At 36.7% G+C, this 70865-nt stretch overlaps 7 protein-coding genes across 10 annotated transcripts; 4 read left to right on the top strand and 3 right to left on the bottom strand.

Annotated features, from left to right (window-relative positions):
- The first annotated feature begins 470 nt into the window (after positions 1-470).
- LOC142540846 (uncharacterized) lies at positions 471-8558 on the top strand. 3 transcript variants are annotated; one of them, XM_075647265.1, is made up of 5 exons: positions 471-575; positions 797-1160; positions 1336-5688; positions 7470-7540; positions 8196-8558. In XM_075647265.1, the coding sequence occupies exon 3, from the start codon at positions 1385-1387 to the stop codon at positions 5330-5332; it is 3948 nt and encodes a 1315-aa protein (XP_075503380.1). In that variant the 5' UTR covers positions 471-575; positions 797-1160; positions 1336-1384; the 3' UTR covers positions 5333-5688; positions 7470-7540; positions 8196-8558. The 3 variants fall into 3 exon arrangements, with proteins under 3 accessions (XP_075503380.1, XP_075503382.1, XP_075503381.1); XM_075647267.1 differs by having other exon boundaries at positions 499-613; XM_075647266.1 differs by having other exon boundaries at positions 501-633.
- A 3452-nt stretch (positions 8559-12010) lies between these two features.
- LOC142540847 (rac-like GTP-binding protein 3) lies at positions 12011-15596 on the bottom strand. Of its 2 annotated transcripts, none has more exons than XM_075647268.1 (9): positions 15477-15596; positions 15159-15269; positions 14591-14678; positions 14334-14443; positions 13899-13962; positions 13214-13278; positions 13072-13137; positions 12429-12523; positions 12011-12240 (listed from the first exon to the last, which is right to left on the bottom strand). In XM_075647268.1, exons 2-9 carry the CDS (start codon positions 15261-15263, stop codon positions 12201-12203), a joined length of 633 nt encoding a protein of 210 aa, XP_075503383.1. In that variant the 5' UTR covers positions 15264-15269; positions 15477-15596; the 3' UTR covers positions 12011-12200. The 2 variants fall into 2 exon arrangements, with proteins under 2 accessions (XP_075503383.1, XP_075503385.1); XM_075647270.1 differs by lacking the exon at positions 15477-15596 and adding an exon at positions 15368-15470.
- Positions 15597-22368: 6772 nt separating this feature from the next.
- Positions 22369-23727, top strand: LOC142538523 (uncharacterized). The gene has a single exon (XM_075643835.1). It carries the CDS (start codon positions 22369-22371, stop codon positions 23725-23727), a length of 1359 nt encoding a protein of 452 aa, XP_075499950.1.
- Positions 23728-42101: 18374 nt separating this feature from the next.
- On the bottom strand, positions 42102-43384 carry LOC142538522 (uncharacterized). The gene is made up of 2 exons (XM_075643834.1): positions 42894-43384; positions 42102-42852 (listed from the first exon to the last, which is right to left on the bottom strand). The coding sequence occupies exons 1-2, from the start codon at positions 43382-43384 to the stop codon at positions 42102-42104; spliced, it is 1242 nt and encodes a 413-aa protein (XP_075499949.1).
- A 3758-nt stretch (positions 43385-47142) lies between these two features.
- On the top strand, positions 47143-49069 carry LOC142538521 (uncharacterized). Its single transcript, XM_075643833.1, has 5 exons — positions 47143-47293; positions 47656-47687; positions 47761-47842; positions 47913-47981; positions 48053-49069. The coding sequence occupies exons 1-5, from the start codon at positions 47143-47145 to the stop codon at positions 48502-48504; spliced, it is 786 nt and encodes a 261-aa protein (XP_075499948.1). The 3' UTR covers positions 48505-49069.
- Positions 49070-55659: 6590 nt separating this feature from the next.
- Positions 55660-56139, bottom strand: LOC142538520 (uncharacterized). Its single transcript, XM_075643831.1, has one exon. The coding sequence runs from the start codon at positions 56137-56139 to the stop codon at positions 55660-55662; it is 480 nt and encodes a 159-aa protein (XP_075499946.1).
- Positions 56140-62925: 6786 nt separating this feature from the next.
- On the top strand, positions 62926-66675 carry LOC142540844 (benzaldehyde dehydrogenase, mitochondrial-like). The gene is given in 12 exon segments (XM_075647264.1): positions 62926-63139; positions 63786-63920; positions 64061-64203; positions 64312-64465; positions 64563-64792; positions 64886-64975; positions 65134-65307; positions 65609-65707; positions 65709-65747; positions 65870-66007; positions 66091-66152; positions 66261-66675. Coding segments are annotated over 12 exon segments (1593 nt in total). The 5' UTR covers positions 62926-63084; the 3' UTR covers positions 66535-66675.
- Positions 66676-70865: the final 4190 nt, after the last annotated feature.

The raw sequence follows: 70865 nt of genomic DNA, 5'->3' as shown, positions 1-70865 counted from the left end.
GGGGCTTTATCTGTTTACTATGCATTCGTCACACAAAATTTATCAGTACGTAATTGATTTATTTTATAATTCGCATCAAATATTATTTTAAATATATTTTTAATTGGGATCAACGACGTTAGGAAATCACAGGCAGAATTGATTAGCTGCCTGATTTTGATCAAATGATTGAAGTATTAAATCAATCGTTTTCCCCAGAGAAAATATGGAAAAGGCCCAAAAAGTCAAAACAGAGGTACGGTCAACTCAAGTCACCGCAGAAAAGCCACATATTCTATGACGAGGGTACCTAGACGGGTGACAATATCATTATCTCTAACCTGCCCGACCTGCCCAGACTGCCCGCATCCTTTTCCAAGTATCAAGTACAACTACGACACCTTTTACTTTTGCCGTCTGAGTCTGAGTTCTGACGAGTCATGACGACGTCGTTTTCCTTTTTTTTTTTAATTATTATTATTTTATTAAAATTTTAATAAATCTCTCTCTCGACGAACAGGTTTTTGTCTTTTTCACCTTCGTTTTCTCTCTCTAAAGTTCCTAGCCGTCTCTCTCTGAATCGAAAAATTCCGCAGGTCCCTCTGTTTCTATTTCTCTCTCGCTGTTGAGCTTTGTATGTTTACGCGCACGTGTGTGAGTTTTGTGTGTGTTGATTTTATTTTATTTTTTTTATGTTAATTGTCATCTGATTGTCGCTTGTGTGGTTTTTTTTTTTTAATCGCTTTTGGGTTTGGTGATTTTTGATTGATTGGGTTTAATTTTTCGGTCTGAAAGTTTTGAAAATGGATTTTTTTAGGTTTTTCGGTCGGAGAATCGAAGCTGTCGAAAGAAATAAAGGCGGGGTGGATTAGGGTTTCAGCGTTATTGGACGATCTAGGGTTGTCCGGGAATTTTATCGGGTAACTGGAAGAAATGAAAATTTGACTTATCGAAGTGGGGGTTTGGAGGAAGGGGGAATTTATAGTTAAAAGGTGTGATTTTGCTGGATGATGTTGGCGTGTTGGGTTGAGGAAAATTGGGATAAAGGTAAAATGTTCAATTATGCATCATAGGTTTGATCGGAACTGCTAGAATTGGGAGGGGGTTTTCTCGGTTCTACCCCTGGCTGCTACTCGGCATTCTTCTCGTGCTTATGAACGAATTTTGGTTTTTTATTTAAGGTATTTCATTCAATGAGTCTTATCTATTTTTGCGGTTTATGAATTTCATGTCATTATTTTTGTTAGAGGTAATACTTCGATGATTTATTGTTTAAGATTATTTAAGGTAAACTTTCCAATTATGCGTCAGAGGTTTTATGATTTTTTAATACTTTGATGGTTTATTTTTTAACAGGATCAACAAGAAGAAGTGGACAAAGCTTTAATACAAAATCAGGACAGAAATGCATGCAACGTTGCAGCCTGGTGATCGATCTCCGAAGCAAGTTAATACTCCATCTTCGACTGTACAACTGAAGCCTGGTTGTGACAGTGGTCAAAATAGTGGGACAACTTTTCCTGCTCAAGTCAAGGGAAAGAAGAGGGACAGAGCTGATCATGGTGCTGATTCTGTGAAAAGAGAACGGTCTTCTAGGGCCAATGATGAGGATTATGTTCAATTCAAACCTGGAATTAATTTCAAAGCCGAGATAGCGCGAATAACCGAAAAAGGAGGGGTCACCGATGTGGATGGGGTTGAGAAACTTATCCAGCTAATGCAATCAGACAGGATGGAGAGAAACAGGGATATGCTTAGTCGGTCCATGCTTGCAGGTGTAATGGCTGCTACTGACAAGGTTGAGTGTCTTAATCGGTTTGTGCAGCTCAGGGGTTTGCCTGTGTTGGATGAATGGCTCCAGGAAATCCACAAAGGGAAGATTGGTGATGGTAATAATTTAAAGGATGGTGACAAATCTGTGGAGGAATTTGTTTTGGTTTTGCTTCGTGCGCTGGATAAATTACCTGTGGACCTTCACGCCCTTCAAACATGCAACATTGGTAGATCTGTGAATCATTTACGGTCACATAAAAACTTGGAAATCCAGAGAAAGGCACGGGGTTTGGTCGATACGTGGAAAAAACGTGTTGAAGCGGAAATGAATAGTATTGACACAAAGTCTGGTTCAGCCCAAGCTATATCTGTTTGGCCTTCTAAATCGCGCCTTCCCGAGGCATCACATGGTGGTAGCAAAACTCCAAGTGGCTCTGACATTGCCTTGAAAAGCTCGGCCACTCAGAATTATGCATTGAAAACCACTTCTACAAGGCCTTCACATGGGGATAGTAACATAAAATCTACGTCATCTCCTGGACCTTTGAAATCTTCTTCATCACCTGCATCTGGCAAGGAGAGCCAGCCTAGAGTTTCTTCTGGAGGCACTCCTGATGTCCCTCTAATCAAGGAGGACAGGAGTACTAGTTCTTTTCAATCTAATAATTGCTGTCAGTCTCCTTCTGGGAAGGAGGATGGGAGGAGCTCTTCTGCAGGTTTACTTCCTGTTAACAAGATATCAACCAGTACTATTCGTACTCGAAAAAATAGTGGAATTCATGGGGTACCTGTAACTGGAATTCAGAAAGAAACTAGCTCTAGCAGAGGTTCATTAGCACAAAAGACTACTGTTTTGGAGAAGTCTCAACCCTCTTCACCTTTTGGAAGGGCTCTTGAGGGGCCCATTACTGAAGGTAGCAGTCATAAGCTAATTGTTGCAATATCAAATCAGGTACGAAGTCCTGCACATGGTGTCAGCGGAGAGTCTCTAGAAGATCCCGGCTTAATGAGCAGCCGAGCTTCTTCTCCTGCAATTTTAGACAAGCATGAGCAGTTTGAGCACACTTCAAAGGACAAGACGGATTCATGGCAAAACGACGACTTAAAAGATTTGTTGACTGGGTCAGGAGAGGGTGCTGGTTCTCCTGTAGCTCTTCCTGAGGAAGAGCGAAGTGTAACCACCGATGACTCCAGGAGATTAAGTGAAGGACTCCCCAAAAATCAGTTGAAGACGTCAAGGTCGCAAGTATCTTCTTTCAGCCCTATGAATGCTCTAATTGAGAGCTGTGCTAAATATTCTGGAGCAAATTCATCTTTGTCTCATGAAGATAATGGTGGAATGAACTTGCTTGCTAGTGTGGCTGCAGGAGAAATGTCAAGATCTGACTTGGCTTCACCTACTGATTCTACAGAAATAAGCACTCCAGCTGTTGAAGAGAACTGCAGTGCAGATGAAGAAAAATCCAAGTCTTCCCCTGAAAATTACACGTCAGCAGTTCCAAGTAAGTATTGCATTGATGCTGATGATAAGGAGCAGTCTGCTTTAGAGTGTAGTTTAGTGTCTGAGGATGGATTGCACGTGCCTAAAAAAGTATCAGTTAAGTTTACTGGTGACAATGAATGTGCTCCATCGCATACTCCGGAAGATGTAAATAGCAGAGAGGGTAGCAAACACTTGAATTCTTCTAGCTTGGATTCACGAAAAAATATTCACAATAACTTGGACACTGTTGAGAAGTCTAACCTGGAGACAGATGCTATTTCAACCGAGAATGTTATGGATGACAAGTTCGATGAAGATATTCATGAAGACACTTCCAGAAGTATTGGTTCTAATGGTATTTTAAATTGCAAAACCCACGAAATTAAGGTCAAGGTGATGGAGGAAAAGGCTGGTACTGTTATGGATGAGGGTAATTTAATGACTGAATTTGCTGGCTCAAAACAACCGTGCGAAGGTGACAACAAAAAGGATTTAAGTGAAGGATCAAGCACAGGAAATAATTTACAACAGAAATTTACTGCTATTATTGTTTCTGGATTTGCAGAAAGAGAGAACAGTGTAAAGCTACAACAAACTGCATGTGGTGAGAACTCAGTCTCCAAAGGTGTTGATGAAGTCAACTTTGGAAAATCTGTTGAAAAGGGTTCTAAGAATTTCATAATCAAGTCTGGATTGCCGAACTTCAGCGAGGAAGTAGTCAGGAATGCAGATATTGAAAGACATTGCTTGGCTACTTCTTGTTCCGGATCTGATGATTTAAAGAATCTGAAAGACATAAAAGTTGAAAGCAAGAAGATGTTAGAGCATGAATCGCCTTCTGAGAGAGGGTGCAGTGTGGATCATGCAGCTCCACAAAAGACCGAGTTTAAAGGTCCTAAGTCTTCTAGCATTAAAACAGATGAAGCTCAGAATCGTGATTCTATTGTTGTAGAGGCTTGTTCCTCTGCTTCAGGACACACACATACAGACACCAAAATAAAGTTTGATTTAAATGAAGGTTTTAGTGTCGATGATGGGAAATATGGGGAGCCCGTCAGTTTAGTATCCTCTGGTTCAACAAATGTCCATATTATTAACTCGGTACCATTTTCTGTAAATTCTGCCTTGGCCGGTAACTCTGCTTCCATTACTGTTGCTGCCGCCGCTAAAGGTCCCTTTGTTCATCCAGATGACTTAGTGAGAAGTAAAGGGGAACTTGGGTGGAAGGGATCTGCTGCTACTAGCGCATTTCGGCCTGCTGAACCCAGAAAATTTCTTGAAACGGCATTTGGTTCAATGAGTAACGCATGTTCTGATGCGTCAATAGGTAAACAGGGTCGCACACCCTTGGATTTTGATCTTAATGTACCGGATGAGAGAGTTCTCGAGGAAATAGCTTCTCGAGATTCTGCTATGGCTGTTGGTTCGACAATTGGTTTTGTAAGTAATCATGCTACTTTTCTGAATGACTCCCTGAGTTCTGTAATTGTCTCTGGCTCTGGAGGGCTGGATCTAGATTTGAATAGGGTTGATGAAGCAACTGAAAATGCTTATTGCTCCACCAGCAACTATCAGAAAGTAGAGGGTTCCATGGCACGAATTAAACCTTTAGGCGGTTTACCTACTGGTGATGTTCGGAGGGATTTTGATCTCAATGATGGGCCTATTGTTGATAATGCTAGTGCTGAGCAGTTCTATATCAGGAAGCAAGTCAAGGGTGGTATACCATCTCAATTGCATCCTCCAGGACTTAGAATGAATAGTCCTGGGGTGGGAAGTTACTCATCTTGGTTTCCACCTGGAAATACTTACTCAACAGTGACAATTCCTACAATATTACCAGATCGAGGTGACCCACCTTTTCCAGTTTTCCCCCTGGTGCACCTCAGAGGGCATTTGGTGTCACCCCACTTGCTCCTGATGTCTATCGAGGATCGGTTTTGTCATCATCTCCTGCCGTCCCTTTCTCATCTAGCCCTTTCCAGTTTTCCGTCTTTCCCTTTGGAACTACTTTTCCTCTACCTTCAGCCACCTTCTCAGTTGGAACAAATTATGCAGATTCCTCATCTGGTCCTAGGTTGTTTGCACCTCCTGTAAATTCACAGTTTCTGGGACAGGTTGGTCCTGTGGCATCCCAATTTCAAAGACCGTACTTAGTTAACCTTCCAGATGGTAGCAACAACGGCATGCTGGAGAACAACAGAAAGTGGGGCAGACAAGGTCTGGATCTCAATGCAGGCCCTGGAGCCATGGAAGAAGTCAGGGAGGATTCATTCGCACAACATCCTGTTGCCAGCACACAAGTTGTAGTAGAGGATCAAGCCCGGATGTATCCAGTTCCTGGTGGTATTTCGAAGAGGAAGGAGCCTGAAGGCGGTTGGGACAACGAGAGTTTTAGATACAAGCAGTTTTCGTGGCAGTAGGAATGTGAATGCATCAGTCCCTGAAGTCCTGTAAGTTTTTTTCAAGCAGTGCAGAATAAAATTTAGAATATGCCTACGGAAAATTTGATTTGTACAATATTTATTTTCTTTACTAATACACCTACTTCATTTTGTATGCTTTTCAAATGGAGACTCCACATGATCCAAATATATTTGAGTGACGAGTTTGTTTCTGTTGTAAGAACTAAACCAAAAAAAAAGTACCCACTCATACACAGAATGTATCTTAAACCCAGGCCTCGGTTATGAGCCTATAGAGCTGGGTTGGCCACAATAAATTCACATCAAGGTCGTTTGAGTTGTGATGCTCGAAATGCTAAATTTTGGTTATTTTGTCATCTTAAAGTACTTTGTATATAATTGCATGAAACAAGGGTTTATAGGGGAATTTAACACACCACTTCTGAACATGTTTTGTTTGAAGAACCCTATACATGGAATTGGCCCAACTCTGGAATGGTCTGATTTTCTGTGTCAGTGACTGAGGATACTTGCCAGATGAATGATGAGAGAGTTCTATTTATTTTTGAAATGGCGTCAAGAGCTTTGGCAAATATTTTCTGAATTAGTGTCCGTTAAGGATGAACCTGCATTAGTGTATGCATCCAGTTATCTAAGTTAGTTTTTGTTTTCCCAATAATAATATTATCTGCAGTCATCAGTTATCATCTGGGAATGCTTTTCAACTTAGCTCTTTTTTGCACTGTAGCTGCATGACTTAGTTCAGTTGCTCAGCTGCTTTATATATTTTGAAAATTTTACGTGTTCAGAAGAAATGACATACAGTCATATAAGCAGTTTTCTATGTTGGATCCTCTTCTTTTAGCATTTTTGCTTGCATCATCCGTTACCATATCTTGCCGTCATCTGTTATCATCAAGATTACTTGCCATCATCTGTTGTCATCAAGAAGTGCATAGCATTATACCTCTTGGGTGCGTTTAGTTAAACTGGTATAATAATAGAGTGATTGATTATTTGAGTTATATATATGATATGATAGGATCAATAGTAGTATTGGATAAATAATCTATCGATTGGTTTACAGGACTATAGGAGAGATAAAGTTGAGTAGTTTTATGATAAAGACAGTAATAGCCATCTCTACTTCTTGATGTATTTTTGAGACCTGTAACGTAAAGCAATTTTCCTACTCCATGGATTGTACTGTTTACCGGACATCTGTTATGGTTTGAAAGCTCAACAAATAATGTCAGGGCTTTACTATTATTTGCAAGCTTATACGTTCTACTAATGTTCTGGTAAATTTCATCCAAATAGGTTTGATAATCTATCACAAGGGTTCTATGATCCCGTAATCCTCATGGCAAACACGTCACTAAAGCGATATATGATAGATGGCTATTCTGATAGATGCCTAATTTTTTTCCCATCTTGAATGCGGCTTATTAATTATGCAGCAATTCATAAATTAGAAGGGGAAAATTCACTATTTTTATTTATTTATAAGATTTGTATATGGATGCCTTTTTTAGCCTGAGACCTTTGAGTTTCCAACTATTCAGGCTTCTGTATAACTTCTATATGGAATCAATATTGAATTATACTAAGGCTTTTATAATTATTCGCAGTTTTTATATTTGTCAGTGTTCATTTCTCAAAAAAGCATTGTAAAAAATGACTGGGATTTAATGGCAAATTATTATTGTTTTAGTATGAAACAAGACAAGACTGTTGTTGGGAATAGAAAAATCTAGTTCTTTGGAATTTCTTTTATGATAATTGATAACATATGATTTGACTTGTATTTGCACCAATGTCAATGACAGGTGTTGGGGGATGATTATATATTGGTGTCGTAGGGGTGTAGATTCTCACCAGCCCTCCATTTTAACTTTGGGTGAGTGTTTCTCTCACAAGGTGTATTCAGTTTTTTTATATAAGTATAGAATATAATCAGTAGTCCCTCTGTAACAGCTCAAGTGTCCTGGTAGGAATAAGTGGCCTGTTTGTTTTACGGTCGGTCTCATAAGCGATTAGAGATTATATGGAACAGGTCAAGTGTCCTGGTAGGAATAAGTGGCCTGTTTGTTTTACGGTCTCATAAGCGATTAGAGATTATATGGAACAGGTGAATGTAACGGAAGCATTTTTACGTTATACGAGGACCAGTAAGTTTTGTTTCAAGTGATGCAAATAGGACATTCTGTACTTGTGATTTGACCACAGTTTTATGATTTCACCACTCATTACTTTTTATGCATCTTTCTACTAGTTTTGCAAGGCTTGCATTTATACCATCTCGAGCTGTAATGTGACTCCCTTACTCTGTTCACTTTGTCAAATTTCACATCTGTAGTGGTGATCCTCATAGCACCCCTTCAGAAAATGTTTGTGCTGTTACTTCAATTGTCACGTTTTACATATTTTTGGTGATAGTATATCAGTCGTCTCTCGTTTATGCTAACTAGCCTCTTGTTTATTTTACTTTTCCTAGTGTTTGAACTTTGAAGCTGATTCCTGAATAATCAATTTTCTGGTTTTACCTTCCATAGGACGTGAAATTTAGGAGAAAGGTAGATGTGCATACAACTTTCCTGGTTAACCATTCCTGAGGAGGCGGGGTCATAGAAAATTATTGTTCGATGCCAAGTAAAGGCTTTTCGGGATTTGAGTTTGACTCTAATTAACCTTTCATCTTTATTTTTTCCATTTACCAATTTATAAGTAATTATGTAGGTTTTAACCTTTTTTTTTTTTTTGGTGTCCTTCAGTTTCTATTGCCTTTGTTGTAGTATTGTAATTGGGTTCTATCTTACCCTAATATTTTCATGCTTAATTTAATTGTAGAATCCCTCTTATTTGACATGTACTCATCAGTTGATGTTATAATGTACATATATTTGTTGATCATGAGATGGATGCAGCAGTAGTAATGTGTAAGCATTGTTCTTATTTCCTATTATTGTTTCTGTTTTTGCTTGGTTGATACTATAATAATTAAATCATAAAGTAGAAATCCATCCGAAACACAAACTACCAAACCAAAAAATTCCCTACTTGAAAAAAAGAATAAAAATTTGGGTTCGATTTCAATTCAAAACCTAGGAATTCGCCTTGATTAGTGATGTGAATGGGTGCTCTAGCAAACTGTCTAACCATTCAACTTTAGTGATAGTTAATATTTGAAAATAGACTGAAATCGGCCTGAGCCACACAAACCTAAAACTTTGAGACAAACAAATCTAAAAATAAGTGTGACAAATTGGTTTAATGTCACATTCAAAAAAAAAAAATTGTGGGATTTTTTAACAAGAGTCAAGTGAAAAAAACAGGTAATCAAGAAGGAAAACAAATTGGTTTAATTAGTAAATGATGGAATATCCCCTCTAGCTACTACATCAAGTGAGTTAGGGGGCAAATAGAGGAATTTTTCGTGTAACTAGGGTTTTTTCTTTTTCGTTTTCTTTTTCTTTTTCTTTTTCTCAGGTTTTGGTACAGTAGAGAAAATTTATATTATAAATTTGTCACTTTTGGTTTTTTATTCAATATATATGTTTCTTTTGATTTATGTTCAGTATCTTCCAATATTTAGATATTTGGTTTTTTTTTTATCCAATTTGCATCATCAACATTTTTTCCTTGGTAATATGTAAACTTTGAATTGTAAGTGTCGTCACGTCACAATAATATGAAATTTAACACATATCAACTTTTGTTGGAGAGAAGTGAACACTTCTTCCTTCCCATATCCATCAATATTTACTTGGAGGGAGAAACAAGTCTCTATGTTCCACCAAAACAATCCTCAATTTTCTTATAGAAGAGAAGTTGTTTTTGCAAGAATTTCGTTTTCGAGCAGCGTCTGATCTTCATCTAAAAAATTATCCAATAACACAAACTTAAAAAATGAAAATCAATCATGATCCAACAAGTAAAAAAAATCAAATTTTTATTAATTTTTTATTTTCTTTCTTGTAAACTTCAACCACAAAAAATTTTCATTTCAAGTCAAGAATTCTTAGTCATCGATCTAAGATACATTGATGGATTTTCCCTTACGAAAAATCACACCTACCACTCTGAAAATAACAGGTTTCACCAAACAAATTAGTACAAGACTATAAAAACCAAAGCTGAAGAAAGTTGTAAAAGAAAAGACTGAAAAACAAGATGCTCACCCTCCAATTTCGACAGCCATGAAACCTTCGACCTGGATTATCACTTGTCTAAAAAATTCTTGATTGTGCTTTTTTCCACATTTACAGAATAATATTCCTCTTTCAGAAACAGATGATATCTTAATATCGTGTAAAATAAATTTTTTTTCTTTTATAAATTTAAGGATTTGTTAAAAGAAAATTAGAGATTTGTTTCCTATAAATAAAAGCTAATGTCGATGAATATGAGAGGGAAGATGTGGTGTTTATGTTAAATTCCACATTATGTATGATGTGACAAAACTTACAATTCAAAGTTTACGTGTCACCAAGAAAAAATGTCAATTAAGTAACTGTGATAGAAATCGGGTAAACAAATATCAAATGTTTAAATAATGAAAAATATCAGATGTAAATTAAATGTGCCAAAGATTACCGACCAAAAATAAAAAAATGATAAACTTACACTAGACCAAAAATAAAAAATGACAAACATAGGACTAATTTTAAATGATGGAATATCCCCTCTAGCCCAATTTGTACTACATCAAGTGAGTTGTGGCAAATAGAGGATATTTTCATGTAAAGAGTTTCAATGTGTGTGTGTGTCTATTATATATATATAACTTCATTTCGTTTTTCATTTGTGATATGGCACTGTTCATTGCCCATATAATGACAAATACCATTGGTATCGACGAGCTGAGTGGAGCTTGAGTATCATATTACTCGAGCTCGACTAATGCTTGATTGATTATTCAATTTCAAGCTTGAGTTTGACTCGTGAAAATATTGAGTTACATAAGCTCGAGCTCGAAAACTCGCAAAATTACTTGGGTTGAAACAATTAAAATTCGAACTCAAATTGAGTGAATAATCGAGCTACTCAAACTCGGTTAAATCAAACTCGATTCGAGTTTTGACTAATATGCTCGCGAGCTACTCATGAATAATTTAATTAACTTGTAGAACTATTGGTATCTAACATTAAAATCTAAAAAAATTACTAAAATTGTTAAATAAGTTATGTTATTACATCAAAATCAAAATTTAAAGAAGTGAATATCAAAATCAAAATTAAGCTAGATTATAAGATCAGTTTTACAATCTTCTCAACAAATTATGTGTGTTTATTGTTGATGAATTATGGCTTTGATGGATTGCAGATAAAATTTATGTTGGATGTATTCATGTGGGATATTATATCCTCTACCATGTGTTTCATCTAATCCAGCACATTCTTGTGCATACTACTTTTTTTTTTTCTGCCAAAATAATCTTCATACAAGTACCTATTAAAAATAATTACTTTTTTTATATTAAAAAAATTATTAATTGGTAAATACAATTTTAATTGACAGTTCGATAGTAGTTATTGTAGTGGTACTACTACTACTATATTCCTACTAAAAATTAATCTATAATTCAATAATTTCTTTTGCAACTTGAAGAAGAAAAGAGTAATTTTGAAATAAAAATTTAAGTAGGATTTTTTTGTTCAAATATTTAATGGAAATGAATTTTTTAGATTAAAAATTGTCAAGTGGAATTTGAATAATTTTCCTATATTAACATAAGACCATACAAGTATCCACTCATAATTTGAGATATGACGATGACAAAAACTTGTGTGAGACGGTCTCACAGGTCATATTTTATGATATGAATCTCTTATTTGAGTCATCTATGAAAAAATATTATTTTTTATGCTAAGAGTATTACTTTTTATTGTGAATATGCGTAGGGTTGACTCATCTCACAGTAAAGATTCGTGAAACTGTCTACTCTGTGACAATTTATGAACCAAAAAATATTTTTTTTGTAAACCAAAAAACAAATGATTTTTAATGCCTTCTTTTACGTAATTATAAAGAAATGTGTCCAATAAATTTTCACAAAAATCTTATCAGATCATGATCTCACAAATTCATTTAAGAAACATATATTTTATTTAGATCACACATGAAAATATATTATTTTTTATGCCAAAAATATTATTTTTATTGTAAATATATGGAAGTGTTGATACATTTCACGAATAAAGATCCTTGAAATCGTCTAACAAGATACATATTCATAAATTTTATGTTAGAACAATAAATTTTAGATAACACAACGCGATATTAAAATTAGACAAATTCGAGTCAACTTAGATATCAGAAAATAAGAAAAGAATGGGTTATCCAAAAATAAAACTGAGCACATAGGAATAAGGATCATCACCAAATCAAATGCTTAGAATCTTGGTTTAGATCGCCAATTCAAGCCTTTCAAATTTGGTCCCTGTACTATGCTATAAATACTATTTGCACCCAGAATTAGTTTATACACCACCCAGAAGAACATAACTCAAATCAAACTTCATATGTCGTGGTGAATGAAGCCTGCAACTCCGTTGATTCATTCCGAACAAACACATCTTCCACAGAAGAAGGCACTCCTGCAAATGGTATGTGTAAAAGTTCGCGTAAGTCACGTGCGAATGAACAGAATACTCGAAACATGGAATGTATATCTGAATGTCTTGTAATAGTTTGTGTTTAATGGAGTTTTATGACATAAATCAATCATTTTTTTGTATAGTCATGGACAGATGCTGAGTTAGTTGCTAATGGAGCCAATTGTGACCTGCTACATCTTCTACGCGGCCTTTTCTTCTCCCTTTGCTTTTGTGGTGGCTTGATTACAACCTTAATAGCAGCATCGAACACAGCTTTTACATTCTGCATGTTGCATTCAGAAGCCATTACATTGTCTGTTCAGTACAAATACGCATCATTTGAAAATCTCGAGAAATTGCTAGCATGAAAACATAACGTATATGCATGCATGCAATTTGCTCATTTAAGCAGTGATCAGAGGAAATGGTGAATGCACATGAAAAGAACTAGCATACATTTGTCGGGTAGCGCAGTTGCCCCTACTACTTTGTGCAACCACACATAATAAGACTTTCAGACAATTCTGTAATTTAAAATTTTTTATCCTATGTATACAAATATGGAATTAGCAGGCAGACTTGTAAATCAACACACTTCCACATTTCTGCATGTAATGAATCATTTTAAGCCTAGCAAGTATTAATGATCGACCAAGGCCACACTGATGAATGAAAGCAGAGGCTTTCGGCCTAACTACATCAATTTTGGGGATGTAGACATGCCTGAATTCATCAACAGGTACAAGACAAACGGCTAAATTCTTTTCCCAAATTCCACTTATGAACACATTAACTGACTGTTGCAAAATGATATGGTCTGCCACAACGCACCTGCTGAGTTTTAGAGCTGCATTCGATGTAGTACGAGGCACCAATCTGCTTACGAAGCTCTTCCCCCTGATAATGGATACAAAAGATGTAAATAAAATGCGAGAAAAATTAGCATCTGATGATCATGACAACATATATATACCTGTGCAGTAGTAACAGCAACTAATCCAGGATGATTAGCTAAGTAGAGCTTATCTTCACGAAGATCTATTGATTATACAAAAACAGTTGTTACTTTCTGATGCATAACAAACTGAAGCTAAGAAATATAGGTATTTCCTTTTTGTTACCACAGGTTCGTTGAATAAGTAATCATTGTTAATTTTAAAATATGGCTTCAGGAAATTTTGCAACTAAGAACAATGGATGATGAAGTTCTCAATGCAAAATAAAGGAAAATCTTTGATGATGGATGTTTCTTTAAAATTCTAAATTCTAGCATAAAGAACGCCCTTTTCTTTCATAAATTTTGCATATAAGGATAAGAAGAAATTAAGAACGATGATGAACGAAACAACAAAAGAAGATAACAAGAGCCACTTAGAGAAATTGTCGTGAAGATAAAGATTTGTCAACTCCTTAGCAAGATTTTTCCATCGCTTTCATCAGCATAAAGATTAAAAATTTTGACAGCGTTATTTAAACTACAGCTACATTTTCTCCACCTAAATCGAGAATGTGTGTGATATATCCCTATTTTAGCAAAAATATGAACGTATGAAAGATATTACCAGTAAACACAGCATCTACATGATATCAAAGAATGATGAAAGAAGCAGAACGACCACAATTTTAGTGAAAGAAGCCACTAATATAGTGCAACATACCGAGTTTGGTGCCGACTAGTACGACAGGAATTCCAGGAGCGAAATGCTGAAGCTCAGGGATCCACTGCCAACAAAATACCATTGAAGGTCATAAGCATCTACATGCACTCATTGTGACTCGACTCCATGATCTACGTTCTAGACATCCATCTTCTCTAGTCTCTAAAAAATTTGTAGGGCACTCACTGCACCTAAAAGTGAATCCAGAAATTTCTACGACTGGAGCGTGGCGAGATCGATGAGAAGGGGTGCCTAAATTGAATATGGGGTCGAAACATAAATTCTAAAACAAATCATAAAAAATCTATATTTTTTTTCCATTTGAGCGCACCAATCTCCCAATTGCATCCACTTTGTATCCTATTATATAAAGGAATCTACCTAAGACCAAAGGAATTATAAACAACCACATTACTTTAAGACAATAGCTCTCACCTTCTTGACTATGTTCTCATAGCTTGCACGGCTGACTAATGAAAACGCCAACACGAATACATCCGCTCCTCGGTAACTCAATGGCCTCAATCTATTGTAATCTTCTTGACCTACAAACATGATAATCAAGAAACAGAACGCATCAGAATTAATCCTCCACTTAATATAATATTCGGAAATTACAAAGAATCTTGCCAAATAACAATAATTTATTGTGAAGAGAAGCCAACTAGTTTGACTACCAAGCATAAGCTTACCAGCTGTGTCCCAAAGGCCCAAGTTGACTGTAGTTGCTTCAACCACCACATTTGCGCTAAAGTTATCAAACACAGTTGGGATGTAGTCCTAGTTACCATCGAACAAGCAAAAACTTTAAAGACATGCCCGAAAAAAGTTAAAGAAACATTATTGAAAAAATAGCAAAATTTGGTGAGGTTTCTCCATCAGGTGACAAGAAATTTCGAATTTTTACCTAATTTTCCAAGAGACTTGAGATTTCCAAAATATAATAGTCCGAAGTGTAAGCGCAAATTACAAAGTTCAAGAAAGATACCATAAACAAAAACCCAGAAGCATACGAAATCAAGATACCACCTTTAGCCAAAAAAAAAAAAAAAAGAAGCAAGATACAGAGAAAAGCTGCAAGCCCAGAAGCCTTGCAGGCCTTAACAACGCACAAAAAACATAAAGCTAATCATTAGACCCCTTTTCCCCTCAAAATTTCCATCTCTAAACCAGAATAAAAATCCAACAAAACATTTCACAGCACGAAGTTCAGATTTTTTCTCCCCAAAAAACTAAAAAACAAAGAACAAGTAAACTGACAGTTGGGAATTTGTTACTGGTGTAGCAAATAAGCATACAAGTCTTGCCTACAGCACCATCACCCACAGTCACACACTTGATGAATCTTGAAGCATTTGCGGCCATTGTAGTCTGTAGATCACAATAGCACACACAATATTATTGAAGGGTAAAGAAAAACAAACTTCCCAAAAGTAAAAGAGGACTAAAAAACAGTAAAAGATGAAAACTTTGTGAGCCAAGTGTTTGGTTCGGAAATCAGGTTAATTTTTTATGGGCATTAAAGATCGAGAGACGGGAGAGGGAAAGAGACTGGGCATAGCTCACATGATTCCTTACTCATAAAAATTCTTTTTATGGCAGAGTTGTTGGAAAACTTTATGCTTTCGTCTGTGACAATTAAAAGATTTCCCTTTTTCAAGTATTGGATTTAAATTATGGGATTTTGGACAAATTTATCAATTAATGAATTTCAAAGTTTCACGTTCGATACTTGTTAAAAGTTTCATCAAACATTTTACAAATTTTTGATGAAGAAATGTACGAATATCATTTGCTATTTCAATTTTTACTGTTACAAACATTGAATTTCAGATGATAGTTACAAAGCAAAACACTCATGCCCAACGTTACATGGACATCTCCCATTGAATCCGAAATGAAAGTCAGCTATTTATAAATTTTACGAATGAAATCTAAATTATAGAACTTCTCATCTACAGTTTTAAAATTTTAAACTTTTTAAAAAATCATAATTAAAATATTTAATTTACACATATTTATATCCATCTATACATAATATACACTAGTTACTCTGCACACGCGATGCGTGTGGACAATTTTTTTTATCATTATCGATGGACTAAAGTGAAATTTGACAAATTATGGAGGGACTAAATTGATATTTGAATTGTTGAAATAAAAAAAATAAAAGTGTGTGTTGAAATTGAAAACAAAAAACAAAAAATAAAAGTGTAATATTAGTATCATGTAAGGGTAAAATTGGAAGATTGTGTGTTGAAGTTGAAAAAAAAAGCAAAAAACAAAAATGTAATATTAGTATCATATAAGAGTAAAATTGGAAGAAAAAGTTGGTGTCATCTATAGGTAGTTATTATCATATCCTCACACTTAATAATATAGTATAGATAAAACATGAGACACTCGACGATATGATTTTATTACACAATTAAATTTGGCAAAAAGTTGTGTGAGATGGTCTCACGGTTCGTATTTTGTGAGACAGATCTCTTATTAGGATCGTCCGTGAAAAAGTATTACTTTTTATGTTAAGAGTACTATTTTTTATTGTGAATATCGGTAGGGTTGACCCGTCTCACAGATAAAGATTCGTGAGACCGTCTCACAAAAGACATACTCATTAAATTTTACAAGATACACATGTAAGGTTAGAAAAATAATCGTTTTCTCATTTAATATTAGTATAAATATCATAAAAACCTTTTGTTGTAAATTTATTACTTACTCTAAACTATAGTATCTCATCTACTTTCCAAAATTATTACTTACTCTAAACTATAGTATCTCATCTACTTTCCAAAATTCACATATTGTCTATTTTTTTTTAAAAAAAAAAATCACAAATTATCCAAACAATGATGCAAACTACCATACCTAGTAAAATCACAATATCGGAATCGATCCATGACCAAATCGTATCCAAGTAATTCGATTATACTAAAGGTGACGACGAATCAAGTTAACTACGATCAGCTCGAGAGTTTGATCACAAGTTTTGCTCAGGCAAACCCAATGGTTGAGATTCAACTCGATTCGATTCCGACACAAAATATGGGATTTACTTGACATTTTTAAACTTTGTATTGACCATTTTGTCTCTATTTTTATGTAACATATTGAGAGCGACAACTCACATTTAATATATTACCGTTTTATGAGAGTTGGTTTTTAAATTTATTTACTCTCTCGGAACTCAATTATTTTCTTCTTTTTGAACCACCGAAATGAATTCAATGTACCGAAAGCTACTCACATTTTTATTTTGCATTTATGTCACTCGTATTATACTATATTCGTCCCAATTATATAGATATGTTTTTTTATACAGATTAACAAATTCGCTAGAAATATCAATGGATAATTTTGCATTCATCTCTCACACATTTTGGTATAGTTTGATATATTGGATAAGAGAGGAATTTATAAATAATCATTTTTATCCCACATTTGGTACTTTTTTAGAAAGCTCATGATTGATAAATAATTTTATACAAGAATAAAATATTCATTTTATGAGATGCGATAATTTTAATTTAATGATAAAAAACACCACAAATGGCTTAATTGCCCTCAATATATAAAAGTCCTAAACCCTATATATGACCAAGTTTTAAATTAGTATCACTAAATGATAATTAATGATTTTTATAAATCTTTGCTAGTAGATAGAAATTAAAATCAAATAAGTATTTTTATATATTATATAGATGAACTCGAGATAATTATATAAATGATTTTTATAAATCTCAATAAAATTATTAGTATCACTCGATTAACATTAAAAATTAATATTTGACTTGACTCACAAAATCAATGGCTCAATTATCATATTATATAATATATAAAATTAGGTTAAAATAAATAAATCATGTAAGCACTGTCGGTGCATAACATATAAGAAATATGAACTCAAGCAACAACTTTAAATTATAAAATTTATTGTGATAATATTAATTTTGTCATTACAATCTAATATATAAATTTAATCACTCTTATTAAAATCATACTAAAAATTAAATATAATATCCTACATCTTATTTATCATTAACTTATCTTTATATTATATATATCACATGTTTATCGTATCATGTATATCAAACTATGCCTATATGTTAAATATTGATACACACCTTTATATTTGGGATAAATGAAAAAAGAAAGTGATATATATAATTGAGACAAAGCGAATATTATTTTTTACATTATATATATATATATATGTGTGTGTGTGATTAAATAGACTATAGATAAACCAAAAGGGATTTAAATATTACATTCTGAAACATTTTAAAAATGTTAACTAGTGGTAAAAAAAATGCATGTTCATTGATTGCATCAATGAATTCATTAAATTCAAAAATTTAATCTTACACGCGCGATACTTTAATTAGTGATACCCCATAGAGATCTGAGTCATTATTAACTCAGTCTGGTACTTGGATAACCTAGATCATAGCCAACGAGCCGGTTAAATTTACTTCTCTTCCCGGGCAATCATCATCATAAGCCCGGGTTTTCCACCAACAACCCTGTTACTCTACTACCCGGGCCACCTCGAAACTTGCACCATACTCGAGTGTGATTGATACAGCAAGTCTACTTTATCAAAACAACTTGGGCTTGGAGTGTCCTAGAATTCATTAGAAGCTACAAGTATGGGCAGCCTACTTGCCATGCTTAGTAGGTGGCACGAGAATCGAGGTACCTACCCCATTTTCTACTATAAATAGCAGGTATTAATGTCATTTAAGGATTCTGAAATCTTGAACTCTAAAGCACTTACATATTTTCTCTCAAATATTGCTTGTGTTCATCTGAAGACCTGCTGACTTTAGCATCGGAGTGGTCACGCCGGACATCCATCCGGCGCCCATTCACGAGTTCTTTTCATTGTTTGCAGGTGCCATCACAACCATTATCTTCACTCAAGATTCCCAAACACTATAAATTGTTGATTTGATCCGTTGGAACTCCTAACCCGGCTTACCCATTTCAGCGAGATCACATCATTGGCGCCGTATATGGGAACACGATATTAAGACGTTGATATGGCTCGTACAAGAAGAACCAACCAGGATAATTCTCAGGCCCAGGAGGATGGAGGGCAGACGTTGAGACAACGTGTTGTTAATAACACCGGACCAAATCTCATTACTTTGACCCCGGAAGAGCTGAAAAAGATTGTATCCGATGCCATAAAGCAAGCTATGACCAGGAAAGAAGTTTCTCATCATGTTACACCACCCGGAGATAGCCAGGAGCATGAGCAAGAGCAGGAGCAGGAGATGAGGGAAGAGGAGGTGAGAGGAGAAGACGAGGAGTCCAACGCTGCGTCCAAATCTCCTACTGTGGCGGAAGAGTTGTTGGAGTTGAGGCAGAAGATGAAGGTGCTGGAAGGGCAGTTGGAGGGACGGAGTACTTCCCGGGATGTCACCAAGGGATGCCCGTTTGCTGAGATAATTGTCCGGGAACCTCTTCCCGGGAATTTCAAATCGGCTAAAGTGAAAGATTATGATGGTAACGCAGACCCGGAGGAACACCTAGCCAGGTTTGAGAATATGGCCATGTTACACTGTTACACTGATCGAATTAAGTGTAAGCTGTTCTTGACAACATTGGTAGACTCGGCTCAAAGGTGGTTTGAGGGTTTGACCCCTCAGAGTATTAATTATTTCAAAGACTTCCAAAAGGTGTTCTCACACCATTTCAGCACCAGCAAAAAGTATAAGAAGACTGCTTTTAGTCTTTTCGAAGTCAAGCGAGCCCGGAGGAGAATCTGATGGCTTATATCAGAAGATTCAATAGAGTGGCTCTTGACGTTCCCACTTGTGCCACTGAAACAAAGACTACCGCACTCACCCAGGGCTTGAGAGAGGGTGAGTTTTTCAAATCATTGACCAAGAAGGTGCCCGGGGATTTCGAAAACTTGTCCCAGGCAGAGAAGTATATCAATATGGAAGAAGCTCAGAAATAGAAGAGAGAGGCTGTAAGGAAGGAGAGAGTGGACCGGGTGTCTAAGCCCGAGGAGAGAGGACAGAAGAGGGGTAATCCAGGGCATTTTTTTCATCACGTGCCTCTGAAGATTACCCGGGAAAGGGAAGTACAAGAATGCAGCAGAGACCTGGCCCCGGACCATCAATTATCCCTGCCAGAGAAGAGAGGATTTTGCACTCTCCACAAAGTGTGTTATCATAACACCGAGGACTGCAAGACACTGAAGGGAGATTATGTCTTACCTTCCACCTCGGGACCCAGTCACGACAACAAGAGACCGAGATTGCCACCTTAGACATCTCGGCAACCAGGATCCAGTGCCCGAGGATGAGGTATGAGGAATAATCCGATGAGTGAACCCGGGAGAAGAAGAGAGCCCGAGCTCGAGAGAAAGAACAATTCGCCCCCTGCCACGGGGTTGATTAAAATGATATCAGGAGGCTCCACTGATGGAGACTCCAACCGGGCAAGAAAATCAAGGAGTAGGAGGGAGTGTATGGAGGTAGAGGGGACGAGGAGAAATGAGGCGGTCATCAGTTTTGGCCCGGAAGATTTGAAGGGGGTGAATCTACCCCACAATGATGCCTTGGTGATCCAAGCCCGGGTGGCGAATTATGACATTTTAAGGGTCTTTGTTGACTCGGGCAGTTCTGTAAATGTGATTTTTAAAGATGTCTTTGTGCAGATGGATTTGCAGGGTTTTCACTTGGAAGCTGTGGAAACTGCCCTCTTTGGCTTTGCTGGCCATGTGGTCTACCCGGAAGGGGAGATTGCCCTACCACTAACCCTGAGCTCTCAGGATCTCAAGAAGACAGTGATGACCTCTTTCACTGTAGTGGACTCTCCATCTTCATATAATATCATTCTGGGGAGGCCAACTATGAATGAATTAAGAGCGGTGGCATCCACTTATCACCAAAAGATAAAGTTTCCAGTGGGAGTTCGAGTAGGAGAAGTCCGGGGGATCAACCTTCTTCCCGGAAATGCAATGTGGAGGCAGTTCGGGCTGATTAGAGCAAAACTAAGAGAGAAGGGAAGAAAGCAAGGATGGATGAAGTGGGAGGAAGAGTGGTAGAGAAAGGGGAAATACATTTTGTGGCAGAGGAGGAGCAGGAGATGGTAGAGGTCGGACCAGGGCAACAAATCCGGGTGGCTCGAGACCTCAGCACATCCACCCGGGTTATTCTGATCAATTGTTTAAAAGCTAATATTCATGTGTTTGCCTGGTCCCAACAGGAGTTGACAGGGATCTCACCCCTGATATCGGAGCATCAATTGAATATTCTCCCGGGCTCTCACCCGGTAAAGCAGAAGAAGAGACAATTTGGTCCTGAAAAAGACAAAGTTATTGATGAACATGTGAAGGAGCTGCTGCAGGCCGGCCACATTCGAGAAATTCAATTTCCTACATGGCTTTCGAATGTGGTGCTGGTGCACCGGAAAGTGACGGATGTGTGTAGACTTCCGCGATCTTAATAAAGCTTGTCCCAAGGATCATTATCCGCCACTACCAGGGATATCATCAAATTCCCCTGGCCAAGAGTGATCAAGATAAAGCCAGCTTCATCACCTTGGGAGGTACATTTTGTTATATTGTAATGCCTTTCGGGTTGAAGAATTCAGGGGCTACTTACCAGCGTCTAATGAACAAAGTCTTTGAGAAGCAGCTGGGACGAAATGTGGAAGTTTATGTGGATGATATTTTGGGCAAGTCTAAAGAAGTTGCAAATTTCATTATTGATCTGGAAGAAACCTTTGCCACTCTAATGTATTACGGGATAAAGCTCAACCCTGCCAAATGCATTTTTGGTGTCAAGAGTGGCAAATTCTTAGGATTCATAGTGACAGATCGGGGGATCGAGGTGAATCAAGAAAAAGTCAAATCCGTGTTGTGTATGTCATCTCCTCAATCTGTCAAAAAAGTACAGAAGCTGACCGGGAGGATTGCTTCTCTGTCTCGGTTTATATCCCGATCAGCACACAGGAGTTATCCTTTCTTCCAGGTTCTAAGGAAGGCTCAACAATTCGGGTGGGATGAGAAATGTGAACATGCCTTCCAAGACTTGAAGATTCACCTTGCAGAGCTCCCTGTGTTGGTAAAGCCGGAGCCCGGGGAAAAACTATTTGTTTATCTTTCTACTACGGAGCATGCTGTCAGCTCGGTTCTAATAAAAGAAGAAGGTTCTGATCAAAAGCCTGTCTACTATGTCAGCCATGCTCTAAGAGGCCCCGAGCTCCGTTACAGTGAAATAGAGAAGGTTGCTCTGGCCTTAATCATGACCGCCGGAAGCTACGACCTTACTTCCTGTCACATCAAATCATTGTTCTCACCATTAGTCCTCTTGGCAGGATCATGACTCATTTAGAAGTATCCGGGCGGATGATCAAATAAACAGTAGAGCTGGGAGAATATGACATTGTGTACAAGCCCCGGGTTGCCATCAAAGCGCAAGCCTTATCAGATTTCTTATCAGAAATGATTCAACCCGAGGAAGAAGAAGTATGGAGAGTATTTGTGGATGGGGCGTCTAGCCTTGCTGGATGCGGAGTAGGGGTTGTAATAATATCTCCTCGGGGAGAAAAGATTAAATTGGCACTGAGGATTGACTCCCGGGTAACCAATAATGAGGCCGAGTATGAGGCTGTTCTTGCAAGTGTCCGAGCTGCCCGGGAAATTGGAGCTTCCCGGATTATCCTATATTCTGATTCACAGCTCATCACTCAACAAATAAAAGGTGTTTATCAAGCTAAGGATGACAGGATGATCAAATATTTACAGCTCATTCGAGCCCAAGCAGACATCTTTGCTGATTGGAGTATTGAACAAATACCCCGGGAGGAGAATGGTGAGGCAGATGCTCTGGCAAAAATGGCTGCTTCTTTGTCAGAAGTCAGCACCCAGGAGGTCTTGCATGTTTCTCGGCTGATCCTGTCCACCGAGGAAGAAATATTACCAATACCCGACGACTCCTGGATGACACCTCTGATTAAGTTTATTATGAATAATGAACTACCCGAGGACAAAGCTCAAGCTCAAAAGATTAAGAGCCAAGCTCTCAGGTTTGTTCTCTTAAATAATATTTTGTACATGAGATCATTCCAGGGACCTTCTTTGAAATGTTTATCTAAGAAAGAGGTGGATTTTGTCCTCCGAGAGATTCATGAAGGGTGTTGTGCTGAGCATCTCGGAGGAATATCTTTGGCCCGGAAGACAATGCTTGCCGGGTTCTGGTGGCCAACTCTTAGCCAAGATTCTGCTAGGGTGGTCCAGGATTGTGAGGGCTGTCAACATCATTCGAATTTTCAAAACAGCCCGGCCACTCTCATGAAGCCTATTTGGGCATCTTGCCCCTTTGATCAGTGGGGCATAGATATCGTGGGTCCTTTCCCAATTGCCCGGGCTCAAAATAAATTCTTTCTAGTAGCTGTTGATTATTTTTCCAAATGGGTAGAGACTGAGCCCTTGTCTAAGATCACTGAGCAAGAAGTTTTGAAATTTCTGTGGAAGGACATTGTGTGCCAGTTTGGAGTGCCCAGAAGACTGATTTCAGATAATGACAGACAAGTCCAGGGCAAAGAGATTACATCGTGGTGTCGAGAAATGAAGATCAATCAATCTTTCACCTTTGTTGCCTATTCTCAAGCTAATGGCCAAACAGAAGTTGTCAATAGAATCATTATGCAAGCACTGAAAACAAGGCTACAAAGCAAGGGAAAGGATTGGGTGGATGCAGAACCACTCCTCGGGCACCTACCCAAGAAACTCCTTTTAACTTGGTATATGGTTCTGAAGCAGTCCTTCCAGTGGAAATTGGGCAAACATCTTCCTGAGTAGAATCTTACCCGGACAACAATGATCAAGCCCGGGCTGTGGAGTTGGATTTGGTGGAAGAAAAAAGAGATCGAGCTTTCATTCGAATGAAAGCATATCGGAGCCAGGTTATGAAATCATATAACAAAAAGGTTCGGATCCGAGACTTCCAAGTAGGGGATCTAGTCATGAAGAAGGTCAACCCTGCTGGGGATGTTGGGAAGCTGGAAGCACGGTGGGAAGGACATTCCCTCAAAAGGCCTTGGAATGTTTTTAATTTAAAAAAGTATTATGCCTAACAGATGTAATGGTTTGGTTGAAGATATAATGAAAGATCTATTTTTCTCAGAAGGGAGTATTATGTATTATTTCTTATATCTTAACTCGGGAAGTACCAAGCTTCGGTTATTCTAAAAGCCCAGGGCACTACACCATGGCTCGGAGAACCACATCTCGATCATTCCCAAGTCCCGGGACATGCTCCCCGGCCCAAGGCTCCGTACCTTGGTTCTTAAAAGCCCATGGCACTACACCCTGGCTCGGAGAACCACTCCTCGACCATTCCCAAGTCCCGGGACATGCTCCCCGGCCCAAGGCTCCGTACCTTGGTTCTTAAAAGCCCAAGACACTACACCCTGGCTCGGAGAACCACACCTCGACCATTCCCAAGTCGCGGGACATGCTCCCCGGCCCAAGGCTCCGTACCTTGGTTCTTAAAAGCCCAGGGCACTACACCCTGGCTCGGGGAACCACACCTCGACCATTCCCAAGTCTCGGGACATACTCCCCGGCCCAAGGCTCCGTACCTTGGTTCTTAAAAGCCCAGGGCACTGTACCCTGGCTCAGGGAACCACACCTCGACCATTCCCAAGTCCCGGGACATGCTCCCCGGCCCAAGGCTCCGTACCTTGGTTCTTAAAAGCCCAGGGCACTACACCCTGGCTCGGGGAACCACACCTCGACCATTCCCCAGTCCCGGGACATGTTTCCCGGCCCAAGGCTCCGCACCTTGTTATTGATAAGTCCAGGGCACTACACCCTGGCTTCGGGTACCACACCTCGACCAATCTAAATCCCGAGATTTTCTTTCTTGCCCGATTTTCCCATTTTGGTTATACGCGCCAATGTTTTATATCTGGGTTTAAGTTTGCTTACATCTGGGTCACTTATTGATTATGAGGCATTTTATTCATTATAAGGATCAAGATCCCGGGTACTCATTTGAAGTTACCGGTTAAATCGCAACACTTGGAAAATTTCCTGATTATTTTACACAAGCAATTATGTTACTCGAGTCATTGAAGATTTATCAGGATATGACTGCAAAAATGATAAAGGAAAAAGGAAGATTTCATTAAAAAAAAGAAGGCCCGAAGGCCGAGGAATTACAAGTAAAAGCAGGAAAAAGAAGAAAAACGTAAGTACAAATCCTATTATATGTCCGGTTGCTCGGACCCCGGTTGATCTTCTTCATCCTCGGATTCTTCTTTCTCCTCCTCCCCGGCCTTTGGAAGTGATGCAATGGCTAGCCTAAAGTCTGGGAAGTTAGACTTATCCTTAGGCAAGAGCCCGACCTCTTCAAATTGTTTGCGACATTTGTTGAAACCAGTCTTGAAAAGAGGATAAGCCCGATCCTCAACTGCTGCTTTGAATTCTGGGGAGGTGAGGAAGGAGGTCTGAAGTTGCTCCCTCTTTCGCTCAGCCTCAGCCAGGGCCTCCTCCCCGGCATCCGCCCGGGACGTCTGCTCAGTCATACCCTTTGCCAGGGATTTATTCTTGCCTTCAAGAAACGAGACGTGTTCTCGAAGGGATTTCTCCCGGGCAAGACTTTCTTGTAAATCATCCCGGGCTACATCTAGGGAGGCGTGAAGGGCAGCATTTTCTTCTTCATGGAGCCCTTTCAGCCGGGCAATCTCTCCCTTGAGGCGATCATGGATCTCTCTGGAAGCCCGAACTTGAGGAGCCTGCCGAGTAGCTATGGCAGCTACCTCCTCGAAGGCTGATATCAGCATTTGAATGCCCTGTTTTGTAAGAAAGAGGTTAGAAACAAACAAGCAAAAGAAAAGGAAAGAGGGGTAAGGAAACTTACCGATAGAAGCCTGTTGGAGCCATCGAGGAACCGAGGACCTGGGGTGGAGCTCTTTAGAAAAGCCTCCTCGGCAGGAATCAGCATCTGCCTAACAAGATTCACCCCAAGTGCCGTAGCTCCTGCAGTGAAGATGCTGGCCCGGGTAGGTTGCTCGGATAGAGGGGGCTCTTGGAGTGGCTCCTGAAGGGCCTGTTGGAGGGGAGGGGTGTTGGATTGGCTTGCCCGAGAGGAACCTTGGCCTCCTGCCTGATCATCTTCAACCAGAATCAACTCTGGGCTTGTGGTAGCCTTTCGTTTCCTCTGCCGAAGGGGGATATGATCTTCTTCATCCTCCGGGAAGCCAGGCACCTCCCGTTCTGGCTCAGTATTTGCCCGGGTTAATTCCTTCTCCCAGGCCGCCACCTCCTCGGCTGCTTGTTTCCTCTTTTCAGCAGCAGCCTTCCGTGCTGCCAGTTTCTTCTCCTCGGCTAGCCGCTCAGCCTCCCATTTTTTTGCGAAAGCTTCTTGCATCTTGTCTCCATTTATGAAAAAACAAAGGTCATTACAAAATATAAACATAAGTAAAGAGAAGGAAGGACAAGACAGGGTAAAGAAAGTTACCGGGCTGAGAGCCCGAGCCACCCGCCTCATCAATCGCCCGGTCTATGGGGTCTTCAGCCCGGGACTCAACCCGTAGGCAACCAGATTCTCCTGGGAGATAAGGGTAGGGGAGGAGTATTTTTTGCCCTCTACCAAGTCTTGGCTTTGGGTATAAAACTCCTCAAATTTATAGGCCCGGGGAAGGGTGGGTTGTTGGGGAAGGGAAGTAAGAAACTCAGTTAAACAGGAAAGAGGACCTGGGAGTTGAATATAAAAGAATTTTCCTTTCCACCCCTTCTGGGAAGAAGAGATGTCATCAAAGAACCGAGCATTTAGTCGAGCAGTGAGGGAGAAGGCATTATCTCCCAATCTACAAACGAAAAAATAGTGAAGAATAAGGGGAGTGATAAGGAGATTATGCATTTTGAAAAGAATATAGGCCAAAGCCATGATGCGGAAGGAATTCGGGTGGAACTGGTTAATGGGCACACCAAAGAATTTGGCAACATCGATATAAAACAGAGGGAGGGGAAAACGAAGACCATCTCTGACTTGGTCCCGAAAGAAGGTAGTATAACCTAGGGGAGGACTGTCTGCCCTGTCAGAAGCCCCGGGAATTAGGATAGAATAAGTAGAGGGAATGGACCCCAGAAATCGGAGTTCCTCATCCGTCCCCGAGCGCAGAGTGCTGCTCATTGAGGAGAAACAAGGAGCTCCCGGGGCCTCAATAGAAGGATGATCAGAAGCACGGGCTTTACCTTTACCCTTGTCCTCTTTCAGGACTCGGGAAGTACCCGAAGAAGAAGGTTTAGTTTGGTGGGCGGTAGGCTTTTTAGAAGTTTGAGCAAAACGACGACGAGGAGGGGAGGGGGGAGAATCGGAGGGCATCACGGCGGACTCATACCCAGATGAGCCTCGCGCATTAGCTCCCGAGGTGGAAGAAGTAGAATTAGACATGGATTAGAGAAAAGAGACTTACGAGTTTTTGAAGGAAGATGAATAAAGTAGTTGTAGTGGCACAAAATCACCGGAGATGGAGAAGATTATGCGCCGGAAAGTTGAGAGAAAAATTTGCAAGAGCTTTGCTGCAATTTTGAATTTGAAAGTGTTTTTTGAAAACTAGATGGGTTGATATATATAGGCGGTGGGGAAAGATCTCAGTCGTTGATATAAGAACACGTGGACGATCGAGATGCACCTCGTAAATTGTACCGGGCATGCAAGAGGACGTGCACATATATCAAGGTGTCAGACTTATCGGATTCTCGGGATACGGAACGTTTTTCGGCGGCAATTTAATGCTAAAAGTGTCATAATGACACCTCTTGGAATACCCGAGAATACTAAAAGACAGAATATCTAAGCCCGGGAGATTTGAGGTCCCGACATCTTATTCCAAGCCCGGGCGATGCGAGGCCCCGGCATGTTAGCTTAAGACCGGGTGGTATCAAACCTCGGTATCTTATCCACCTTTGGGATATTTGAAGCCTCCGATACTCTTACACACTCTGAATTATGTTCCTACAAAAGAACAAATATGACTGATTGGAACAGCGAGTCAAGCTCTAGCCCGACTATTTTAGGGATGGTGGTGATACCCCCATAGGGATCTGGGTCATCATTAACCCGGTCTGGTACTTGGATAACATAGATCATAGCCAATGAGCCGGTTAAATTTACTTATCTTCCCGGGCACTGCGGCTCTTCTCGGGCAATCATCATCATAAGCCCGGGTTTTCCACCAATACCCTGGTACTCTACTACCCGGGCCACCTCGAAACTTGCACCATACTCGAGTGTGATTGATACAGGCAGTCTAATTTATCAGAACAACTTGGGCTTGGAGTGTCCTAAAAGTCATCAGAAGCTACAAGTATGGGCAGCCGACTTGCCATGCTTAGTAGGTGGCACGAGAATCGAGGTACCTACGCCATTTTCTACTATAAATAGCAGGTATTAATGTCATTTAAGGATTCTGAAATCTTTGAACTCTAAAGCACTTACATATTTTCTCTCAAATATTACTTGTGTTCATCTGAAAACCTGCTGACTTTAGCATCGGAGTGGTCACGCCGGACATCCATCCGGCGCTCATTCACGAGTTCTTTTCATTATTTGCAGGTGCCATCACAGCCATTATCTTCACTCAAGATTTCCAAACACTATAAATTGTTGATTTGATCCGTTGGAGCTCCTAATCCGGCTTACCCATTTCAGCGAGATCACATCAATTAGTCACCAGAATTAAAATAGTTTGGCGAATATACATAAGAAATACTACATAATATACATCATAATTATCAAAGTGCATAATGAAAGGAATTGTAAATTATTAAACGCACAGGATTTATAGATGTTCGAAGGCTAAATTCTTCAACTGGAGAAAGAATCCAATAGAAACAATAATTTTACCTCTGCAAATTCATTAGTTCAGCAATTAATAATTTTACTTTTACATAATCACTTGAAAAGCCAATAAATGTAAAACCGTTAGTTGAGTATTGAATAACTATTCAATGTTTAACTGAAATGAGAGCTATTTTTCAAATATATTGATATCCTGGAAAGGGTTAGGGTCATTTTTAGAGTCGGACGGAAAGAGAAAACTTAAACAAGTCAAATTCTAATTTGTTGCAAAAATTAGAGCATGTGTAAAAATTAGACAAGGTACTCTAGTCCGGACATGGTACTCTCGCCCAGATAGGATTCAGGTCACACGACCAATATGGGTCACCATGCATCATTAGCATGATAATCGATGCTCATGACAAGACTCGAACAGTATGGGTCGTCATGCCTACTGACAGATGACAGGGCATAGGCAGTTATCAGATGACAGGGCATGAGCATACGTCTAATCAAGAACAGTGTACATGCACTGTAATCGAGGTCATATTCTCCCTTATAAATATACATGTTTGCTCATTTGAGAAACATTGCAATCTACTGCATTCAATAAATTTTCTCTCTACTTGGTGAACCTTGTACTGACTTGAGCGTCGGAGTGGCTATGCCAGAAACCCTTCCGACGCACCACTGACATTATCTTTTTGAGTGTGTGCAGATTGTCTGACCCGGGGTCATCCCACTAGGACAGGCCATGCCACATTAGGTCATCCCACCAAGGCGGGCAGTCCAGGACAGAGCAACCTGGCAGACGAGGACCGATCGCCCGGGCAGACCTGGACATAGCACCCGGACAGACCAAGACAGATCGCCCCGGCAGACCTGGAAATAGCAGATGGGCAGACCAGGCGAAATCACCCGAGCAGACCAGGACAGAGCACCCAGAAGACCAAGCCAGACCACCCGGAATCATCCCGTCAGGCCAAGTCATACTCATCCATCATGTCAAAAGTACTATTCTCTGCTCGGTAGATCTACCCGGGCATCATATATATATATATATATATAAATTGTTTTCCACACAAGGAAAAGAAAAGTTTACAAACGAACTTCTTGTTTTATTCTTATTCAATTCATTCATAAAATAGTAATACGTTTTCGATTTTCCAAGACTTAGTTAACAAGGATATATTAATTACAAAAACAAGAAAAAATGTCTACTACATTTAGAAACTAGATTATAAATTTTGAAAAGGAACGAAATCCAATATAGTTGAGTTGGATGGAATATTCAGTCTCATAAATCGACAGATTTGGTGTTAGTTATTATCGGCTTATCGTAAATCGAGAGTTTAAATAAACTAACAAAGAATATAAATATCATCTATCTTAGTCATTCAGTTTCAAGACGTGTATCATGGGAGGAATGTCATAGTCTTGTTCGTCATTTGATGACTATATATTTTGGCTTGTCCCTCACAGGACCATGCAAGAACAAAGATGCTTGATCTTTAATGAAAACAACAGCTGAACCGTAGACTGCAGCTGCACATATATAATTAGGGACCCTTTTTATAAAATATTTTTAGATTTTTTGGTGACATCACAATTAATGAATTATATTTAATACTGTTAATTTAGTTTACAGACTTTTAGATTGGTTTAGGAGGGTGATGATACAAATGATCTGGTTAGAAAACTTGGCAAATATTTAAAAAAAATAAAAAATTGGCTATTGTCTTCTTGTAAATGAGCCCGGTATGTTCGACTCGACTGAGCTATTTGAGAATATGACACTGAAAAGATCTTATAATATGAAACATATCAAAAATATCTCTAAGCTACGTTTTCTTGTTTCTCAAATAATACGACAACTTATAAACTCCTAAAACAACTAATAATTACGATTACAAACAACAGCTTACAAGACAAATATATTTAACCAAATACTCTCAGGCTCCGTTTCGTACGTGTGATGGGATAGGTAAATGATTAGTAATTCGAGTGATTAAAAAATGAGATATATGGATTAATAGTATAGTGAGATAAATAACATGGTATTTGGTATGATTTTAAAATGATGGATTAATTTTGTAAATTTTATTACAATGACCAAAATGTCCCAAGTGTTAAATAAATATATATTCTTAAAATAATTGGATAGATAATTAAATATTTATAATTATAATTTATATTTATTAAAATTAATTTAAATATATTTATTAGAAATAAATTTGTAAATATGCATTTACTTCAATAATTAAAATATCAATAATATTTTGAATGTTAATGTTAAATAAAGTTTAGTAATAATTACAATATTATTGTTTTTTAAAATAATTATAAATATTCTTAAAATAATTTGATAGATAATTAAATATTTATAATTATAATTTACATTTATTAAAATTAATTTAAATATATTTATTAGAAATATATTTGAAAATATTACGGTAATCATTAAACAAAATAAATTATAATTTAATAAATATTTATTTTCATAAAAGAATTAATTAATAAGATTAGAAATTTATAAAAATATAATTTAAGATAGATTTGCATTACAGTTTATTTTCTTTAAAATGATTGAAAATAATAAAAATATATGAAATTAATTTATAAAAAAAATATAATAAAAATTTAAATATTATATTAATTTATCATTATCACTATTCAAGAATTATACATTATCACACCTCTGAGGAAAGATATTTAATCACACAAATAACATAAATAATTAGGGCTTTCAATCATAATCAAGTGCCTCCATGTTAAATTAAAAATGAACCAAACATGAGATAAGGGATGATTATTTAATAATCATTCCCTTATCATGGCTACCAAACATAGCATGTTCAATGTCTTCTAACCATCATTCTTCTATTTTTTTTCTTTTTTCTATTTTTTTAATTTTTTTATAAAAAAGTCCTGCAATATTGTTTATTAGATCTTTATGAGTCAAAAGATATTTTAAAGCAAATGGGAGTAGGAAAATAATTTTAATTGATTAAAGGAGCAATATGGGTTGGCTAAAGGAACGAGTAAAGATAAAGCGACATGATTTCAAAAGGTCGCGCCAATAGTGCACAAACAAAAAAACTAAATAAAAAACAGTATCAAATTAAATATATACTATCTTAATAGAAAACAAAGAAAATAGTTTTTCGACATATCACATATGTTGTCCTTGAAATTTCGATTCGCACCGTAGTCAGTTTAAGAGTTTATCGACAAAAAAATCGAACTGAATACGTAATAAAAAAAATTTCTTCCCTAAGTATAAAATTTGTCGTAAATTATTTTAGGCCACCTTTTGAATGGTGCAGCCAGGAATATCATGAACAAGTAAGAAACTCAAAGCAAAAGTTTTAAGCATAAAAAGGGTTCTAAATTTTTGTCTTGTGTGATTTTCTACGTTGCCTTTTTCTGCGATGAATTCTTCATCGTTTTGGCATAGCGAAATTGATAGAGAGATTGTGTGTTTCGGAGCTAAGTATTGTGTGTGGTGTTATAGGTCCTAACACAACATACATCTAAATAATTTAACACACAAAACTTTGCGTAAATAAATCAAGACACGGAGAATTATGCACATGTGAACATACTTGTACGGTGTCTCAGGGCAAAAAATTTATCAGAAAATATTTTCAATTTATACAAAAACACAACATATATCTGAATAATTTAACACACAAAACTTTGCATAAATAAGTCAAGACACGGAGAATTATGTGTATGTGAACACACTTGTGCGGTGCCTCGTGACAAAAAATTTATTAGAAAATACTTTCAATTTATACAAAAACAATATTAATGAATAACCAAAAACTAACTCCACTGACAGAACAATAGATCAAAGTACATCCAAAATATCTATACCAAAATAATAAAACAACTATAGATGCAAACTCTATAAAGCCGAAATCTTATTCAACAAACAACTCTCAAACAACAACACTTCAACTTATGTTTGAGTTTCTTCAACACTCCACGACGATACAACAAAAACAGCGATGATCAGCAAAATTAGTCTACAAAAGCAAAACTCTATATTTTTATGCACAAGATAAATATAATCAAGGAATTAATTATGTGTTGACATTTTTCCTTCCTTTGAGAAATGATGGATGATTTGAGCAACGTGTGAAAGAGGGACTTCTTTGATTTCGTTTACTATTTCAAGATGTACAAGAATCAGCTCCTTAATTAGCTCTGCTTGTGCAACATGTAAGGTAGCCGAAGTCATTTTCCAAGAAAACAAGGTGTAATGCCGGTGATGTTTTGTGGACGTGAGTCTGTATTTGTTAAGTTAGGTCATGTTTTCAAGCATTTTAAGAAAAGATCACAGTCCCTCTCAAAGCAAGCAGAACTCACCATTGAATAGCCTCTCGTGTTGACATGCTTGGTGCTAAAACGATCTCATTGATGCTGAAAGAATGTCGTTGATTATAAACGAACAAGAAATAAATTACGACGTGTGTATCAGAAGTTAGTGTTGTGTTCGGGTGTTGTCAACACCAGCACACAATATGCAGTGAAAATTTATTATTTAACACACACGTAAACTTTAATAATCAGAATACGACAGATTAAATTATTCACAAGTACGAATACTTTTACAATACCTCAAGGCAAAAATTCCCTAGAAAAATACGTATATCGTTTACACAAAATAATACTAGTGAGATTAACAAACTGCATTCATTGACACTCCAAAGAATTAAAATGCATCAAAAACTCAAACCAATTATTAGATTCATAAAACAAAAAGCTCATTGCTTAAAACCAAACAAAATCACTATTCACCCAACACTTCACGCAGTGTTGTTCTTGAGTGTCATCAACATCAATCAGCAATACGGTAAGTATGTGAATCAATCACACAAATATTTCACACGAGAATCTTCAACTCTGAACTCTGTGTATGCTCAGAAAATCTCAAGTATCTTTGCGCATCTTTTCTCCGAATATTTCGTATATATACTTCTTCATATCTTGACCTGATTATCTTCCCATAAAAGCCAATTCTACAAACATGGAAACAAGAGTTTAATAGGAATAAAATTTTATTCAAACCTAAGATAATTTATCTGAGGATAAATACCAAAAAATAAATTATATAAGATAAATATCATGATTATATTAGGTCAAACAAGTTTGAAAATATAAATCACTTATTTTTCATATTAGATAAAAGACAAAATTGATTAGGAATTAAATATTTATTTAAAATTCAAACTTCACCTCACATCAAACTTGACCTGTTGCCATTGGCCGAGTATGAATAGAACGATATTGATTTCCTTGAATACAAGTACCGTCAATATATATCCAACTGTCTTGAGACTTTAAAGAAGCAAGGGCAATCAAAATGCTTCATCCCATCACAGAGTTCATGTATCACAAGTTTGAATCTTTGACCTGTTTAGTTAGTTCGGCTCTCATATACTGTCTACTAGCAGAGATGGCGATGGCTCCGACGAGCACAATCACAAAGAAAGAGACTGGGACAGGACCAGGTTTGAGGAGTACTCTATCTTTGTTGAAGATCTTAAAGTTAAGCAGGGAATGCTAGAACTTGTAAATTTGAGTTTTGAAGCAAGAAAATTTCAAGGATTGGGGAGTTTCAGCACCAATTATTGCATGACTTAAAGAGATGAGATTCGCGGCTCAAACATTCTAAATTTTATATCTCATGTGTTATTATTTCTACAAAATAATTTTGCCTTAAAATAAAAACCCGAGTTTAGATAGGAGGTAAATGTCAGAGCTACCTTTTCAATATAATATGCAGCACAAATTATCATTACAAGAAGATTGCTCCTTGAGTTGATAAAACAGACCTCTAGAGTCGCAAAGTTGGTGGATATCGACATGTTGCATTCTACAGAAATGGTGATCGCAATTTGACGGTAATTTGTAAAATGTATAATATTCCAAGAGTATATTTGGTTGAGTGGATTAAACAAAGATAGATAAATAGTGAAACATTTATCTAATATTTGGTTAAAATTTTAAAATATTTTAATAATCATTTTGACCCAATTTAAGACCCAATTTTGTGGATAACTATTTGATTATTAATCTAACAAATCAAGTGGGATAGGCTATCAAAACTCAACAAATTACATTTTTCTCCTCTTATTTCTTATTTCAAAACCTACTCCCTTTGCGACGTCAAAGCGGCGGCTGAATCTCATTTACATGTATCTCTCGCTCTCATCTCAATCGATTCTTCATCTTGGTTTTCTCAGATCCAGTAATAATCATAAGTTTGTTGCCAAAAACTGAGGTTTGTTCTTGTTTCCCAATGTTTTGAACTCTGTTACTAAAATCTTGTGTTTAGGTTGTTTCAACATCATAAAGAATATGTTGCCAAAAACTAATGTTTTTCGGGTACTTGTTTTGCGATGTATGTATAGTATATATATATTCAAGATGAGTTATCTCGTGATATCAATGGTGTCGAGGTTAAAACATACAAGAGACCTCGATGGTTTCTTGCAGCATTCCTGATTGATTAGTTTTCGGCAAGGTTGTAAATAGCGGGAGGTGGTGGCGGGGCGGTCGGTGACCGCCTACCGCTAGGCGGTTGAATTTTTTAAATTAATTTTTTTATAGATAATCATGCAATATAATCACAAATACTCATCATTTTTTATGTAAAATTTGCAACTAAATAATGTTTAAGCACATAAAACCTTCATATAATATAATATCATCTAGTTAATATGTAATCAATAAAGATTCATCATCATATTAATGTTATTATGCAAACAAAGTAATATAATTACTTTTACGCGGCAGGCAGCGAGCGGCAGACTGTGTGTGGTGGTTGAGACTTGAGAGTTGAGAGTAAAAACTAAAAATAAAATAAAGAAAGTGAGGTGTGCTAGGGTTTTGATATTTAAAACTAGTTGATTTGACTAGGTTTTTAAAATTGTTAACTATGTTTTTAAAATTGTTGACTATAACTTAAAAATCTTGACTGCTCGCCACCTCGTCCGCCTGCTCACCGCTTCGACCAGCCTTTACCCGCCTCCCCAAACCCGTATAGCTTGGGCCGCCTAAAACAGCCGCCTCATGCATAGGCGGTGCGGTCGAGGGTCGCCTACCGCCTAGGCCGTCGTCTCGACCGCCATTTAGAACACTGGTTTTCAGTCCCCCTACTCACCTCAGTCACTGGGTTTTGGCTCTCTTACTGAGGTCGATTGTCACGCCCCGAGACTCGGGATTGACACCGGCGTTGTTTAACAATCACACAATCGAAACAACAAGCCTTTGTAGCACAGTGTAAACCGAAAACAGTTTATATATCATAATTCGAATGAAATAACGATTGTCTTTACAATACCGAAATCTCAAAAACGACAGAGTTTAATGCGGAAACGTACAACTAAATAACAATAATAACTTTAAACTTAATCTAATTCTCGAACCATCACCATCCCCAGAATTGTTCAGACTCTTCTTCCTCGAGTTCTCCTTCGGGCTTATCTGGGAAGAGTTGTAAGGGGGGTGAGTATTTTGGGAAATACTCAGCAAATGAGGGCGTTTTGAACACAACATAATAATTTCCATCATTTTCGAAAATAACATATACATGCTTTTTCATAATCGTAACGTCATACTCATTTCGTAACAACACTGCGATTTTTCACCTTCAACGGTTAACTGACGTCAGTCCCTAAGTTTTAATCCTCTAAGGGGACGGGGCCATAAAATGGTTCTATCTCACCGTTAAGGGTTATATGTTGGAATTCTACCCATTTTCAGGGAATCCTCACAGTGCCAAACATAAACATACCAATATTTCACAAAATCGAATAGACGGGAGACAATGCTCAACCAAATTTTTTTGGCTGTTCTTTTTCTAAAAACCGAAAACATGTATGCACAAATCCAAAACTTTAATTTAAAAACAAGCCCACTAACAGTGTATATTGATGCTAAAAAACGTGGATGCTAGGCTTCGGGATTTAGATCGCTTCTCGCTCCTCGTCCGGGCAGCGTTCAGGCTCGATTTTTAGGCTAACTTTGAGACGATTTTCGGGCAGAGTTTCGGCTAGGGAAGCTGCTGAATTTCGAGAATTTCAGCAAGGGGATTTTGAAATTGGTGGTGGTTTGTGGAGTGGGGGTGGTGGCCTATTTATAGGTGGAGGGATAGGAGCTAAATTTGGTACCCAAATCCTACCAAAATCATGCCAAATCTCATAAATTTGACTCCAATTTTCCTTGCCATTTTCAAAAATCTTGCTACCTAAGTTGAGAGATTTAATCCTTGATTCTTTCCTCCTTACTTGGCTCGAAAATTGTGATGCTAGGTCAAGGGATCTTTGAGCCAATTTGATGATATAGTTTCCAATCACACTAGTATCTATTTACCACCATAACTAAGAAATTAATCTAGGAGGGATTTTCGAAAATCTCTAGCAATTATCATGCCTCAATTCTTTTAATTTGTATGATACTCAAATCTTGTAAATCTACCTCCTCAATTTTTGAAATTACGCTTGTACAAGTGCATGTATCAATATCTTGACATCAAGGATTTCCATATAAAATATTCTCCAATATACATATCTTATTTTAATATCATAATCAAAGAAATCCTATACTCTTAAATTTTCTTACAATGATTAATCATATGGTGGGAAAAATCGATTTTCACATCCCTCTCTCCTTATGAGAAGTTTCGTTCTCGAAACTTGAGTTGGCTTGGTCACCAAATAGGTAGGGATATTCCTTTCGCATCTTCTCTTCGACTTCCCAAGTTGCTTCCCGCTCTGTGTGGTTGGACCACTGCACCTTGACGTAGGGAATGATACATCGTCTAAGAAATTGTTCTTTGGTGTCCACGATTCTGATGGGGACTTCTTCGTATTTCAGTTCTTCTCCCAAGTTTCCTTCAATTATGAGTGGTTCTACTTCCTACACGTGACTTGGGTCTAGAATGTACCTCCTTAGCTGGGATACGTGGAACACGTTGTGGATCCTTGACATGCTTGGTGGCAATGCCAGTCTGCATGCTAGTGTGCCCACTCTTTCCAGGATTTCAAAGGGTCCAATATATCGAGGGTTCAGTTTCCCCGCCTTACTGAATCGAACAACACCTCTCATAGACGAGACTTTCACATAAGCCTTCTCGCCCACGTTGAACTCTACAGGCCTTTTTTTAAGATCTGCCCAACTCTTCTACCGGTCTTGAGCTGTCTTGAGCTTTTCTCGGACAATTTTAACCTTGTCCACTGTCATCTGTACTAGTTCGGGTCCCACTACAGTTTTCTCTCCCACTTCATCCCAATAAAGTGATGATCGACATTTCCTTCCATAAAAGGCTTCGCATGGAGCCATTCCAATGCTGCTGTGATAGCTGTTGCTGTAAGAAAACTCAATCAAGGGTAAATGAGTGCTCCAGTTGCTACTGAATTCGAGAGCGCATGCTCACAGCATATCTTCTAAGGTTTGTATGGTTCTCTCCGTTTGTCCATCGGTCTGAGGATGATAAGCCGTGCTTAGGGTCGCTTTTGTTCCCATGGCCTCTTGAAAGCTCTTCCAAAAGCGCGAGACGAACCTCGGATCTCTATCAAATAGGATGCTCATTGGTACTCCATGCAGTCTCACAATGTTGTCCATGTACAGTGAAGCCAACTTGTCGAGATTGTAATTCATGCGGACGGGTAGGAAGTGTGCAGCCTTTGTGAGTCTGTCCACGATCACCCAAATACCGTCGTGGCTTTGCCTTGACTTTGGCAATCCTACCACAAAGTCCATGAAAATATGCTCTCATTTCCACTCGGGAATTTCCAGAGGTTGCAATAATCCTCCAGATCGCCGGTGTTCTGCTTTGACCTGCTGGCATACCTGAAATTTGGAGACGAATTCCGCTACATCTCTTTTCATGTCATTCCACCAGAAACTATTCTTGAGGTCCCTGTACATTTTCGTACTGCCTGGATGAACTGAGAATTTTGACTTGTGCGCTTCTGCCATTATCTCTTGGCAAAGGTTATCACTGTCGGGCACACACAGTTTTCTTTCATCCATAAGATTCCCTTGTCATCAATTTGATGATCCTGAGACTTCCATTCTTTGACTTGCTCCTTAAGTTTGGTCAGTAACGGGTCTCGATCTTGGTTTAACTTGACGGTCTCCTGCAGACATGGCTGGGCCGAGAGGGAAGCTAGAGTTACCTTGCCTGGGCCCTTCCGACTTAGCTCATCAGCCACTTTGTTTGCTTTACCCGGATGGTAGCTTATGATCAAGTCGTAGTCCTTCAGAAGTTCGATCCATCACCGTTGCCTCATATTCAGTTCTTTTTGGGTGAACAAGTACTTGAGGCTCTGATGGTCTGTGAAGATTTCACATTTAGCACCATAGAGGTAGTGCCTCCAAATCTTTAAGGCGAAGACAACCGCTGCCAGCTCCATATCATGAGTAGGATAGTTCTGCTCGTGCGGTTTCAACTGCCTTGATGCGTAGGCGATCACTCTTCTGAAAGGGGATCGGTTACAGGTGACCGGAAGCGCAACGGAAGTTAAAATTTTGATTTTTCATCAAGAAATTTCGGCCACCTCATATTTTGTGTAGCAAATAATCAAACACCAAATATCATACATAGGGTGTTTTAGAATTTACCTATCAATCTCAAGAGATTGATGAATGGCACCAACCAAGTTGTAAACAACTTGGCTCTTCAAGGATGACAAGTCTACAAGCTCTCTTTCCTTCAAAAACTAGGCCCACCACTTGCTAGGTAAATCCCCCCTTAATTTGCACTAGAAAATTAAGAGAATTTTTCAAGGAGAAGAATATTTCTTCCTCAACACTTGAAGAAGAAATTGAGAGAAAAACTTGGAGAGAAAAATCCCTAAAATTTCGGCCAAGGTAGATCTAGAATGAGGGAGGATGAGTTGCCTTGGTTGTGAAAAAAGTTGATCCAAAAAGTTGCATGCCATGCAATATTTTAATTAAAAGTATTCCACAACCTTTCACCTCCCAAGCATGCATATCAAGTGGGCTTGTAACAATTACAAGGCCCATGGACTTTTATTTAAATGTCCCAAACATATTTGAGCTCATTTATAGTTTACTTGATTTTATTCAAGCCCACTAGTTAAATAATTATTTCCAATTGGGCTCTACAAGGTCCAATGTTACTTAATTAATTCAACACTTGAATTAATTTAATTATTTGGACTCTACTAGGCCCACTAGTGTTTAATTAATTCAACACTTGAATTAATTTAATTTAGTTCATAATAATGTTTATGAAAATCACAATTTTCAAATACATTATTCACTTGGCCTACTTTTAATTTAGGAACACATTCATAAATTAAAATTTACATTTCTCTCATAGAAGTCATACTTCTATTTTTCTTTACGCTTATAAACTCATTTATAAGCCGTTCAACACATTGAACTATTTTACTTCTCAACGGGATCTAGAAAGCTAGTACTTGTGTGGCCCTCAATGGTTCACTGATACAACTAGCCGTGGGTTCACATCTCCATGTGATTTGGACTAAACATGTCCTTATTTGAGCATACCTCAATTGCTCCATTCTTACTTATCAACTCCTTGATAACAAGAACGTCAGAACTCAAGTCTGATAGTACCCCACCAATCATGTTAAACACCTAGCAGCATCGCTTACATGATTCCCTAGGTATCAAATGATAGTGCCTGCAAGAACCATTCTATTATGATTAGCGTACAGTACGGTCCCTTCAACTCATATATCCCGACCGATTCGACAACCATTGGTATATCGAGAGTTGTCAATGAATCGATACTATGTGTCATGTCGTAGTTGCATCGATGGTGTAATCTATGAAACCCCTTTCATATACCACCATACTCTGATCAGAGATTTCAACCTACATACACATGAGAACACATAGGATATCCATACCCGAAGGTAAGCGGTGAATCCCCGACTACAATGCATTGACTCCTATATGTTTCGACAAAACACCCAACCTTGCCACCTGATGACCCCATGAGAGTCGGTAAACAAGTCAAAGTGTAATTCTAGCACATAGAGTCTCAATGTTGTCCCGGGTCATAAGGACTAATGGTGTACAACCATAAACTAGGACTTTTCCACTCGATAAGTGAGAACCACTTGGAAAGTCCTTTATGGAGGGTTGTTCAGTGCACTCTACAAGGAGCACCTATCTGCAGTGTTCGGACATCACAATGTCCCCTACCAATGAAACATGGTACTCACATCGCAGATACTAGTCTCGAACTCGAGCGGCCTATATCCTTCTTAGCGGCGGCTGAATCGACTAGGAACTGTTTAGAATATACAGTATTCCAAATATGAGTTTCATGATACTCATCATATGAGCATCTCATATTCTTTCTACTATTTGTATATTCAAAGGCTTTATCTATGCAACTAGCATGGGTATACAGATAAAAAAGTGCCAAAATAATAATTTCAAATATTATTAAAATAAAGAATGTTCATACATAGAGTTTAAACATGAACCCTCGGACAACAATTGGCTCGACGGGCACCTACTCTAACATCTTCCTTCCTGCATGAGCACGTATCCTAGACCTTCCTTAGAGGCGTCACTGTAAATAGTGAAATCTTTATTCTCTGCGGGCAGGATTAACACTGGCGTGGATGCGAGTTTCTCTTTCAGCGTCTGGAAACTCTTCTCACACTCCTCATTTCAAATAAATTTAGAATTCTTCTGTGTGAGCTTCGTCAGTGGCACGGCTATCGAGGAGAACCCTTCGACAAACTTTCGGTAGTAACCTGCCAATCCAAGAAAGCTTCTGATGTCGGTGGCGTTCTTTGGTTTCGGCCATTCTGTAATTGCCTCTACTTTCCTTGGATCCACTGACACTCCTTCTTTCGATATCACGTGTCCTAGAAATGACACACTCCTTAGCCAGTATTCACACTTGCTAAACTTAGCATAGAGCTTATTCTCTCTTAAGGTTTGCAGAGCAAGGTGAAGGTGCTCTTCATGGCTCGTCTCGTCAGGAGAATAGACGAGGATATTGTCGATAAATACCACTATGAACTGATCCAGGAATGGCTTGAATACTCTGTTCATCAGATCCATTAATGCTGCTGGTGCGTTTGTCAGACCAAAAGGCATCACTGTGAATTCATAATGTCTATATCTGGTTCGAAAGGCTGTTTTCGGGATATCTTCAGCCCTAACTTTCAACTGGTGGTATCCTGTCCTCAGATCCAGTTTAGAAAAGATGGCGGCTCCTTTAAGCTGATCAAACAAATCGTCTATCCGAGGTAGAGAGTATCTGTTCTTGATTGTGATCTTGTTCAGTACTCTATAATCGATGCACAATCTCATACTTCCGTCTTTCTTCTTCACGAAGAGTACTGGAGCTCCCCTATGGGGACACACTCGGTCGAATTTGCCTCTTATCTAGCAATTCTTGGAGTTGTTCTTTTAGCTCATTGAGTTCGGCTGGTGCCATTCTGTAAGGTGCTTTAGAGATTGGTGCAGCACCGGGAACCAGATTGATCTCGAACTCCACTTCGCGGTTCGGGACCGTCCCCGAGAGTTCTTCTGGAAAATCATATGAGAACTCTCTCACTATCGGGATGTCCTCCAGTTTCAGCTCGATTTCTTCTTTTATTTCACTGACCATTGCTAGGTAGATGTCTTCCCCGGATTTCATGGCTCTCCAAGCTTGAGATGCGGAAAGCAGTGATTTCCGTTCCTTGGATTTACCTTGGTACACGACTTTCTCCTGATTCGGAGTGATGAGTTTGACTTTCTTCCCTTTACACTCTACCATTGCATTGTTCTTGGCTAACCAATTCATCCCTAAGATGATGTCGAAATCGACCATGATCAACTGTATCAAGTCGGCGCTAAAATTCTGAGTACTGATACTAATCTTACAATCTCTGTAAATTTCGTGAGTTTCAATGGCCCTACTTGTAGGTGTGGCTATTCGAAAGGGCTCATTTAGTTTCTCGGGCTTACGACCTAACTTCTTAGCAAATCTCTTAGATATAAAGGAATGTGTAGCACCACAGTCAAATAATACATAAGCAGGCACTTGCTGAATAAATATGGTACCTGACACGGCATCGTTCGCGTCGTCTACCTCCTCTTGCGTTATGGCAAACACCCTGGCATTCGGTTTGTTCTCTCGTGGCTTATTGGTATTCACCCCTGAGTTTGACCCGTCTCCTTTACCCGTCCAGTTGTTCTATTGGTGGCGTCTGGACATTCTGCCATACGGTGTCCTGGTTTCCCACATCCAAAGCAGACACTGCTCGCTCTACGACATTCTCCCAGGTGTCGTAAGTGGCAAGTTGGGCAAGGCTTAATGGCTTGGTAGTTTGTGGCAGGCAGAGGCCCTTTTGATGGTCCACCAGACTGGTTAGGCCTCTTGAAAGTCTGACTGTTATGTGGGGATTGGCTACTCATAGGCCTTTTGTTCTTAAATTCCTTCTCTCGGCGTTGGATATCAGTTTCAGCTCGGATAGCTGCACCCATCAGGTCTGAAAAATTCGTTGGCTGATAGACTGCCAAAGCCGAATGGATTCTGCTGTTCAATCCCTTTTTGAAGCGATGCAATTTCAAAGTTTCATCCGCCATGATTGTCGGAGCATAAGATCCAAGGGCATTGAACTGGGAGGTGTATTCCACAACTGACATATTAAGAGATTGAATGAAGTTTTCAAACTCACTCAGTTTCTGCAGTCTGACCTCGGCCGGATAATATTGTTTCAGAAAAGCCTCTCTGAAACGCTGCCACGTGATTGGTCCTAGCAGCTATCATGGCTGACGAGATTGCTTCCCACCACTTGCCTGCTTTATCCTCCAGGAAAGGCACTATCACATCCGCTTTCAGTGCCTCCGGGACTTCTAACAGTCGCAGCTGAGTCTCCACGCTTTTCAGCCAGCTCTGGCTAACTTCAGGGTCGACAGCTCCATTGAAGGTTGGGCACCTGTTCTTGCGAAGTGATTCGTAGTGGAACTTCACTCCGTGTTGTGGTGGAGGTGGTGGAGGTTGATTGGCGTTTGGGTTTAATAACCCTTGCAGTGTCATCGCCACGATCGTGGCTATAGCCATCAGGTCTGCTTGGTTAAGGCTGAACCCAAGTGGGGGTCCGTTATCTTCTTCGTTGGCATTGTTGTTGTTAGCGTAACGGGGGTTGCGGTTTTGCCTCGGAGGTCTACCGGCCATCTCCTACAATTTTAAACGTTTCTAAGAATTGGTTGTTCAAAACAATATGTTTGAATGAATAAGTTATGCTGGAACAACTGACATTAATAAATAAACATAACTTTATTAATTTTTGAATATAAAAGAACAACCAAATGAAAACAGATAGTACTGAATGAAACAAATCGTACTGACTGAAATAATATAACGATAATGGGAAAATAAACTCTTAATATAGTCTAGTCCTCTATCTCTCCATCCCCAACTGCTGCTATAGGTTCATCTATCTCTATCGGCTCCTCCTCTTTCGGTTCCTCCTCTGGCTCTTCCTCTTGCAGTATCTCCACCATATGGGTGAGCTGGGCGTTCTCTTCCATGAGCTGCGCCAGATGTGCCTTAAGTCCCTGTACCTCCGCATCAGCCACGTCCATCTCGTCATTCCAATGCTGCTGATACTGCAGATGGTACTGTTTCTTCTGCTTGATTTGGTTCTTCAGTGCTTCTACTTGCTAAGTCAGATGTTGGTTCACATACGCAAGGCTGTTCATGGCCTCACCTGAATTCTCCAGTCTCCTCTTATCTTTGGCATTCTGCTGTTTCTCCTCCTCCATCTCCTTGCGATAACGCTCTGTATCCTCTCGTAACTTTCCATGTTGATACTTGCAATGTTCTATGACATCTCTTAGGTCCATGTTATCACCTCTAACTAGCTCACCCTAATAGATAGACTGGTTAAGGCGGACACGAATCTCCTCTTTCTCGGCTGCTAAAGTCTCGATCTCCCTCTTCCTCTCACTCAGTCTGGCTCTAAGTCGCTGAATCTGACGGGACTGATAGTGAAGGGCAAGCTCCTTCAAACGAATGGCAGCTTGGGCACGGGTGTGGGTCGCATGGGAGTAGATGAAGCCATTTCCTGAAATAAAAAATGGAAATGCTCAGAATCAGAAAGAGACAATATAGAACAATGGACAGTATGCAATATATATGAAATTTTCGAAAATTACATAAATATATTTTTTTCCCAAAAATGGAAAGATTTGAGATAGACACATGGGTTCGAAGCATATGTCGAGAGGATTCCAGAACAATCGACGGAATCGAATTCGGAATTTCCTATGAGAAGTTATAGGGTCTACGAATATTTCCTAAAGCGACAAAAACGACGTTTCGGAGGCCTAAACGAAGGAATTTTGCGATTTCGACCCCTACCTCACATAATTGTGAAAATCGCTCGTTGGGCCGTTTCGGAGGGGATAGCATCGGCCTTACTCAAAGATCCCACCGAAAATTTTTTTTTGTAAAAATGTTTCTCATTTTTTTCCAACCGGATTATGAACCTAGCGGCTCTGATACCACTTAAATGTCACGCTCCGAGACTCGGGATTGACACCGGCGTTGTTTAACAATCACACAATCGAAACAACAAGCCTTTGTAGCACAGTGTAAACCAAAATCAGTTTATATATCATAATTCTAATGAAATAACGATTGTCTTTACAATACCGAAATCTCAAAAACGACATAGTTTAATGCGGAAACGTAAAACTAAATAACAATATTAACTTTAAACTTAATCTAATTCTCGAACCATCACCATCCCCAAAATTGTTCGGACTCTTCTTCCTCGAGTTCTCCTTCGGGCTTATCTGGGAAGGGTTGTAAGAGGGCGAGTATTTTGGGAAATACTCAGCAAATGGGGGCGTTTTGAACACAACATAATAATTTCCATCATTTTCGAAAATAACATATACATGCATCATGCTTTTTCAAAATCGTAACATCATACTCATATCGTAACAACACTGCAATTTTTTATCTTCAACGGTTTACTGACGCCAGTCCCTAAGTTTTAATCCTCTAAGGGGACGAGGCCATAAAACGGTTCTATCCCACCGTTAATGGTCATATGTTGGAATTCCACCCATTTTCAGGGAATCCTCACAGTGTCAAACATAAACATACCAATATTTAACAAAATCGTATAGACGGGAGACAGTGCTCAACCGAATTTTTTTTGCTGTTCTTTTTATAAAAACCGAAAACATGTATGCACAAATCCGAAACTTTAAGTTTAAAAACAAGCCCACTTACAGTGTATATTGATGCTAAAAAACGTGGATGCTTGGCTTCGGGATTTAGATCGCTTTTCGCTCCTCGTCCGGGCAGCGTTCGGCTCGATTTTTAGGCTAACTTCGAGACGATTTTCGGGCAGAGTTTCGGCTAGGGGAGCTGCTGAATTTCGAGAATTTCAGCCAGTGGATTTCGAAATTGGTGGTGGTTTGTGGAGTGGGGGTGGTGGCCTATTTATAGGTGGAGGGATATGAGCTAAATTTGGTACTCAAATCCTACCAAAATCATGCCAAATCTCATAAATTTGACTCCAATCTTCCTTGCCATTTTCGAAAATCTTGCTACGTAAGTTGAGATATTTAATCCTTGATTCTTTCCTCCTTGCTTGGCTCGAAAATTGTGATGCTAGGTCAAGGGATCTTTGAGCCAATTTGATGATATAGTTTCCAATCACACTAGTATCTATTTACCACCATAACTAGGAAATTAATCTAGGGGGGATTTTCGAAAACCTCTAGCAATTATCATGCCTCAATTCTTTTAATTTGTATGATACTCAAATCTTGTAAATCTACCTCCTCAATTTTCGAAATTATGCTTGTACAAGTGCATGTATCAATATCTTGACATCAAGGATTTCCATATAAAATATTCTTCAATATACATATCTTATTTTAATACCATAATCAAAGAAATCCTATACTCTTAAATTTCCTTACAATGATTAATCATATGGTGGGAAAAATCGGTTCTCACATCGATGATGATAGTAGCATTGTTATGTTTTTCAGAATGAAAATCCTTCTGTGTGTGTTTTTGGTGTCCTTAAATTTCATGTTTACGTGAACCAACTTGCCTCTATTAATGATGTATGATTTTTAGTTGAGATTTAAAAAAATAACTTCACAAGCTATTGAGAAATAATTTTCTAGTGTTGTAGGTTTAAAATGATGTTGTATGACCACCCCATTCTAGAATGTTTATACTTTTCTTCCAAACTCATTTGTTTAGAAAATACTGTGGACCATCAATAACTTTATTTGCATAGATATCATACCTATTCAATTTTTGTGTTTTGTGCAGTTCCTTCTTTTGTATTCGTGCTTCCCTTTTCAAGCGGGCAACACCTCCTCTAGTATGCTTTTACAATTTTGTTATTTGAATAAGGATATAAACTATGACCAATTTTTTTCATACAGTCAACGACATTGTCATGGATACCTCAGAAAATGAAGTTGCCCTTTATTATGCGTTGGATGAATTAATTACGGATTGCATGATATTTTTAACTGTGCTTATGCTTGTGTATAATGATATTGTAAAACGAGGTAATCGAAGCATTTGTAGAAGGATAATCAGGTATAACCTGGGTGAGAAAATTCCAGCACAAATTTCTCATTTATTAAGAATTGTTGAATTTGGAGACGTACAATGCGTATATAACTTAAGAATGTCAAGAGATGCGTTTGCTCGACTTTGTTACTTGTTAGAAAACGTGGGGGGGCTTTCTCATTCTAGGTATTCAAGATTGTCGAGAAGGTGGCGATGTTTTATCAATTTTAGCTCACGACAAGAAAAACCGCATAATTAGACATGATTATATTAGATCAGGATACACGGTTAGCAAACATTTCCATGATGTACTGAGATGTGTACTTGGACTTCATCCAATTCTTATTTCACCTCCAAGATTGCTCAAGTGAGAAGTGGAAATTTTTCAAGGTAATATTTTATTATCTATTTAAATTTGTCAATAAAATATATTTTTATCACTATATTTCTTTTATATGAATAGAGTTGCTTGGGTGCACTTGATGGTACGTACATTGGTGTCCAAGTAATAAATTTGGATAAGCCAAAATATAGAAATAGAAAAGGTGGAACATGAGTGAATATTTTAGGAGCATGTGACAGCGACATGAAATTTACTTATGTTTTATTGGGAAGGTTCTGTAGCTGATAGTAGAGTTTTGCGAGATGCTATTAGCCGTCCCAATGGTTTGAAGGTTCCTAGAGGTACATTTTAATAGATTTCAAATGATAAAATGATAAATTTATATTTGTCAGTTATTTTCTTCTTTTTACAGGTTGTTATTATCTATGTGACTGTGGATATGCAAATGTTGAGAGTTTTTTGGCACCATTTAGAAAAGTCTGTTATCATTTGAATGAATGGGGACAAAGATCAATGGCACCAGCAAATTATAGAGAGTATTTTAATTTTAAGCATGCTTCAACTTGTAATATTATAGAAAGAGCTTTTGGGTTATTGAAAAAGCGATGGGTAGTCCTTAGAAACCCTTCATTTTATGGTATCAAGACTCATAATCAAATTATCATGGCATTTATTTTACTTCACAACTTTATACGGGGTGAGATGGCCATGGATCCGCTAGAGGATAAATTTGAAGAAACAATGGAAAATGATGAAGCAGGATCCGAGAAAACGATCGATAATGTTGAAACTTCGACATATTGGGATAATTGGAGGGAAAATTTAGCGATGACATTGTACAACCAATCATTAGGATTTCCTTGAATTTTCTTGCTTTCATGATATTTGAATTTGAATATTATGAGTTTAGACACCTCCATGTTTAAGACGTTTATAAGTTACTAGTTGAATTGTATCTTTGATATTTGTTGGATAGTTTGTCTTTATAATTGGTATACTTGTCTTATAGTTATGTTGGTAAATTCAAGTGTTATGAATGTATGATGTCAAGAAAATTTCATTATATAGCCGTTGTGAATCTCTTGTTTCTGAAATTTGCTGAGTGTCCACGTATTTGAAGTGAATTTGTGCCATAATATTTCATTCATTTGCTGAGTTAAATGTGATATTTCTCTTACATTATTATTAATGTGGTGAATAGTTATGAAACCGCCAAGAATCCAATCTGATAGTGTGAAAAGTAACAAAACAGACAAGACACATCGAATATGGTCGGTTAAAAAAGAAGAAGCATTGATCGACACATTGAAAGTTGTTGTTAGAACTGGATGGAAATCAGAGAATGGATTTCGTAGTGGTTCCATAACTATTCTTGAAAATGAAATGTGGAAATAATTTCTAGAAACAGCTATACGTGGAATTCCTCATATCAACTCTAAAGCCCATGTATGGAAAAAAAACCATGGATCATTACTACATCAATAAGGAAAAGCAAAATGAAAATGATGTTGATATTGGTATTGACAAATTACTACATGATTCGTATGATGAAACAACATCGATGTCTAGAAATAGTAAGGGTCGTAATGAGAATGAGAAAAGGACAGCTTCTAAAAAACGTAAATCTTTATTTAACTAATAAATAAACTTAACAATTGTATAATAGTAAATTTATAATATTTAGAAACTTAGATGCTGAATCTTGTAACTTATTTGGTTCATTGTTCGTATGTCATTTACTTTATTGCTTCGTAATTATTCTTCTTAATGTGAATCTGAATGTATTGCTTCCAGAGGTGTACAACAAAAAAATTGAACTTAGCAAGGGTATAATAGTAAATTTATTAATATTTAGAAGCTAATCACATATTCAAAATTGGAATCAAACAATCTTATTAGTATCACATAATATTTTATTAATATTATATCAACATTCTTATCTATAACATAATCAATCATTTATTTATCTCATAACATGTACCAACACCCCAATTGTATTGACAACTTCAAAATTTATCCAGAAATCAACCCTTTTTTTTGTTAGTTTTTTTTTTTTTTTTGGAAAGATTAACTTTGGTAATCATTACATGATTACATGTTGCATTAAACAAACATTTTTTCCTCTGCGATCGTTATTTCTCTGAGGGTGTCAATTCGGATGGGTTGGATGAGTTGGGTCGGGTTGAGCAATAGTACTATTCAAAAATTGCTCAACCCGAACCCAAGCCGACTCGAAAACTCTCAACCCGAACCTGAACTCGGATCAACCCGTATAACTTGATTTTGAATTTTTTATAATTTTTTTAAAAAAAATTCAAAAAAATAATACTAATATTTTAATTTAAACACATAATAATAAAATCTCCCTCATATATATGATTTAAATTTGAAAGTGTAATTGTAGAAAAATAAAGTATATTTACTAAATCAAACAAACAATTGTTTTAAAATAAATATTCAAAATAAATATTAAATTATGAAAATTTATGATATAAATATACAATAAATATTTTTTTCGACATACAATATATAAAAATAGCAGGTAAATATTTATTAATTATATTTTTTTAAAAAAAACCAAACCCAACCCGATCATTTTTACGAGTCAGCTATCGGATCCAACCCGATCTGACCCGAACCCGAAAACCCCAAACCCAAACTAATTTTTTTTGGGTTGAATCGTATCGGGTTGGTGGGTCGTGTCTAATTTTGACACCCTTAATTTTTGTCGGCAATATGCATTAAATGCCAAACATGAATGATTCAATGAATGAGGAAAAGTCACAATTTGCAACAGAAGGAAATTCAGACATAAATATGAATACGCGTTTTTAACGCGTATTCACACGGACAAGGGGCTCTATAAATAGAGCTCCCCATTTCATTCTGATATCATCTCTTCTTCGAGTTTTCTCTCATCTTATTAGTTATATAATATTTGTGAGGTGTTTGTTCTCCTGTATTAAGAGAGTGTGTGTTCTCTTTGGAAACACAGTGAGTGAGTTGTACACCATAAAATATTATAATGAAATTCTTTTCATCTTGTCCGTGGTTTTTACCCTAATAATTTTTAGGGGTTTTCCACGTAAATCTCAGGTGTCCAGTTTATTCTTTATTTTCGGGTTTTATTATCTCAAATTCCGCACGTGGGACCAACAAGTGGTAACAGAGCCTTGGTTTAAAATTTCTTAAAATTCTGAGTATGCTCTGTGGTTGCAGCCTAGACTGATCTTCCACATCCGAAAAGATTTTTTGAGATTTTTTATTAAGGCGAGATTATTTTGTCCAGTCTACTAAAATTGTTGTAGACATAAAGACGGGCAGGTACAAGATAGAAAAGTTCAACGGAAGCAATTTTATGTTGTGGAAAATAAAGATACAAGCAGTTTTAAGAAAGAAGAATTGCTTGATGGCTATTGGAGATAGACCGGTGGAAATTACGGACGATGGAAAGTGGAATGAGATGAATGATAATGTTGTTGTCAATTTACACTTGGCTATTGCAGATGAAGTACTGTTAAGTATCTCTGAGATAAAAACAGCCAAAGTTGTCTGGGATACTCTGACAAAGATGTACGAGGTCAAGTCACTACACAACATGATTTTCCTAAAGAGAAGGCTTTATACTTTTCGGATGACGGAATCCTCATCGATGACCGACCATATCAATACACTAAATACTCTATTTGCTCAACTCACTTTCATGGGGCATAAAATAGGGGAAAATGAACGTGCGGAGCTTCTACTTCAAAGTCTATCAGATTCATATGATCAACTTATCATCAACATTACTAACAATATTCTTATGGGCTTTCTAAAATTCGACGATGTCTTAACTGCGGTTCTCGGAGAAAAAAGTCGACGCAAGAATAAGGAAGACAGGTTGGTAACTTCGAAGCAGGCAGAGGCTTTGCCGATGATAAGAGGAAGATTTATGGACCGTGACTCCAGTGGGAGCCAGACGAGATAGATCAAAGTCGAGAAATAAGAAGAAAAATATTTACTGCTTTAAATGTGGCGGTAAAGGGCACTTCAAGAAAGAATGTACGAGTATCGAGAAAAGTTCTGAAGGAAATGTGGCAAGTACTTCAGTCAGTTGTGAAATATTATTCAGCAAAGCAGCAACTGTTGCAGAAGGCAGACACAAATTTTGTGACACATGGATTATGGATTCAGGAGCGACATGGCACATGACGTCTCGGAGATAATGGTTTGATCATTATGAATCAGTCTCAGGAGGATCTGTATTTATGAGAAATGATTATGCCTTGGAAATTGCTGGGGTCGGTACTATCAAAATAAAAATGTTTGATGGCATAATTCGCACCATTCAGGAGGTACGACGTGTTAAAGGACTGACGAAAAATCTTTTGTCCTTGGGACAATTGGAAAACATCGGGTGTAAAACCCGTATCGAAAACGGGATCATGAAAATTGTGAAGGATGCGCTTGTAGTTATGAAGGCGGAAAAAGTTGATGCAAATCTGTATGTACTTTTGGGAGAAACACACAAAGAAACGGAAATAGCTGTTGCATCAATTGGTTCGGAAGAAGAATTAACAGTATTATGGCATAGAAAGCTCGGGCATATGTCAGAATGGGGGTTGAAAATTTTCTCAGAACGGAAGCTGCTGCCAGGACTTACAAAAGTGTCACTACCCTTTTGTGAGCACTGTGCTACCAGTAAAAAAACACAGATTAAAGTTTGGCACTTCTACTGCCAGGAGCAAAAGCATATTGGAGCTGATTCATTCGGATGTTTGGCAAGCACCGGTTGTATCCCTTGGAGGAGCGAGATACTTTGTCTCGTTCATTGATGATTTCTCTAGGAGATGTTGGGTGTATTCAATAAAAAAAAAATCAGATGTTTTCCAAGTCTTCAAAGATTTCAAAGCGCGGGTTGAACTTGATTCAGAAAATAAAATCAAGTGTTTGAAGACTGACAATGGAGGAGAATATAACAGTGACGAATTTGATGCATATTGTCAACATTATGGCATCAAGAGACAGTTCACAACGGCGCTTACACACCTCAACAGAATGGAGTGGCGGAGCGGATGAACAGGACCTTGTTGGACAGAACAAGAGCTGTGTTGAGGACTGCAGGTCTAGAAAAGTCATTTTGGGCAGAAGCAGTCAAACCGCTTGTTATATTGTCAATCGTTCTCCTTCAGTGGCGATTGATCTGAAGACTTCGATGGAGATGTGGCCCGGGAAGCCGACAGATTATTCTCATTTGCATACATTTGAAAGTCTTGTGTACGTTCTGTACAATGAGCAAGAAATATCGAAGTTGGATTCATAATCCAGAAAATGTATCTTATTGGGTTATACTGATGGAGTAAAAGGGTTTCGATTGTAGGATCCTACTGTTCACAAGCTTGTCATCAACAGGGATGTTATCTTCGAGGAAGATAAAATAAAGTGAGACAAAGGCACATTGAATTCAGAAACTACTATATTTCAGGTGGAAAATAAGACGGACGAAGGTCAAGTTTCTTGTGAAGCAGTACTAGAGCACGAAGAACAAGAACATGTTGAGTCTGAGGTTTCTAATGTGAGGCAGTCAACTCGAGACAGAAGACCACCAGTTTGTCTTTCAGATTATGTCACTGAAAGCAACATTGCATATTGTCTATTATCAGAGGATGGTGAGCCATCGAGTTTCCACGAGGCTACTCAAAGCTCGGATGTATCCTTGTGGATGATAGCAATGCAAGAAGAATTGGAGGTATTGGACAAGAATAAAACTTGAGATCTTGTTACACTACCACGAGGGAAAAAAGCCATTGGAAACAGATGGGTCTATAAGATCAAGCGTGATGGCAATAACCAAGTGGAGCAGTATCATGCTAGATTTGTGGTAAAAGGGTATGCTCAGAAAGAAGGCATTGATTTCAATGAGATATTTTCTCATGTGGTTCGGCTTACAACAGTCAGAGTAGTGCTGACATTATGTGCGGTGTTTGACCTACATCTAGAACAGCTAGATGTGAAAACGGCATTTCTTCATAGAGATCTTGAATAAGAAATCTATATGCTCCAGCCAGAAGGTTTTGCAGAAATAAGCAAAGAGAACTTGGTTTGCAGGTTGAAGAAATCTCTGTACGGTCTCAAACAGGAGTCGAGGTGTTGGTACAAGCGATTTGATTCCTATATCATGAGTCTTGGATACAACAGACTGAGTGCAGACCCTTGTACATATTTCAAGAGGTCTAGTGATGATTATATCATTTTCCTGTTGTGTGTAGACGACATGTTGGTAGCTACTCAAGCTTGCAAAGATCATGTACAAGGATTGAAGGCACTGTTGGCTAGGGAATTTGATATGAAGGACTTGGTACTAGCAAACAAGATTCTAGGGATGCAAGTTCACCGAGACAGAAGTAACAGAAAGATTTGGTTTTCCCAGAAAACATATTTGAAGAAAGTCTTGCAATGCTTCAACATGCAAGATAGCAAGCCAATATCAACCCATCTTCATGTTAACTTCAAGTTATCCTCCGAGATGTGTCCTAGCAATGAAGCAGAGAGGATGAAGATGTCTCGAGTACCATATGCATCAGCAGTGAGAAGTTTGATGTTCGTCATGATCTGTACAAGGCCGGACATTGCTCAAGCAGTGGGAGCAATTAGTCGTTATATGGAGAATCCTGGACGAGAACATTGGAGTACTGTTAAGAGGATCCTTAGATACATTAAGGATACCTCAAATGCTGCATTATGTTATGGAGATTTTACACTCAGGGGCTATGTCGATTCAGATTATGCAAGTGATCATGATAAGAGGAAATCTACTACTGGTTATTTGTTTACACTTGCAGGGAGAGGTGTAAGCTGAGTTTCAAAATTGCAGACAGTTGTGGCGTTATCTACAACAGAGACAGAATATATGGAAGCTACTCAAGCTTGCAAGGAGGCAATATGGATTAAAAGGTTATTGGAGAAGATCAGACACAAACAAGAGAATGTTTCTTTGTTTTGTGACAGTCAGAGTGCCTTGCACATCGCAATGAATCCAGCCTTTCATTTCAGGACGAAACACATTGGAGTACAATTTCACTTTGTGCGGGAAGTAGTAGAAGAAGGAAGCGTGGATATGCAGAAGATCCATACAAAAGACAACATAGTTGATTTTCTGACCAAGCCAGTGAACACTGATAAGTTTGAGTGGTGTAGACCCTCAAGTGACCTAGCAGAAACGTGAGCAGTGGGGAATGACAAGATTGAAAGGATGTGTGGAGATGTGTTTGATTCTCAATCAAATCTTCAAGTATGAGAAATGTCGGCAATATGCATTAAATGCCAAACATGAATGATTCAATGAATGAGGAAAAGTCATAATTTGCAGCAGAAGGAAATTTGGACGGAAATATGAATACGCGTTTTTTACGCGTATTCACACAGACAAGAGGTTACATAAATAGAGCTCCCCGTTCATTCTGATATTATCTCTTCTTCGAGTTTTCTCTCATCTTTTTAGTTTTATAATATTTGTTGGGTGTTTGTTCTCATGTATTAAGAGAGTGTGTTCTCTTTGGAAACACAATGAGTGAGTTGTACACCATAAAATATTATAGTTGAATTCTTTTCATCTTGTCCGTGGTTTTTACCCTAATAATTTTTAGGGGTTTTCCACGTAAATCTCGGTGTCCAGTTTATTCTTTATTTTTCGGGTTTTATTATTTCAATTTCCGCACGTGGAACCAATAATCTTCTCCAACACGAAACATTAAATAAATCAAGTACCAGGGAAGAAGAAAGAATATAGATATAAACAGTTGCACGCAAGTTGTGATATTTACGTGTTTGATAATCAAACTAATCTCAAATATTCATGCGACTCAAATTATATCGAAGATTGGAACAACTTTTCAACCGAAACACTCGATCGTAGCTTTCCGATATATGTACAAACATGTAAAAATAAAAATCAAACATGATAATAATGACTGTATCGAATATATATTAAAAATAATCGAGCGAATATTAAGCTTGAGTTAGCTGAAGAGGCGCGTATCAAACTAATATGTGCACATGCCCGCCGTTGTCAAAGTCTATGGAACTCTTGGCGTACCTGGCCGAGAAATTCGGAGGCTGAAATCTGTCTCCCTCTTCATCCTCATCCTCGAAATGCCCGTTCCCCTCGTCGAAATTCATGGCGTAACTCAACGGATCATACCGGAAATTCGTGTGCCTGTCTTTATCCCGGTTAAACCGTCGGATGAAAGTCTTCCATTTCGGCCCTGCCACGATCTCCGACCACTCGCGGATCTTTTTCAAAGCGCTCAAACCTCGGGACCACAGCGAGCTTTCACTTTCGTTCTCGGCCGTATGTAGCTTCTGCCACCACGTCAATCGCACGGTGGAGGATTGGGAGGGGGTTCCGCCGGCGGATTTATCGAAACACGGGAGGAAGAAGCAGCGGCGGCGACACTTGTGGAAAATATCATCTTTGATCTGCAGCGCGTTTTGGCGCGAAAGGTCGCGATCCTCCATTGAATGATGATGGATTGAATTGAATATACAGTTGCATTTATATATGATATATGGGATGGAAGGGTGAAGGCATTTTGCAGGAAATAACGGCTGAATGTATTGGGAGAGAAGTGCTATTTTCTTATATCGCGACATAGTAAAACGCGATTTATGTGAAACTGCTTATTACTTGTCTTTACGTACTTATAACATATAAAGATTAATACTACAAATTTGATTTTATAAAAATGTTCAATAAAAAATTAAATATTTTCATTTACTTTAAAATATAGAATATACATTTTCGCAAAATTAATAATTTACCATAAATATTATATCTTAAATCTTTTCGAAATTCAAAAAATTTCACGTTATCTACACAAAATTACAAAAAAAAAAAACATATTTTCATCGTTATTTTTCTTTGAAAAGCATACATTATCCAAAAAAATTAATTAAAAAAAAAACAATTTTTCAACACTATATAGTAATTACGTATTAAAAATCAACTATATATATATACATAACGTGCATAGTAACACTACAAGAAAATTAATTTTTTTCAAGTATACGTATATATAGGGTAAATTTGAGATAAATCTTCAAGCCAAAACATAAGTTTATCATAATCCTCTACACCAAAAAAAAAAAAAAAAAAATTTGTTTAAACTCCCAAAAATAATAAAAACAACAAAATACCCTTATATTTGTTGAGATTAATTGATTAATTTACCTGAACCGTAAATGGTATCAGAGTTGAGGTAAAATAATTTCAAACATACAAAATTATTATTACTATGTAATTAAATAATTGAGTATGAGAATTTTCTCAAATAATATAGATCTGAATACAAGTTCGAGATTAATTATTTGTGGAATTATTCTAATACTTTGGAATATTTAAAACAAGAATATCAAATCAAAGACGTTAGATATCAGGAACATGGTATAACTTATCAGAATCCAAAAGTAACTTCATGATTCAGTCTAATAAGTTCTTGGAAATATCACCGGATTCATCTAAGTTCTCTGGAGATCATAGGAAAATCCAAAAAACGGTACATAATTATGGTAGTATGTTGTATTATATAACACAAAAAGTAGAAAACTTCCTTGAAAAATAAGAAAAAATTCTTTTAACATTAAAGAATATGCAAACAAGAATTCAAACTCTAGAACAACAAACAAGTTCTAGTAAAAAGATTTCAGTACGAAGGTTACCACCATACTTCAAAGAAGGACGACCAATGTGATGTCAAAACCTTTAACCGACGAAGAACAAATGATCAATTTAATTAAAAATTTCTCATTAGTCTCGATGATCTCCAAGACCTTGCAGAATCTTTTGCAAATATGAATGTTGTAAATAAGGTGAACCACCCGTAATAACCTGGTCATCTTCTTATGAACCATCAAGGGAAAGTTTGGGATCTCATAATACAAATATAAGAGGACCCCAAACAGATTTTCAGGTTGGTGGAGAAGCACACTCAACGCGAACAAGGTCATGGAGAAGTCAAATTTCTTTGCACCAAACACACTATGAGAAATCTGTTTTGGAACCTATATATCCTCACTAAGATTATGCTTAACATTGATGTACTAGACTTAAAAAAGGGAAGATCTCATAGATGATTGGATATCGGCTATGAGAATCACAACAAAAATACTTTATCTCAACCGAGAATTATTCATTAAACTTTTTATAGGATCAGCTAACTGCATGGGACATGACTTCGGTAGAATCAAAAAGTCAGTCCTAGTCAGAGATTCTTTTATTGAGATAGCCGGAAGACTGGCTACCATATTTAAATCACAATTTATAGGGGTAGACTATTTTAACAGTCAAGACACAGAGAATGAAAGAAATATACTCAAACTCTGTATAGTTTTGAATTATATGACATATGTTTAATTGATTAATATATTATGTTATTCACTAAATATAGATGAAATTTAGGGGTTGAAGAAAATTTAGCAATGCAACTTTTCTTCACCAAAATGCCAAGACCCTGGAGAGAAATACTAATTAAGGAATACATCTCTGGTAATCCAGATACTTTGGCACGAATAGTATTTTTTCTCAAATAAAAATTGGCAGAATGATGTCATATACCAGCATTACAAAATAATTATAAACGATTAAGTGGTATTAATAAACGTTTCCCGAACAAGAAGGAACCAGAATTCGGGAAACGTTTTCGGCCAAGATCTGACCGAAAGTATGTTGCAAAAACAAGACCAAGTGCTGAAGGACTACACACAAAATAATTTCCTTGGAAGCTATACAAAAGTAGAAGATTCATCGACAAAGATAAAGTAGTCATGTGATCCAACCACTCCATTAATGGAAAATTGATCACCACTAACAGACGATTCCACTAACTAGTGAAAAATGGACCACTCACCACCTATAACGACAAACCACTACCTAATAGTTGAAAGAATCACCACTCACAAGATGTTTTTTACCACAATTGGTAGAATAATTCACAAGATTTGAAGTTCAGATTTCAAATCCATCAAAATTTCTATAAATACCAAGGAAGAGTAAGGGGAAGATGAAAATATCATTCAACCTCTTCATTTTCCCTCAAAATAAACTTGTAATAGTTTTTTTTATTGTATGTGCGTTGTAATTTCGGCTACTATAGATAGTTAAGGAAGTTCTTCCTCCTCTACAGGATTCTCTACAGGATGTTAATATGTATTAATAAATTGTATGCTTGAATAAAAAGACCAAGGCTTATTGCACATCTCATGTATTAATTTCAAATTGAACTATTTTACTATATACCCTAAGGTAAGAAACGAAACATGGTTCTACTAGGTGTTTTTGAAGGAATCTACATCGGGAACCATCTGTTGCGACTTTGTGGTCGGATTGTGAGGAGCAATCTATAAAACCTGGTAGATGCAATCCTACAACACTACGGTCAAAGAGTCAAATTATTCAATTTATTACATGGAAGCATGATGAATCATAAAAAAATTAAAAATCTGAAACATGGATGTATGCTGGAAACCTTGTTGCATATATTTGGACTATATGTCTTTAAAAACAGACTCGATATATAACAATTTCATGTACCATAATTATGAATATTGAAGATATTTTTGAAAAATTTCAAAGATTAGAGAACTCAAATAAACATTTGAAGATATAAGAATAAATAAAAAGTTATGTTTAAAGACGAAGAGTAATTAATAGTTTGCCCACACACCCACACACACATATATATATGAAAATAAATATAAAATTAAAATTTGTGAAATTTGGTGCCCCCACACACACATATATATGAAAATAAATATAAAATTAAAATGTGTTAAATTTGGTATAGAACGTTTTTTTTGTATTTAATTTTATATTTATTTAGCTTTTAAGATAGCTAGATCACTAATCAAAGAGAAGGTGGTCTTTGGACCTAATTTAAGATAGCTGATTCACCTGGAACACATCACGATCCACATATTTTCGGGAAGAATTCGTACATCTATGCGGAGCTATTTACGTTGATGTCGCCTAGGGTTCTCTTCGAAGATATTGTGTGGAGGAAATTTGTCGAAGAAAATGTGAGGATAGGTAACAAAAATTGGTCTGAAATTAATAATTCAACAAATATGTGAAAGGATAGTTTTGGTAGTACAAAGTTAAGTGATTAGTTAATCATACCCTTAAAAATCTAACCAAACACAACAAGGATTTGAGCATACCATACAAATCTGTAAATAATCACATATTTTATCATTTATGTGTTAATCATTGAGTAATCCTATCATTTGAACCAAACACAATCTTAATGTTAGTATTAACCTGGCCGGCTAAATATGGTTTATTAGATCAATTGTTAATATAGTTTTGATGAGGTAGCTTAAACTCTATCACTCGTTAGAAATAATAATTGTCTTAAATTTGAAACCTAGAATTTCCTACCAGGTGAGCACTGTGCCCAACTAAAGTAAGGTTGTCAAAAATAAACTCGACCCGAAAAAAACAAGATTGGATTAGGGTTTTTGGGTTCATGTCAGATCAGATCAGACTCTCGAGTTTGGGATCGACCAAGATTCATAAGAGATGACCCAGATTTTTTAAAATTTATATTTTAAAATATATAATTAAAGAATATTTCCCTATATTTTTATAATATGTTCGATAAAAAATTATATATTGATTTCATTATTTAATATTTATTTTTTATATTTTAAATTTTTTTAAACAATTGTTTATTTGATTTAGTAAATATAATTTAGTTTTCTACAATTAGATTTTCAAATTTATATAAGCGATATTTTTGTTATTATGGGCTTAAATGAAAATATTATTATGTTTTGAATTTTAATAAAATATTTATTTGATTTAGGAAAAATATTTTTAATTTTCTATAATTAGATTTTCAAATTTAAATCATATATAAGAGAATTTTTATTATTACGTGTTTAAATTAAAAATATTATTATTATTAATTTTTTAAAAAAATTAAAATTAAAAATCAAATCGAGTTGGTTAGGGTTAATCGAGTGTGATTGAGCATTTTCTTAGTAATATTATGTGTCAACTGACCTTGAACCCACTATATCCGAGTTACACCCTAACTAAAAGTTACTTTAATAATTGCTTTTAAATGCAAAACTTTTTTTTGCTTTTCGCTTTCATAAATCATCCAAACTTTCGGCTGTTTTATTCTATTATTTAACTTAGAGTTCTTGTTCATGAACATTTCAATATAATAATGTGTATTTTTTAAGTTTATTTTCATTTAAACATTTACCAGTTACAAGTATATATCAAAACGACTATCGAAATTGTAAAATATATATATAACATTTACCAGTTAGAAATATGTATCAATACGATTATCGAAATATATATATATATATATATATATATATATATAATTTACAATATTTGATTATACAAAAAAGTTGATATATATTAACAAAATATAAAAGACGAAACAGATGTAAATTACTCAAATATATATAAAAAATTTATATTAATGATACGTATTTTTTATCAGATGAAATTGATACAAACATTAAACATATAATATTAATATATGATATTTGAATACTTAAACAAGTATATCAAATATTTATATTAATATATTTGTTTCAATTTATATTTGAAATCTTTATATCAGATCTAAAACAATTATTCAAATATTATATATCAGTACTATATTTTCAAAGATTTGTACCTATTTTTATTGATAAGAAGATACACGAGTCTAAGAAGTCTTTTTTTTTTTTGTGCGTTAATCAAGAATTACAAAAAACAAAATTCTCTAACAAAAATTGACACATATTTATGTTTGGATTCGGGAATTTAATATCACATTTCATCGGTTGGAAATATATATTTAGTACATATTACTGTATTTATAGATGTTGGATTTTATTTACGAAATATAAATAACATATATTTCTCATAAGTCGTATCACCACTGGTTGATGTGGTTGAATGATTACTATTTCAACTAAAATATCTTAATTTGATTAAAAATTCTTTGTAATAACAATATAAATAGTAAAATTATGTTCAAAAATTTTAATCAAAATATATTATAATTACATTAAATTTTGACTAAACAATACGAAACCCTTGTAGTTAGTTAATTTTTAATGAAATATTTAATAAGTTAATATTCAATATCTAGACTAGGGGTGGGTACGGTACGGTATATCGTACCGAACTACGATACCGTATACTGTACCGTAAATATCGGTATGAAATTTTTCTATACTGATACCGGAAATTCGGTATACCGCACATTCGGTATACCGAATTTTCGATATGAAAAAAGTTCATACCGGATACCGTACCGACACCGAAAATTTTGTCAGGTATACCGAAAATGTTCTCGGTATACCAACATTTTTCCGGTATATCGAACTTAAATTTTAAAATAAATAATAATAATAAATTATTTTCGATATTTAGATATATACCGAAATACCGAAAAAAATAATTCCGTATCGATACCGATACCGAAAATTTCGGTACCTTATGATAATACCGTACCGTACCGAAATTTTCGGTATATCGATTTTTTCGGTAATTTCGATATTTTTTTCGATACGAGTTTTCGGTATTTCGGTATTTTTTTCCATACCTAATCTAGACAGTGCAATTGACCCTTATAATTTTTTAAAAAATATATATTTTAAAAAAAATTATCACAAAAGAAAAATGAAGTCCTCGATATAGATTATGACACAATATCAACACTGCCAAGAATTTATTTATTGTGTTAATAATTAATATCTTGATAATTTATTTTAACAACACTGCCAAAAATATAGATTTCAACTATATTTTTATTTATGTGTTAATAACTAATATCTTGATAATTTATTTTATCATATATCATAGTTTGTTTGATCATATTATTTACCTATCTACTAATTATTTATCTTAATCAATCAAATCAATAATTATTTATTTACATCAATTAAATCATTGAATTTAAATTATTCTATCATTCTTATTATTAATATTTTATTAATTATTAAAAGAATAAAACGATAATTTATCGTCTTATCTCAAATTTAATCGACCAACTCGAATATTATTTATTAGTTAAATCAAATATAATATTAATTATTATTTTCATATTTTTTATCAGATTATATTAAATTATTTATTTTTATATTATTATTTTATCTTTAATTTCAAATGATGTACAAATTTAATATAGTTTATAGCCAGTTGATTAGATAAAATATTATATCATATAAAAAAATAATAATAGATTATCAAAACTTTTTGTTTTTAAATTTTAATTAATTTAATTTGGGGTTAATAAAACTTATCATCATTTTGAAATAACGACGAAAAGTGACAAAAAGCATGATGTGTCCACCATGCGCCTGTGGGTCAACAACGCTGATCCTAATCTACTCTTCACAATTTTGTGAGATCTAATACTACTCAGGAAAAGTTTTGGAAAACAGTGAAAGATCATGGCAGCTCTCAGAATATCACCCTTTTTCTCTCGTTCTATCCATACTTTTCTCGGTAATTTTCACCTCCAGTGAGTGTTTTCTGGGTTTTTTCTTTTCTCTTTTTTGTTCCGATGTTCTTGGGATTGAAGATTCTTTTTTTTTAAGATTCTTGATGATGCGTTGTTGGGTTTTAATTAAAGTTGTAATAATTTTATTTTATATTTCCTGCCTCTTTCTATCGGTCCTTTCTGGTTTGAGTTGCCTGTTTAGGTGGTTACCAATTGGAAAACTTAAAATATATTGTACGAATTTGGTTCTTTTTCCATATATAGATGAGTTGATCCACAAATTTCTGTTCATCATTTTATGAATTTACAAGTTATATTCAAGAAAAAAAAATATTATTTTTTAATTCGACCCATCAAAACATTTAATCGTTGTTGCAATAAAACAAAAGAGGGCAAAGTCTAATGTACAGTCCGGCCTTTTTTTTTTTTTGAAGCACAGTCCGGCTTTTTGAGTTTTCGAAAAGTTGATATTTTTATCTGTATGGTATTTGAATTTATGGCAGGAATGATGTTAGGTGAAACTATGAAGATATTAATCCTATGAAGATCGCAGTGTCTGTTTTTTTCACGTGAAGGCTGAAACAATTGAAAGAATTTTTCTATGCTTACATTATATAATATACATGAATTGCTGACACTGTATTTATGCAGGTAGAAAATATGGCTTGGGGCGGAGTATGCCCAGGTTTAGTACTGCTGCGGTTCTAGACGAACCAATAGCTCCACCTGTTCAGATAAACTACACCAAGCTTCTGATCAATGGAAAGTTTGTTGATTCAGCATCAGGTTGTTTTACATTTCATTTTCTTTAAATGTAGCAATTTGATCGAGTTTTTTGCTATTTTGGTTTGCCTATCGTTTGAATTTTTCAAACATTTGAGCTGTCTGGCATGTAAATGATTAAGTTGGTATTCATTTTTGTCCAGGAAAAACATTTCCGACACTCGACCCCCGTACTGGAGAAGTCATAGCACATGTTGCCGAAGGAGACGCAGAAGATATTAACCGAGCAGTATCTGCTGCTCGTAAGGCATTTGACGAAGGGCCGTGGCCAAAAATGAGTGCCTATGTAGGAAATCAATCTTTATTTTATTTTCTTTGTTGCGCTAGTTTTGGTATATGAGATCACCTTTGATTGAAAATGTTGTTTTACTGAATGGAAATGATGATGATTTAGGAAAGGTCACGTATAATCTTGAGATTTGCCGATTTAGTTGAAAAACACATGGAAGAAATTGCTCAGCTCGAGACCTGGGACAATGGCAAGCCATATGAGCAAGCTCTTAAAGTTGAACTTCCAATGTTTGTGAGGCTATTTCATTATTATGCGGGTAAAATTTAAAATCTAGCAAAAAAGTATAGTTTCACTTTGCATTTTAGTGGAGAACGGGATGACTCAATGCATTTTATGAGTCTGAATATGTGTAGGCTGGGCGGATAAGATTCATGGATTAACAGTTCCGGCAGATGGACCGTACCATGTGCAAACTTTGCATGAACCAATTGGTGTAGCGGGTCAAATTATACCTTGGAACTTTCCTCTTCTTATGTTTGCTTGGAAAGTTGGTCCAGCTTTGGCGTGTGGAAATACTATCGTTTTGAAGACTGCAGAGCAAACCCCGCTGACTGCTCTGTACGTTGCCAAATTATTCCAAGAGGTAGTTTTGGCAGGGTTGTGATCATTTCTCCAATTTTCTCCTCTCTCTCTCTCTCTCTCTCTCTTTGACAGTTTACGCCTTGAATTTTCACAGGCTGGTCTTCCTGATGGTGTTCTAAATATAGTCTCTGGGTATGGTCCGACCGCAGGTGCTGCTCTTGCAAGTCACATGGATGTGGATAAGGTGCGCCTTGTTCAAGATTGTTTGGCAATAATGTTATTCTATTATTCTACATTGTCATCTGGCCCGAGTGTGTTGTACTCTATTTCTATTTTTATCTAAATGTATCAATTCTTTAGGTTTTAAAGCACAACCTTAAGAACTTTGCTTCTTTTATGCAGCTTGCTTTCACGGGATCAACTGAAACAGGTAAGGTCGTACTCGAGTTGTCTGCGAAAAGCAATCTTAAATCAGTAACTCTTGAACTTGGAGGCAAATCACCATTCATCATATTTGAGGATGCTGATATCAATAAGGCAGTAGAGCTAGCACATTTTGCTCTGTTTTTTAATCAGGTAAATTATAATTACACTATCATCTGGCTTAGGAGGGAAACCCAGATGTTCAATTTGTCGGGGTCACGTGGTATATTGCACGTACTGTCATATATAATTATCTATATGGTAGAGTATTCGGAATATAGCATATCTATACAATTTAAAAGATTCGAGTTATTTCGTTAGTTCAACTATAATATTTAGCATAATGCATACCTAGTCTCGGTCCTATACTTGTTGAACATGAAATGCATGGTTTGAGTAAATGTATGTGTAAATTAGCAATGAATTAGTGGCTTAATTCATTAGCAAAACACAGGGTCAATGTTGCTGTGCCGGTTCTCGTACATTTGTCCATGAACGAGTGTACGATGAATTCATCGAGAAGGCAAAGGCTCGTGCAATGAAACGTTCGGTTCGGTGATCCCTTCAAGAAAGGAATAGAACAAGGTCCACAGGTACATTTTGCCGACAGAACCAAGAGACTTATTCGTTTTCTATATAATTCCTAGATTTGTATCAACATTTGCTCTACATCTTGTGCTAAAATAGTGACATATTTTTCTTATGGCTGTCTTAGATTGACTCGGAACAGTTCTCAAAGGTTCTTAAGTACATAAAATCCGGAATTGATTGCAACGCTACATTAGAATGTGGAGGCGAAAGAGTTGGGTCGAAAGGTTACTTCGTTCAACCCACTGTATTTTCAAATGTTCAGGTGCTCTTGGTTCCCTTTGTTTTACCCAAAAGCAAGCTGGATAGATATTGTTTTATTGATGCTCTACATTTCTATTGATTCAGGACGATATGCTGATAGCCAAAGACGAGATTTTTGGCCCAGTTCAGACCATCTCCAAATTCAAGTAAGTTAAGATACTCCAGTACATTTATGTCTGTTTCGAGTATGATACTTGCATCGACAGCTCTAGAAATTTTTAGGCTTAAATCTTTGTAATACCATTGCGCTATAGGAGCATCGAAGAAGTGTTGAAGAGAGCCAACGCGACACAGTATGGCCTAGCAGCAGGCGTTTTCACGCAAAATCTCGAAACAGCCAACACTTTGTCAAGAGGATTAAGGGCTGGTACTATCTGGATTAACTGCTACGACGTATTCGATGCTGCGATTCCATTTGGTGGGTACAAGATGAGCGGCATAGGCAGGGAGAAGGGAATCTACAGCCTTCACAACTATTTACAGGTGAAAGCTGTTGTTTCTCCCCTGAAGAACCCAGCGTGGCTGTAGATGTACTTGCGACATTTTGGATAACATCATGTCTCCGAAATCACGACAAGTGCTTTAAAATTTGAACTGAATGTGATAACTAAATTTCGTTTTCGACGTGTTGAAATTGAAATATATGGATTTTTTTTCTTCTTTTTTTTATTATTTTGGTTGTTCTATAACTATTTGGATCTGGACTTTTGTAACATTAAAATTGTTTTATGAATAATTAATCGGAAAATATGTGTTAAGATTGGAACTTAACCTAACTCAACCCTAAAAGCTAGCTCAATGAGAAAGGATTGTTCAAGTTTATATATACAATTCTCAGGTTATTTATCCAACCGATGTGGGACAATTAACACATCTCTTTCACGTCCAGGAATGAACATCTGGAGCGTGGAGTTTACAAATGACCCAATTATGGGCAAAACTAGTGGCTTAATTATAGGCAGTCAAACACATAACGGTGGAACCCGGGCTCTGATACCATGTTAAGATTGAAACTTAGATCTAACTCAACCTCAAAAGCTAGCTCAATGAGAGAGGATTGTCCAAGTCTATATATACAACTTCCATGTTATTTATCCATTCGATGTGGGATAATTAACAATATGTATTTACTATTTAATAAAGTAAAATTTCTTTTACTAATTAATTTTAGTATGGTATGGTAGTGAAACTTTTTTATAATTCTCAAAAAGTCTTTTAACCATCCAATTATTTATGTTACATTTTTTTTTTACATTTCAATTAAAAAATTAATGAGTTTTTTATTTAATTTTTTGAACACATTTTGAATTGTTTTTGAGCTATATTATAATTTTTAATATTTTACTAATATAATTCAAAGCTTTTTTATCATGCTCTATGGTAAAATCCGATCATACGAGCTGAGTTACTCAACATAATATATTTTTGAGTTTTTAGGTTCAATTGAATTCGAATTCTATTTAAAAAATTATATGACAAATATTTATCTCCATTTTGGTATGTGTTTTTGAGTTGGGAGTTAAAACATGACAACTCTAAAATGTGTTATCAAAAGACTGAGCTTTTGGCCATTAAGATTTTAGACGACGATATTTCGAGTTTAATCATATCGATCGAATAATTATGTCATTAGTTCATTGGTTGATTATATCATTAACCATTTCTTTTTGTTGGTACGAGTATCTTATCATTAATCCACTGATTTCTGTTGCTTCTGTTATTGATGTTGGATTAGTCGTAGGGCTTGCTTCTATCAGACCTGGAGTTGGTCAAGACTCAAGGGACTATTGCGAGTCAAGCCCTAGAGGGTATCGTAAGACAGCCTGAATCAGAGGGAAAGATACGAGGTATTTTATTGCTTCGTATAGTTTGAATTATGATCACATATGTTCAAAATATATTTTTAAAAAACATTTAAATTATAATATTTGAATTTTAAATAGATTCACGTTTCTTGAGACTATTCAAAGTAACTAAACATGACATGTGTGAGAACCCGAATTTCCAGCATTTCCAGCATTTCAGTAGCAATGCAAAATTTCCAGCAGAAGATAATATTTCAGAAGCTGGTACTTTTCCAGCAGATTAGAATCCAACAGCAGACAGCAGATAAAAATCCAGCAGCAGAAGATTAGAATCCAGCAGACAGTTACTGATTCAGCCTAGACTTGTAACTGAATCATTAACATGGAATAAAGGCTGTTAATGGCAAATTATGGTCATTAATAGGGAGGCTAACAGTCAGAATTTGGCCTATAAATAACACCATCAAGTCTCTGAGATTGTTGTTACACAATTCTTGAGTTATCACTTGAAAATTGAGCTAAGAGAGTGCTTATTTTCGGGCAGTAGAAACCAGTAGCGAGAGCAAGCCTATTTCCAGACTTCAACCGAAACTCTCCAGCAAATTACGATAAGTGGGCTTATATATAAATATCTTGAAATCAGTTTGATAATTCTGCTTTAAAGCTCAGTTTCTGTATGTTTAATTTCTGATATATGATTTTGAAGCACTGAAACTCCCTAGTGAACTAATGATAGGAATATATATTCTGAACATTTCTGAATTCTGATTTTGATTCTGGCCTCACCCCTTAGAGGAGAGAACATATAGGGGACTGATATCGGTTTAGCCATGAAATTCACTAACGTGCTCAGTGCTTAGTAATTCTGATTTCTATTCTGAAAATAAGAGTTTTCTGCATATTACTATTTTACTGTCTTGTTGAAAACGATTTCGAAAATTGGGAGTTATTCCCGCCCATGCTTACTGAGTGACAATCATATCACTCACCCACCAAACTCATCTCAGATAGGAACGAGGAAGAAAATTTAGAAGAAGAAGAGCAGATCCAGTTCTGAGGCTGGTGAAGAAGACTATTGTTCTCAGTTTATGTTTATTTTAATTACGTTGTATCTGTTAAGACACTGTTATGTCTGGTTTTACATTTCCGCTGTAAAACATCAGAATTCGAGTTGTAATAGACAATTGATTTATTCTGTATTATGAATGAAAGACTGGTTTCTGAATTCTTTACTCTGAGGCTTGTTGTTTTCGAATGTAAATTTGAGAGCAACGCCGGTGTCAACCAACCCCCGTCCCGGGGCGTGACATTGAAGTGGTATCAGAGCAAACCAGGTTTCATAATCTGGGGAGGAGGAACTAGAAATAATAAGTTATTATAGACTTCTGGAAATAAGTCCTGAAGGTTGCTGAAATAAGCTACTGTAATAGACTACTGAAAATATAGACTAACTACGTACAGTTGGGAAAAATCAGTAAGGGAAACAAATCAGAATACAGTAGAGCTCTGAGTGTTTCAGTAACATGTCTGAAATAAGCAGCATGTCTGAAATGAGTAGAAAAAAAAACAGTATACCAAAATCATTAGACCGAAAACAGTAGTATCAGACTAGTAGTCTGAAACCAAAACCAGTAGATGGAAACCAGTAGGTCTGAATGCAGAAGACTGGGTCAGTAGACTCGGAATGCAGCAGACTGGTTCTAACCGTGCTGGAAAAGCAGCAGACTTATTGCAGTAGCATCAGAATTGCAGTAGACTACGAATTTCAGCAAGCGCATGCAGTAGACCTTGCAAAATGGCATGGGAGTTGAGGTGTTTTTCGCGCAAACTTCAAACGGCCTATAACTTTTGATCCAGGAGGAATTTTTACTATTAAAAGTATGCGTTGGAAAGCTCTCGACGAGGAGAACCTAACCTAGAACCAAAATTTTTTCGCTCGAGCACCGCCAACGAACCCCAAAATCCTTCGTTTAGATAGGGATATCATCATTTCCGTAAAATTTTTCAACTTTTCGAAACTTTGAGAAATTTTCATTTCCAAACGGCTTAGCATTTTTACACCAAACTTGGTACCATTTCATGTTCTTGATGTGAAGGATTTTTAGTAAATTTTTCACGGAATTCTGAGACCGAAAAATTTTGAGCTATTTTCTTCCATTGAATGCATAGACAGTACTGATTTTGTTCATTCCAGTAATTGTCTATAACTCAACATGTACTCTTGAGATCAATTCTGAACATTCACTCTCTTGTTTTGGATGAAAATTATGACTGATCAGAGTAGCTACATTAAGAGCTTAGAGAAGAAGAAGTACATATAGATGTAGTGGGAAAAGAACAGTGATAATGGAGATATGATAAGGTAGACTAGTTTGTTATTATCATACGAAAAGAAATAAGTGTAACATTCTTTGGGGATGTACCAAGATAAGTTGAATCATATTGGGGATGTACGTATCAGATATAAGGGACTTATATTTTGATAATACACCTATCTGATATAAGTTGACTTACATTTTTGGGAATTTAACTATCAAAGATAAGCTTCTGACTTAAGCTGAATTGTTTGACTCGAGGATAATAAATTATTTATGAAAATATGAGATAAGGATTATATAAGCTTTGAAATTCAGATGTAGGAAAAAAAAAATTTTGTGTCAATAATTAATGATATGTACATTACTTGTTTGTGTAAAACATGCTAGACTCATAGTCTTGATTAAGGAAAGATTTAGTAAAAGAAGAATTGTTTGAGGAATTAGTTTCTTTCAGTTCAAGGTTAAAAAAATTTTAACTAGGTTATAATTATTGGGACTTGAATCAATCGGCTGATAAGGAGTTATATTCTAAGATTCTATATTGGTTTCAAGATTTGAGTTAGTAATCGTGGAAATTTTAAGATAAAATAAAATAAGTATGGATACGCATATATTAAGTGTCGCTCTTATACAGTGTACTATGGGAATCGATTGGTTGGACAAGAATCATGTAATGGTAGATTGTCGGGGTAAGAATGCCATACCCCAATCCAAGAATAAATCGTACTTCATGGTA

The sequence above is a fragment of the Primulina tabacum genome, chromosome 3, assembly GCF_025594145.1.
Source record: "Primulina tabacum isolate GXHZ01 chromosome 3, ASM2559414v2, whole genome shotgun sequence".
Taxonomy (NCBI): domain Eukaryota; kingdom Viridiplantae; phylum Streptophyta; class Magnoliopsida; order Lamiales; family Gesneriaceae; genus Primulina; species Primulina tabacum.
The sequence above is the reverse complement of the archived record's forward strand: the minus strand, read 5'-3'. Positions and strand labels throughout refer to the sequence as shown.

Coding starts and splice junctions, on each gene's coding strand:
- LOC142538522 (XM_075643834.1), bottom strand. CDS start 43,384: ATGTCAGTTGTGGAATACACCTCCCAGTTCAATGCCCTTGGATCTTAT. Junction 42,853..42,893: donor GAGACGGGTCAAACTCAGGG/GTGAATACCAAT, acceptor ACCGAATGCCAG/GGTGTTTGCCATAACGCAAG.
- LOC142540847 (XM_075647268.1), bottom strand. CDS start 15,263: ATGGCCGCAAATGCTTCAAGATTCATCAAGTGTGTGACTGTGGGTGAT. Junction 14,444..14,590: donor GGGCCTTTGGGACACAGCTG/GTAAGCTTATGC, acceptor TCATGTTTGTAG/GTCAAGAAGATTACAATAGA. Junction 13,138..13,213: donor TTGCTGTTACTACTGCACAG/GTATATATATGT, acceptor ATCCATTATCAG/GGGGAAGAGCTTCGTAAGCA.
- LOC142540846 (XM_075647265.1), top strand. CDS start 1,385: ATGCATGCAACGTTGCAGCCTGGTGATCGATCTCCGAAGCAAGTTAAT.
- LOC142538523 (XM_075643835.1), top strand. CDS start 22,369: ATGATTCAACCCGAGGAAGAAGAAGTATGGAGAGTATTTGTGGATGGG.
- LOC142538520 (XM_075643831.1), bottom strand. CDS start 56,139: ATGGAGGATCGCGACCTTTCGCGCCAAAACGCGCTGCAGATCAAAGAT.
- LOC142538521 (XM_075643833.1), top strand. CDS start 47,143: ATGACCAATTTTTTTCATACAGTCAACGACATTGTCATGGATACCTCA. Junction 47,688..47,760: donor AGAAGTGGAAATTTTTCAAG/GTAATATTTTAT, acceptor TTATATGAATAG/AGTTGCTTGGGTGCACTTGA. Junction 47,982..48,052: donor TGGTTTGAAGGTTCCTAGAG/GTACATTTTAAT, acceptor TTCTTTTTACAG/GTTGTTATTATCTATGTGAC.